Consider the following 72,089-nt stretch of genomic DNA (forward strand, 5'->3'; position numbering starts at 1 on the left):
ATTCTTCAATATGTGAAACATATTTAAACTTTACAGACACATACAATCATTTGAGTTGTCATCAGTGATGTCATTTGAGATGTCATCAGTGATGTCATCAGTGATGTCACTGACCATGTCATGAATGATGTAATATGTGACATCATCAGCAGTGGATTGCGGGTGCGCGATATATAGTTAGCGCTTCTAACTATATATGGAATTTCAATGGTTTTATGCGAGTAAAATAAGGTTTTGTAAATGCTAATTCCTAACTATATATGGACTATAACCAATGGTTTTTTCATTGAATTTTCAAGGTTTTCTAAATGAAAATTTCTAACTATATATCCACTATAACCTATGGTTTTTTCTGTGAATATATATATACATAAAAGCACAAATGTACAATACTATGCTTACAAAAGGTAAAGGCATATATGTACAAGACGCCTAGCATATGAGGCCATATTTACAAGGCCATGAAAAAAAAGGACAGGCCAAGTATAGTAGTGAGACTAAAGGCTTTAGTCCTACTTGTATGTCTGGACTGTCCCAGTTTTTGTTTTTAAAAATGTGGTCACCCTACTGGGGTTGGGGGTGTTGGGGGGGACACTGCAGATCTTACATGTAGTTCAACTTTTGTGATATATGCTATAGAATGCACTTGCAAATTACGGTATATAGGGCGTACCACACACATGGCCAAAAATCGCATCTTAGAGCACAGCTGGTCCATTACCAACTTCGATCCGAAATAACCTGTGGCACGCCATTTCAGGGACAAACATTTCATCAACACCAAGGAGATGAGCTTCCTTATCTTGAAATAAAAGACAAACATCCCAGAGGTGGCAATAGGGTTCTGAATCTGAGACAGAGGGAGTCTAGATACATGATAGACTTCCAAACCAAGAACCCAGGTGGATTGAACCAAGAGGAAGAACTCTCAATACACTTGAAAAAACAATTGTGGTCATGAGACATTGCGGGCTGTGTTATACTTGTGTAATCTGTTAGGTTATTTGCCTCTCATCAACTAGACCATGAGTGCTTTTCCTTCTTCCTTCTTCCTTTTTCTTTTTCCTTTTTTCTCTCGCCTATTCTCTCTCATCTCTTTATTCATCTCTTTTGTTTATTAATCTTTCTTCCAATCAGTGACCATTAGAGAATTTCAATTCTGAGCATTTTCCAGAAATGTAAGGTTGGAACGTATGTTGTAACATGTAAATAACACAGGGTCAGGTGATCCTGGTTTTAATCACTTTTTTCTTTTGCTTTGTTCACAGGAAGAAAGGAAGGGACCCATTTACCAGTACTCACCAGCATGAGCCACCTACCCTTTTTTCTCTTCATGAGCACATTGTCACATTGATTTATGTTGGTAACTTTTTATTGAGTTTTGTGGTAATGATAGTGTTCTAACTTGACTTTCTCATATCTTCCTGACATTCATCCGTCACTTGCCCACATGCACACACTGTTACTACACAGGATGCTGTTGTACTAAACAACAACAAGTCTCGTACATTTCATCTATATGGTATACTTATGTTGACATTGTGTTTACATGCACAATGGACCGGCACACCCTGGAAAGGGGCGACCATTCGGTCCCCCCGAACGTATGGTGGAGTACCACGATCCCCCCGGGAAGCCATCTTGGGCGGGAGGCGAGTCTCGGCTGGTATGCCCGAAGCGGCGTAGCCGGGGCGTGCCTTTTTCCCGCCCTAGAGTGGGCTGGCCTAGACACCGACGCGGCCGGCCACGCCCTCGGAGGCAGGCGAGGGCGGGTTTACGCCCGCCCTGAAGACGGATAAAAGGAGCGGAAGCCAAGAAAGCATCCTCTTGTTCCTGTGCTCTGAAGCTGCACCTCCCCGCTGCACGTGAGCTCGAGACGGAACGAAGAGCCAATTTTGAGCGTTGTAATCTTTCTTTTGTCTTACAGATATCCCGTCTGAGAATGCCCAAGAAAGTCGGAAAGCGGGTCGGTACCGAGCAGATGCTCCGCATGCTCATGAAGGAGATAGCCGATCTGAAGAAAAAGGTGGAGGCTAAGGACGGGGCGGGAGGACCGAAACGGCCTTTGCAGGGAACAGTCCCCGGTGGAAAAAGCAAGAGGCCCAGAAGGGGAGCACTTGGGGGAGACACCCCGGTTCCCGATACCCCACGTGAGGAGCCAATCCCGGTGCCGAAAGAGGGGAATCCAATTCTTGTGGTGGTCACCCCCGTGAACAGGGAGGATATGCCCCCCGAGTTAGCGGCACAATTGGCAGCGTGGTTGTGAAAAGACAGCGAGGGCGCCACGGCTGACGACGCCCGGGCAGTAATGAGGCAACTGCGGGAATCTAGGGAGGCTGCGAAGGCAACATCTTCTGTTCCCCCACAGGTTCCGGCGGCTGGAAGTACAGCAGGCCCAAGTTCGGCGACAAGCACGGGGTCTACTTCAGGTAAGCGGCCATTGCCGATTGCGGGGGAGGGGTCTGTACCTTCTCGAAGGGAGAAGATTGCCCAGCATGTCCCACTAGAAATTAAGGAATTGATTTGGGCGGATAAGTATGTAAACATGTTTTCATTGCTTACCGACCATTACGAGATAGAGCATGTGAAGAGCCAAAAGGAGCTCATGCATCCGAGTGTTTGGCGCGCAAAAATGGCCGCCTTTAAGGTTGACGAGAACATTGGTACTTGGGGCAGAGCGTAGGGCATATTTACCTCCATCATGGGCGAGCGCAGGCCCGAGTTGCTGACCGAGTTACCCATTTATCAGTCACGTATTATGGAGTATTTTGTGGCATATGGGGGCAATCAGTGGTTCTGCTATGACAATCTTTTTAGAAAAGCTAAGGAACACAACCCATTGTTGACTTGGGATTGTTACGACTCCGTGTCATGGCAAAAAATGGAGAGTACAGGAATGTTGAAGGTACCATTGGTAGGGAGTAACGGAGGAGAATCTTCCCGCCAAAACTCTGGGACGCCCTTTCGGACGGGTGCAGGTAATGAGTACCACTCGAAACCGAGTGGCAACACAGGGAAAAGGGGGATCTGTTGGAATTTTAACAGAGGGAAATGTACGAGGCCCCAGGGGTCATGCAAATTCAGACATGAGTGTGGGGGGTGTGGGCAGCCATCCCATCCTGAGTCCTTGTGCAGAGCCAAAACGGGTGATAACGGTGGTAAGGGAGGCGCCAAACAGGTCTGATATAGTCCGAGGGGCGCCTTTACCTACCCCGATTGATACCATGGCAATGATTCCTTGGCTCAACGAATACCCGGATCATGCTTCCGCTGGGGTGTTGCGAAACGGGTTCTCATATGGTTTCCGCATCCCAGTGGGGGATTTTCAGGGTGTAGCAAACTGTAAGAATCAACTGTCAGTCTTGCAGCACGCGGCGGTGGTACAGGTAAAGATTGGGAAGGAGGTGACTCGAGGTCGTGTTGCCGGTCCATTCGATTTGCCACCGGTTGTTAACTTTGTTTGTTCCCCTCTAGGGGTGGTCCCCAAGAAGGACCCGGGTGAGTTTCGGCTGATACATAACTTGTCAGCCCCACGTGGTCTTTCCGTGAATGACGCGATAGACCCGGAAGTGTGTTCAGTGCGGTATGCATCTTTCGATGAGGCCGTAGCCATGTTGAATCGCCTGGGGCCCGGGGCGCTGATGGCGAAATCAGACATCGAGTCAGCGTTCCGGTTGCTCCCGGTACACCCAGACGATCAGCGTCTTCTTGGTTTCATGTTTCAGGGTCGCTATTACATGGATAGATGTATGCCAATGGGGTGCTCGATTTCATGTGCCTATTTCGAGAAGTTCAGTTGTTTTCTGCAGTGGGTATTCACAAGGAAGACATGTTTTCAACATGTTATGCACTATCTCGATGACTTTCTGTTTTTGGGGGCAGCCGGGGATCCTGAGTGTGGATAGGCTTTACAGGAATTTTGTCTCTTAATGAATCGATTTGGTGTGCCATTGGCGCCAGGTAAGACTGTGGGGCCCTCGACCTTGATCGAGTTTCTGGGGATCGAGCTCGACTCGGTAGAAGGTTGTTTTCGATTACCCAAGGAGAAGGTGTTGAAATTCAGGTTATCCCTTGAGACATGTATTCGTGCAACAAAAGTAAACCTGCATCAATTGCAACGGGTGGTGGGTCAGTTGAATTTTGCCCTAAGAGTGATACCAATGGCGCGCCCCTTTTCCCGCTCGATTGCACAAGCCATGGTCGGCCTGAAGGAAGGACATCACCGCACGAGACTCTCGGCAGAGGTTCGCCAGGACATGCGCATTTGGTTGGCATTTCTGGCGGATTTCAATGGTCGAATTGTCTGGAACAAACCAGCGGTGTCCTCCGAGGAGCTGGGCCTTTGGACAGATTCGGCGGGGAGTATAGGTTTTGGTGCCATATTTGGTACACAATGGTCGGCTCAAAAAAGGCCGTCATGGTGGCATGAGTACGGGTTGACGAGTAACATTGCTTTTCTCGAACTTTTTCCTATTTTGGTGGCCCTGAAAACGTGGCCCGGGGGTTTCCGTGATCACTCTGTGGTGTTCTGGTCTGATAACATGACCGTGGTTGAGTGTATCAATAGTCAGGCAGCACGATGCAGATTGATTCTGAGACTGCTCAAGGAGATTGTGTTGTTATGCATGCAACTGAATGTACTGTTTAGGGCAAGACATGTGCCGGGGGTGATGAACCAAGCGGCTGATGCGCTTTCTCGTTTCCATATGCAGGCCTTCTGGGGTTTTCTGCCCACAGCGGACCCGGTGGCGGCACCCTTTCCCGAAGCTCTCTGGTCTCTCGGTGCCCGGAACTACAAAACCTCGTGGGAGGGAGTTTAGCACCCAGGACGAGGAAGGCATATGAAGGGGCGTTCCGTTCCTATTGGGCCTTTTTGGGTACTGCTAGGGGAGAGTTTTGGGGTCAGGAAGAGTTTGTAGTACAATTTCTGCTCTCTTTACATCAGGCAGGCAAATCAGTAGCTACGGCCCAGAGGCATCGGGCCGCCATTTCCTTTATGGCAAAGGCTCATGGGATCCAGGACCCGACAGCGTCTTTCGTTGTGCAGAAAGCGCTACGTGGGTGGCAACGCCTTGAGGGTCGCAGAGTGGATGAGAGGCACCCGATAGGTCTGGATAGGTTGGCCCTGTTATCCTCCGTACTCCCTGCAACATGTTCATCCCAGAATGAAACTGTGTTATTCCGAGCCGCATTTGCGCTAGCATTCCATGGGGCTATGCGGGTAAGCGAACTAGTGGCGAAGAACAAGAGGGATACGATGGGGGGATTGTGCCGGGAGCACATTCAGGTCAGGGGGGAGACGATGACGGTCTCATTTGTTAGGTCCAAATCCGATCAAGGTGCAATCAGGGACTGTGTAATCATTCAGAGGATCCCCGGGTCTTCCATGTGCCCTGTGGTATGCATAGAGGAATATTTGGCGCAGAGGGTTGCAGCATGGGGGGGGACCTTCTTGAGACACGCTGACGCCACCCCACTGACGAGGTTTCAGTTCCAGAGGGTGCTTGCGATGTCGATTTCGGCCGCGGGCTTGAACCCCGGCGAGTTCGGGACCCATTCCTTTCGGATAGGGGCTGCTACTGAGGCTACAGCCAGGGGTCTGAGTGTGGAACAAGTAAAACGTGTGGGGCGTTGGTCCTCGAACTGTTATAAAAGGTATGTGCGGTTGCACATGTTGTGAAGCTGTAATGATATACTCACGCTTCTTGTTTCTGTTTGATTTTCAGTTACGCAAGCTTACGAAGCGGGGCGGACTGTACAGTCGACCCGACTCCTGGGGATCAGCGGTCAGAAATCACCGTCTGCGAATAAGGAGGTGTGGGTCATGGGCCACTCATATGTGAGGCGTGCCGCGGACGTATTCAAAGCAGGTGATATGATTCACGTGGCTGGGGAATACGGGTACAGGGTGTCCTTCTACGGAAAGGGCGGGCTCTGTATTGATCAGTTTCAATTCTTTTTTGAGGGTTTGTTAGAGCGGACAAGGTCACCGCCGTCTATAATCATAGTCCATCTTGGGGGTAACGATCTGGTGGCCACTGGTAGACGACTTCTTCTTGAGGCAATGCTTTCCACAGTAAGTTGGTTGGCAAGGAGAGTTCCAGGGTGCACAATTGCATGGTCCCATATGATCCCACGGAAAGTGTGGCGGGGGGCTATTTCGGTTACTGCATTAAATCATTCAGTAAGGAAGATAAATAACAAAGTGAGTAGATTGTTTCGTTCAAATACACTGCATTCTGTTTCGCATGGTTGTATCAAAGGGGACAGTATGTATTTGGGGGACGGTGTTCATTTGTCCCGGGTTGGGAACGAGTTACTCATAGGAGACTTCATAGCATGGTTAAGGAGTTTACAGCATGACCTTTAGGTAGGAGTGTTTTGTGGGGGGTCCGGATAGCCGGTCAACTATCCGGCCTGTGGCGGTAAGGTCATGATCGGTGAGCAGTAATTCGAAGATCCCTATGAGGGGGCGTCACCCATTACGGATGGGAGCGCTCGGGGGAGGTGGCCAATTGGCCCCTCAACGGGGAGGCGGTCCTGTCTAAGGCGAGGCCGCCGGAAGGAAAGGAAAGGTGGTCAAGGCCCCTTCCTGGATAGGAGGGGCTACGGCCCTTCCTGGGGAATTTCCCGGGGCCAGGACATCTGCGACGGCAGATGGGTAAGTTGTGTGGGGTGCGGGAGGGGGTTTACGCTACCTTTTAGACACCTCACACGAGTCCTCGAACGACCGTTAAATGGCGTTGAGTTTATTGGGGCCCCCGTCAAGTACAAAGGGAAATTGGTAGATGCACTTGAGGTACGCCTCTGTGCGGTCGCTCCTCTCACAAGTGAGGGGGGTATTTCTGGTTTAGGGATCTGACACCGGTTACGACCTTGCCATTGGCCCTTAACGTTAGGATGTACAATTTCAAGTCAAATGTTTTGTAGCATGTTAGTTCGGCTAGGAGAACCTTTGTATTAGAGATCTGTTAAGGTTAGCCAAACATCGTAATGTGGAAATGAAATTGTACATAATATGAAACTGTTATTTTAATGTTTTAATTTTGTTTCATATTTTAATAAATACGGCCGGGAAGGGTAACTCCCTTCCCGCCTTCCAAAAGTTCAAGAACTGTTTCCGGTTTCCCAATTCTTGGGGATGATTGTGTTGAGAGGGGGTGGCGGGTATCTCAGCCATATGGAAAGGGGCGACCATTCGGTCCCCCCGAACGTATGGTGGAGTACCACGATCCCCCCGGGAAGCCATCTTGGGCGGGAGGCGAGTCTCGGCTGGTATGCCCGAAGCGGCGTAGCCGGGGCGCGCCTTTTTCCCGCCCTAGAGTGGGCTGGCCTAGACACCGACGCGGCCGGCCACGCCCTCGGAGGCAGGCGAGGGCGGGTTTACGCCCGCCCTGAAGACGGATAAAAGGAGCGGAAGCCAAGAAAGCATCCTCTTGTTCCTGTGCTCTGAAGCTGCACCTCCCCGCTGCACGTGAGCTCGAGACGGAACGAAGAGCCAATTTTGACCCACCCACCAGCCCCTGAGGACAGCGATTCGTTGTGAATACAGCTGACATAGTATCTTTTTTGTTTTCTCTGTTTTCTTACAGGTTGTGATGATTGTCGTGAAATTTCTTAAGATGCAATAAAGATTGGTTATTTTCAGTATGTTTTGCAAATAAAGTAATTTGGAACAAGGATTGATCAGTATTTACGCTTGGTAATAAGTGATGTTTGCTTTGTAATCTTAGTAACTTAGGTAGAACTGTCGTATTTATTTTGGTCGGGCGGTAAGGTCATGATCGGTGAGCAGTAATTCGAAGATCCCTATGAGGGGGCGTCACCCATTACGGATGGGAGCCCTCGGGGGAGGTGGCCAATTGGCCCCTCAACGGGGAGGCGGTCCTGTCTAAGGAGAGGCCGCCGGAAGGAAAGGAAAGGTGGTCAAGGCCCCTTCCTGGATAGGAGGGGCTACGGCCCCTCCTGGGGAATTTCCCGGGGCCAGGACATCTGCGACGGCAGATGGGTAAGTTGTGTGGGGTGCGGGAGGGGGTTTACGCTACCTTTTAGACACCTCACACGAGTCCTCGAACGACCGTTAAATGGCGTCGAGTTTATTGGGGCCCCCGTCAAGTACAAAGGGAAATTGGTAGATGCACTTGAGGTACGCCTCTGTGCGGTCGCTCCTCTCACAAGTGAGGGGGGTATTTCTGGTTTAGGGATCTGACACCGGTTACGACCTTGCCGTTGGCCCTTAACGTTAGGATGTACAATTTCAAGTCAAATGTTTTGTAGGATGTTAGTTCGGCTAGGAGAACCTTTGTATTAGAGATCTGTTAAGGTTAGCCAAACATCGTAATGTGGAAATGAAATTGTACATAATATGAAACTGTTATTTTAATGTTTTAATTTTGTTTCATATTTTAATAAATACGGCCGGGAAGGGTAACTCCCTTCCCGCCTTCCAAAAGTTCAAGAACTGTTTCCGGTTTCCCAATTCTTGGGGATGATTGTGTTGAGAGGGGGTGGCGGGTATCTCAGCCATATTGATTTTTGCAGGGTTTCAATGATGACCTCTTGATGTGCCCTCACTCGAGGGTTACATGTATTTATGCATGAATTGTTCTGTGAGTCATTTCTTGTCTCACGGTGTGTCTGGCATTACGTTTGTGCGCTATACAGTTGAGCACAGACACAGCCAGTCCATATCTCAGGAGACCGGATGTAAGGCAGCATATTTCCTTCACAACTATGTAACTTTATTGACACAGAGCAGTAACACTGCTTGTTCGCCATGAGTGTTGTTTGTACAAAGTTGAGACATCTCCCACCAGGGGATTTATTCTACCGTAGAGACTCTAGCCATCTCAGTTCGGTACTGGGCACTTACAGTCAACAGCTTTCTGGCAGATTTATTTTGTGACCTTGGGACACATTCATGTTGGCGCATACACCATACAGTTCTAACATTGACACCTCGTCATTACATGTTTCATTAACATAGTTCTGTATTCTTTATTCTTTAACTGTTAGAGTGATGTATTAACAATCTATGCCTCTAATTTGAACAGCAATGTATTGGTCAGCATATGCATGTTTTACATAGTTTTTTACAATTCCAACATGTCTGCCGCTAACCATAGGCATGTCCATCTTTGATTTCCATTACCATTGACAAATCTATAATTGTTGCCCACATTTGCTCCGTCCATCACCACCCCGTTTTGTACCGCTTTTGGCCACCATAAGCGTGGCAGGGTATGCTCAGACCTGAGTCCCTTGCTCACTTTGCCACTGGATTCAACAAGCCGGGCTGAAGACGGCTGGAATGCCAGAAACCGGTCCTCGGAAGCTTGTTTCCGGTCCAGGGAAGACATGGCTTGGCATTTCGGGCTGGACTGTCCCCATGAGGCACAGGGTCAGACTGATTTGCATAAAGCCATGTCTGAACTGGGGTGGCAGAGTGGGCTAAAGAACGGTGATGGATTAAACCCAGATCTTTTGACTGGGTGTGAGTGTTTGATTGATTCAGATGCTCCGTCCATCACCACCCCCTACTGTACCTCATTTGTTGCACGGTACACATGTTCAAGCTTTCAGAGAAAGAGAAAAGCGTTGCGAATAAACCAAGCAGTTGTATATATATATATATATACAATGGATGCTGAATTGAAGTTAAAGAAAGATTAATGAACATTTACAGTACAGAAAGTGAATTATCTGGGGTCATCTGATCACAGGAAGGGGGTTTGCACCAAAGAAAGAGTTAGTAAACACCATTCTGAAAATAGCCACAGCCTCAGATTGCTTGTAGACTCGTTTCAGGGCATAGCTACACGAAAAGGTACAGGAGGAAAGTATAAATGCATGCAAAGTTACACTTGGAATTTTAACAGAAGAGGAATGGAAACAAGATACATTGAAGGATAGTGAGTTGATGGAAATTATTCATAAAATACAGTCTGCAGATTCAGTTGAAAGCTTTGTCAAAGACATGGTTAGTTCTTTCTAATGAGTTAGCGGTTGACAGGGGGATGTTATTGAGAGGAACAAAGTTACTTCCTCCTATTGTGTTGAGAAGTAAGGTAATAGATGAGGGTCATCAGGGTAATTTGGGAATTATTATTATAAATGATTTGCTGCCCAGGAATGGATTTAGGTATTGAACGTGTGGTATGGGGAAAAGTGCAATTTAAGAAGAGTGCAAACATTTTGATACCTCGTTCAATGCTGTTGGTTTGTCATAAATTGACAGATAGTTCATGGCAAGAAGTTGCCATGGGTATTATTTGACCATTTAAAGGAGAGCAAATACACCATATTTAGTGGTGATTTTGGATTTATACTCCAGGTGGGTAGAGGTCTCTTGTGTAAGAGAGGTAGCTACGGTTAGTATTATCAAATTCCTAGAGGAAAGATTTAAAAGAGAGATCTCCCAAGCCTCTACTGTCTGACTGTGACCCAAAATGATGTTGCAAGCCAATGGAATGCTTTCTAAATTCATGTGAAATAGAACACACAAAGTGTTCTAATTATAATCCCAATACAAATGGTGCAGTTGAAAGATTCAACAGGGTATTAAAAGAGAACATTAAATTATCAAGGGTGAATTCTTTAGATTGGGAGGAAGAGTTGAAAAAATGTATAATGGATCATAGCATGGCACCTTGTTAGACCTGGCATCATTTGCGTGAGTCTCCCTTCCATTTTTGACGGATTGCCTCCTCTCCTTTGATATATTTTTGCTGGTTTTATGCTTTAGGCACTGTGCCACTGCTAATCAGAGCCACAGTGCAAGTGCTCCCTATGTTAAAAGCTTCAAAACCCAAATACGGAAGCAGGAGACAGACAAACAAGTGGCAAGCCTATTGGACAAATAACCAGGACTTCAGATCATTCCTGAAAGCTAACAGAGTACCATTCCTTCTCAAGAGAACTGGCAAGGCGTTCCACAGTTGGGGGGCCAAACATCGGAAAGAGCGACCTCTAATGCGTCCAAGTACAGTGAATTATGTGTGCCCAGGGCTTGTAAATCAAACGCTGCTGGTGGGCTTGCAGCACTGGTTGTGCTACCCACAGAAATAGCCTGTAGAGTGTGTCTCAGGCCTTCCATTGCAAGGCCTATGGACATTCTAGCACTGCCATGTCAACTTGGCCAAGTGCACCCACTTGCCAGGCCCTAAACTTTCCCTTTGCTTCGAATTAGACACCCCTATGGTAGGCCCAAGGGCTGGGTGCATTGTAAGTATAAGGTAGGACATGCTCTGGTGTGTGTAGCATGTCCTAATAGTGAATTTTAGCCATTTTCGATTTTCACTATTGAAGGCTACCTGTTCTCCATAGGCTATAGGAATGGGCAGTTAGATTAATACATTCTTATGATCCTAACTGACTCAGGGAATATGGTAGGAACTCGAATTAAGTATGCCTGAACTCAGAATTATAAAAGACATCTTAATGTAAAGTTGTTTTTAATATTCTGTGTTTGAAAATACCACTTTTAGAATGTAGTTATTTTCTTGATTAACTGTCCAGGCCTGCCTCTGCTAGGTTGTGTATTCCTTGTCTGGGTTTGTGAGTGACAGGGCTGGGGGATTCCAGAAGACAGGCTGGGGCAGCCCAGTAGTGAATAGAGAGATCTGCATCAAGATGGGAGGGAGGAGTTGCACCTGGGACCTGAGCCTTCCCTATACAATGCTGGCTCCACCTCCTGTGGCTTGTCTGATGTCTCTGCCCTGCACTATGAAAGGAGAGAATGAATCATGTCAACAAAGTGCTCCAGAGCTGTACCTTCCCTCCCCTGTGCTGGCTCCACCTCCTGTGGGGCGGCTGATGTCTCTGCCCTGCACAGTAAAAGGAAGAAGAGAGTCATGTAAACATAGTGCTCAGGAACGGTTTGGACTAGGCAGAGGCCTTGCTGCCTTCAGAGAACAAAGGATTTTGGGGTATAAATATTGGGACCCTGATCCCAAGATATTAGATCACTTCTGGAACAAGAAACCTTTTGCCAAGGAGAAGAACCAAGTAAGCTGCAGGAGTTTTACTGCCCCTCTGCCAGTGTGCTGTTTGCTGGGTTGCCCTGCAATGGTTGCTTCATTGCCAAGGAAAGGAGAAGGAACTTTTTAAAGACTTTCATCATTTACAGAATATTCTCCAAGAGCTTGAACTGTGCTTGCCTTCTGATGAAGTCTCAGGGACATAAGACTTCACCTCCAGCTCCCCCTGAATTTCCTTGCTGGGAATTCTCAACTCCAGACATTTGCGTGTAGCTGGGAGCTGGAAGCATGACGCATTAAGTGGAAGCGCGTCGCTGCCGCAGCTGATATCGTTGCATCTTCCGGAGTAGCGAGCTTTCGCTGCATCTCCCTGGAAGCGTGTGTTCATCGAAGCTACCTGCTGTCGCATCACTGGAGAAGCGTAACACCATCAAGAGAGTTGCCATTGCATCACCGGAGAAACGTGTTGCAGGGCCTGTCATGGCTCCAAAGTACAGAGTTGTCACAAAGCTTCCAGGGCGTATACGCATCGTCATCGCATTGTCGCGTCAAGGGCGCCATCTTCTTGCATCACAACCGGATCATCGCATCGCATCAAGGCGCCATCTTGCGCACCGCAACGGGCCCGCAGGCCGAGAATCTACGGATCACCTCTGCACCGGTAAGGATCACAACGCATCCCCTACTCTGCGCAAGCATTAAGGCACAACGCATCATCTCCCCCGGATCACGGAACCAACGCATCTCCCCTTTTGCGAGCCTTTTGTTTACTTTGCATTATGCATCCAGGTACTTTGTTGAGAACTTTTTCGCATTGATCATCAACTTGAACTAAGCAACGCTTTATCATCTTTAATCAATCTTAAGTGTGGTATTGTGGATTTTTGTCGTTTGTGGACTTGTGTTAAGTCTATATGAAGAATACTTATTTTTATAAAACCTGTGTTATGTCCATCCGTAGTGTTTTCACTGTATTACTGTGTATATTCACAAATGCTTAACACACTGCCTCTGAGATAAGCCTGTCTGCTCGTGCAAAGCTACCAAGGGAGTGAGCAGGAGTTATTAAGGAGTGTAATCCCCTTAACCTGACTTAGAAGTAAGGGTCCCAATTTGGACAAAGGTGAATAGCATTGCCAACTAGAGAGTCTGAGACCCCCAGATCTAACACACCTCATTCTAGTTCTCATAAATCACCTGTTAGACTTGGCATCTTTGGCGTGGGTTCCCCTGACTTTTTGCCTCTACCTCCTGTATTTCTTATGCTGTACTGGATTTTGTTTTTGCTGGCTTAGATACTTTGGGCACTTTGATTTACTGATAAGTCCCTAGTAAAGTGCACTAAGCGTGCAGGACCTGTAAATCAAACGCTACTCGTGGGCCTGCAGGACTCATTGTGCCACCCAAATGAGTAGCCCTGAAAAGGTATATCAGGCCCGCCACTGCAGTGTCTGTGCACAGTTGTTAACTGCCATGTCGACTTGACATGTGCACCCACTTGCCAGGCCCTAACTTTACCTTTTCTTACATGTAAGGCACCCCTATGGTAGGCCCAAGGTACCACCCTCGACAGAGTGCAGTGTATGTTAAAGGTAGGACATATACTAGTGTGTGTGACGTCCTGATAGTGAAATACTGCCAATTTTTCACTACTGAAAGGCCATCTTGCCCCAAAGGATAGAATAGGAAACGCTTTGTAACATTTACAAGGATAACTTCCCATTGGGACAAGATGGAGAAATAAAGTTTAGGCTCTCTGAACTCAGAATTTAATAATGCATCTTTTAGTAAAGATGTTTTTTAAATTGTGTGTTTTTGAAAATGCCAATTTTAGAAAGTAGGCATCTTAGTGTCTAACCATTCTGTGTGCCTCTGCCTGTTTGTGTATTTTCTGTCTGGTTTTGGAATGACAGGTGCTGGAGGTGTGCATTCACTATAGACAGCCACTGGAGTGGTGGTGAGGTGTGCCTGGCCTTTCCTGGATGACTCAGAGCTGAGCTGAATTGGGCTTAACTGCATTTAGAGTAGTAGGAGGGGATTTCCTTGCACATGAATAGGTCCTGTCTCCCTTGCACAATGTTGTCCCCACCTCCTGTGGTCATACTGCACCATTGAGGACAGAACTGGTTTGGTCTGGGCATAGAAACCCTTGCACAAAGAGAACAAATACTTTTTGGGGTATAAATATTAGACCTAAAACCCAAGAAATTTAGAGTACTTCTGGAATCAAGAGGAACCTTTGGCAAGGAGAAGAGCTGGAGAAACTGGCGGAGTACTGCCCCTTTGCTGTGTGCTGTCTGGGGTTGGGCTGCAGTAGCTGTTTTTGCCAAGGAAAGGACAAGGACTTTGCTGTGTGCTGTGTCCCCCTGCTTGAGGAAGATCTCCAAGGGCTTTAGTAGAGCTTGCCTCTTGTTCTGAAGTCTCAGGGACACAAAGACTTCACCCCCAGTTCCCCTGAACCTCCTTGCTGGGAATTCTGACCTGCCAAGAGGTGCCTGTGACTGTGTTGGACCTCTAGAGGTTGTTCCTGCTGTTGGGAGCTGGGAAAGCAACGCAATTACAAGAAAATCAATGCATTGCACTTCTTGCGGCTGTTTTTCCAAAGCATCGCCATGCTGTTGCTGAAAACGACGCAGCTCCTGTTGCTGCTGCAAGAACTGACGCATCGAGGGATCGCAGCTGGCCTTATGAATTTTGTCGCAACCACAGGTACTTTGAGAGAAATCATTCATCCATAGTTTTCTATTGTCCAAGTTGTTTGAAACACTTTTAAAGTCATATTCATATTACATGTATGTTGGATGTTTGTCATTTTGGTCTTGTTGAGTTTAGCTAAAGATACTTTATTTTTCTAAACTGCTGTGGTGTTCATTTGTGATGTTATCACTATATTGATGTGTGTTTTGATTACAAATACTATATGCATTGCCTTTGGGATAAGTCTATCTGCTTGTGCCAAGCTACCATGGGGGTGAAAAGGGGTTGTCTAAAGTGTTTATCCCCCTTACCCTGACCAGAAGCAAGTGTCCCTATTTCAACAAAGGTACCTACCTCTGCCAAATAGAGACACCCATCTCTAACATCACCCTTTAAGTTGTTTAAGGCAATATCACCTAATACCTTGTTATGTCCAGGTTGGATGAATTGGAACAAGGGTATCAAGTGAAATGGATTTGGGGGATGGAGAGATTGTGAGAGGAAGGTACAGGAGACAAATTAAAAACATTTTGATGAAAGAAAAAGGACAAAGCATGTAGTGGTCAGTCTAGTTCATTTGGAGCAAGTTAGGGCCCCAATTGGTTGCATGTCTTGATCAAACCATACACAACAATGAGGTGTTTTAATGAAGTATCTCCTACCCTCCCCACAAAAATATGCATGTGAGTTTTTGTCAACATGTTACAGGGTATTCACATTTTTTTCCTATGACTTTTCCTATCCTGTTTCTACACCGAGAGTGGTCCTGTAAAAAGTTGGATAAACTGTCAAATAGGATGGGAAAGTGCTGCAATCCCCTACCCCCACACACAGTTGAGAACTTATAGGGAAAACAAAGATCTCAGCTTCATAGAAACATCTGGGAAAAAGTAACAGAGTTAAAAATTGAATAAGCTTTGGACATAGATTGGATCACATCCTTAGGCATGATGGAGCATTCACAGACATGGTAGATAAGAGGAAATGAAAATAAACAAGGTCAAAGGGAGTGAAAAGAAATGGGAGGTGTGAAGAGAGGAGTCAGCACTAGGGCACAAGCTAGGGGAGATTAGGAAAGGGAAGATTGGGGAAGAGGATAGACTTTTTAGAAGGTTTGCAGTCCATGTTATCACATTGTAGGTGATATTTCAATTCAATGGCATTCAGTGTTTTTTGGAAATAAAAACATGTCTTCCCAGCATCTTATTTCTGCTTGGAGAGCATTCCAGAGGGCCGACGTTGCTACTGAGAAGAATGGGGAAATGGTGCTAAATATTTTCAATCCAAGTTTGTGTATACTTATGCGTTTCTTCATACCTCATTTTATTGACGTGTTCATATTTAACACTATAAACAACAGTGGCGCAGCCTTGTATAAGGCAATATTACATTCCCGAGAGCACAGATGATTAAGTAAATGCTTCTTTTGCTACATAGGTACATGTCTTTTTCTGAGCTTATATATGTGTGGTTCATATACATAGACCAGATTGGAAAAGCCAAAGGATCCCATTTATTTACATGTTAAGCATATATTAGGTTCTTAAGTGTTTATTCGGGCTCTGCTAAATGTCTTGGGATAGAATAGATATAATTAGGCTGGGTGCCAAGGATGGCTCTGGACGGAATTCATGGCAGTTGGGAAGCAGACAATCAATGAAGTTCTTTTCATACAGGGGAACATTATAAAATGTTCTACAGTGGAAAACTGTTCCTGGAGCAGCGAATGGTTGCGCAGTGCACCACAGTATTCCCCCCTCCAATGTTTCAGGCCACCAACGTGCATTGTTCCATGAATGCTTTCCTGAGCACCCATAACCTCCACTCACTGGCACTGCCCACCAGCTGCCCCCAGCGGCTGTACCTCTACACTAACCATCCACACAGGAAGAAGCTTGGCTGCTGTTGTAGCAAAAGTCTCACGCAATTTTTCCAGACATGAAAAACAACCTGATAAAATTGGGCCCAGTGCTCCAGGATCCAAAAAACTGTGTATCAGGACATTGGCCCACTCACATTAAGGTGAAGAGGAATTCCACACTGTGATGAAATGACTTTTTGGAGGTTCACACTCATTGTTTGACTAGTAGTTATTGGTGTAATGACTCGTAAAGGCACTGAGCTCTGCTGACCTGGCCTCAGTGCATATGCTCTTACCCCTCAAAGTATATTTTTAATTGGCTTATATCCATTTGGCATAGAACACCTTACTATAAGTCCCCTGTGTATGGTACTAGAGGTACCCAGGGCCTATAAATTAAAGTTTCAGTCGCGGACTGTAGCACTTATTGTGCCACCATGAATGTGTCAAAGTAAAGCATGTCCTCCGGCCTACCACTGCAAGCTGATAGAGCAGTTTTAAACTGCTAAATCAACATTACCATTTTAAGGAGTGGCAAAGCCCAAACTTTCAATTTTTATATACATAAGTTATCCCTAAGGCAGGTCTAGCGAGCCCTAAGGCAGGGTGTTGTATATTAAAAAGTAGGACATGTATTTTTAAATGCCCTGACAGTAAAACTCCACATTGTTGTTTTCAATGTAGAAAGGCTAGTGACCCCATCGGCAAAGACGGGGTTACATGCGGACAACTCAGCAGTGCTTACTTCTGAATGGGATTACTAAATATCATACTGCAAGGAATCAAAAGAATCATTACATTACACTCAACCTGTTGCCCAATTCAGATTTGATATAACGTTTGCACAAATGGCTACTTTAGAAAGTTGCCACTTTGTTGCTCAAGTTTGCAGGGACTGTTTACAGTGCAGGCAAGCTGATGTCATTGAGGTAGCTGACTCTGCTCCTAAGGAGAGGTGTGAACAACTCTCAGGAAATAACACCAGAGATATGCCAAGGAGGAGGTGTGACTTCCTCCTCCGGCAAGAAGTTCAAAACAAGTGTAAGCCTAAAACATGAGCTTCAAAAGGGAAGTTGCCTTTGAAGGGCAAATGGTGATCACACTTAGGAGGGGCTGCTCTATTGTTTTTGCAGCAGACAGGTAAGAATCTTGGGTTTGATGTTGCAAAACAGTTTTTTCAAAGGGAGTGAATATTCCAGTAGCCACACCTCAGGAATGGGCTCTGGGGCCCCTTACCCGGAGAGAAGGATTCAGCCCAGTTGAGAGTGGGAAGAATAGTGCACCCTGGGATAGCTAAATGGCACACTTTGCAGGAATTTGTTATCAGGGGGAGGAACCTAGTGGGTCGATTCCTAGTTAGCTGCCCCATCCCCTTAGGCTTATAATGGGCAATTTACATCCTTGGCACCCAGACTTCAGAACACATCTGTACTGAAGAGTGGACCAAAGAAAGACTGCCCTGCTGTTCCCCAGACCCAGCAAATAGAGGCTGCACCAAGACTGTACTGCACCTTCTGCTCCTTGGGCTAACAAAGAGAGGACTGTTTCTGTGCTGCCATTCTTGAGAAAAGTCGTCGGAGGCTCAAACAGAAGAGGTGACTCCATGAGTCTGTTGGCTGAGTTCCTGTTACAGCTACAGGGCAAGATAAGGTGAAGAAACCTGCTTAGGCAAGTTGGTAACCAAGAATGCCTAATCAATCAATCAATCAATCAATCAGTGACACTTATAGAGCGCGCTACATACCCGTAGGGTCTCAAGGCGCTGGGGGAGGGGGGGTGCCGCTACTGCTCGAACAGCCAGGTCTTCAGCTTCTTCCTGAAGGAGAGGTGGTCTTGGGTCAGGCGCAGGTCGGCCGGGAGGGAGTTCCAGGTCTTGGCGGCCAGGTAGGAGAAGGACCTTCCTCCTGTAGTCGCTCTTCGGATGCGGGGGACGGCGGCGAGGGCGTGGTTGGCTGATCGGAGGTGGCGTTTGGCAGCGTAGAAGTTGATCCGGCTGTTGAGGTAGCTCGGGCCTTGGTCGTGTAGGGCTTTGTGTGCGTGGGTGAGGAGGCGGAAGGTGATTCTTTTGTTGACGGGGAGCCAGTGAAGGTCTCTCAGATGTCCGGAGATGTGGCTGGTTCGTGGGATGTCGAGGATGAGTCTGGCTGAGGCGTTCTGGATCCGCTGGAGTCTCTTCTGGAGCTTGGCGGTGGTACCGGCGTAGAGGGCGTTGCCGTAGTCCAGTCGGCTGGTGACGAGGGCCTGGGTGACGGTCTTCCTGGTCTCGGTGGGGATCCACCAGAAGATCTTCCGTAGCATGCGTAGGATGTTGAAGCACGCCGAGGAGACGTTGTTGACTTGCCTGGTCATGGAGAGGGAGGAGTCCAGGATGAAGCCCAGGTTGCGTGCATGGTCTGTCGGTTTGGGTGCGGTGCTCAGGGCGGGAGGCCACCAGGAGTCGTCCCAGGCGGAGGGTGAAGAGCCCAGGATGAGGACCTCCGTCTTGTCAGAGTTCAGTTTCAGGCAGGCCTAACTGTCACTGACTGCCAACGTGCAGCTGGGGAGAATGGGTCCCAGCCTCTAAATTTGTACCCAAGTCTGCTGGGCTGAGGAGAATCATCAAAGTGCAGTTTGGTTGCCCAAGACTGAAGTTGCCACCAGTTAAAGGGAACCACTGGTTTCACTGTAACCGAAGACCAGTGGAAATTGGCTTTTGGATGGATGTCAAAAGATGTTGAAGGACATCAACTCCTGCTGCAAACTTCACTCCTCAATGTTCATGGTTTGAGGAGTAATCCCAGTAAGTCCCCTATCAGCATCCTTAACAGGAGAAAGAGAGAGAGAAATAGATACACTGAGAGAAATAGACTGAGAGAGAGAAAATATAAGATACTTCTTGCTTGAGAGCCTTTTTTATAAGGATGTGAGTGAGAAATGATCTTCTCCACCAAGCAGGACAACCACTCTAATCAATGCACCTGAAGTGTAAACTGGTTGTTATGGTTCCTCCCTGCTCAGGAAAAGCTGTTTGCTCCCTGTGCCCCTTGCGCCAACAACCCCTCCCATCGACAATTCACTTCCACTATCTCTATCTTAAGAAACTGGGGTTGGTGGTAAGGTGCTCTGTTGATTTGCATCTTTTTGTCAGATGACACTCAATGGATGTTAACTTCTTAACTGCTGGGTCTCTCAATGCTGAACTTTCAGTAAGACGTAGAGCTAAATAAAAAACCTAATTTTATATTTCAAAGAGGTAGCCCATGATTCCTATGTTTGTGCACCTACTTCCAGTTTGCACACACTTCCAGTCTGTGGTGGAAATCAGTGTGAAGCCCCTGGGTGATCTAGGAAGCTATATATTTCTGAAAAGGAGACAAAATTCTGCATTCAGCAAACGGGTCATAGGTGGAGATCCCTCAGGGTAACTGTTGAAATATGGAAATATTGAAAATAAGTAGGAAAAATGGCCATTTGTGACGTTTTCATCTGTAACTGGTTTGTAGGTTTTACGAGAACCCAAGCTACCCAGAGCCAAACCTAAGCTGCATCATAGAATGGTTGTCTGTACTGAGTATAGACCAATTCAAAGGGTGAAATGTGTAGAGTGAAAAATTTGTAGCAAGAAAACCTATGTATTTCCAAAATGGGCACAAGATATGGAGTTTAGGAGCAGTGGTTACTTGCACATCTCTGAATTTGTAGGTACCCGTACTAGCACTTGAATTAGAGGGTCTTTTTCTAGATGTCTTCTTTCTTGCACACTGACTTATATTTGGAATGCACAAAACCAGGAAAAGCCAATTGGTAAAAACAAAATGTTCGACTTATCTACGCTCCCACAAGTCTTCTCAAAATGATGGTACTTCTCCTGTGTTGGTTGGCCTAGTGTCTGCAACAGGAAATAGCCCAAAACAAAACATGTAGACATCACATCTTTCTTCTCAAAATTGACCCTTTTTTTGCAAAGTGAGTAGCTGTGAATTTTGGGCCCTAGCTCAGCCGGCATCAAGGGAAACCTAGCACACCTTTACATCTGTTAAATGAATGGGCGATCCAAGGTGGGGTAAAGTGTGTGTCCCTGACCAGGTTTTTTTAAAAACCAGAATCCCTGGCAAACCTCAAACCTTTACTAAACAAACACATTTTCCTCACATTTCTATGATGGAAAATTCTGGAATCTGCGGGAAACTACACAATTCTTTCCACCCAGCATTCAAATAAGTCTTCTGCTAAAATTAGTATCTCACTTGTGTGGGTAGGCCTAGTGCCTGTGACAGGAAACAGCCCTAAACACAACATGAATACATAAAACAAATTTCACTCAAAATGGATCCTTTTTTGCAAAGTGTGTAGCAGTGGATATTAGGCCCTAGCTCAGCTGGCACGTCAGGAAACGTAGGAAACCTGACAGCTGAGGGAATCCAGACCGGGGTGACATGCATGGATGTCACCAGGTTTGTTTACCCAAAACCTTTTGCAAACCTCTAACTTCGACTAAAAAAACACATTTTTCTCACATTTCTGTGATAGAAAGTTTTGGAATCTGGGCAGAGCAAAAAACTTCCTTTCACTCAGCATTCCCTTAGTTTTTCAGCTAAAAATGGCACTTCAGAAGTTTACTTTAAGTCCATAGTAAAGTGGCACTAACTGTGCCTAGTGCCTGTAAATTAAATGCTATAATCTTTTCCAGGCCCAAACCTTCCTTATTAATGAATTTAAGCAGTAGCGGCTGGTGGTGGGAGTGGTGCGGGGGATGTATGTAGTTACAACGCATACTTTTAAAACGCATACCTTTACAATGCATTTTTTACATCGCAACATCCATTACAACGCATTCCATTACAACGCATGCCATTACAACAAATTCTTTGAAACTACCTTTACAACGCATTCCACCACAATGCATAATACATTTACAACGCATACCATTACAATGCATACCATTACATTGCATGTATGGTAAGTATTGGATAGTGTAGGGGTAAAAATTACTATTCAAACTTCAGGGGGGTGCAACAGTAGGGTAAGTGTTGGATAGTGTAGGGGTAAAAATTACTATTCTAACTCCAGGGGGTGCAACAGTAGGGTAAGTGTTGGATAGTGTAGGTATGCGTTGTAATGGTATGTGTTGTAATGACTGTGTTGTAATGACATGTGTTGTAGAGGTATGCGTTGTAGTGACATGCATTGTAATGGTTGTGTTGTAATGCCATGCGTTGTGATGGATGTTGCGGTGTAAAAGTTTTGTTGTAAAGGTAGTGCGTTGTAAAAGTTGCATTGTAAGTGTTGTTTCCCGCTGCGGGAGGTAGGGCCTGGCGAGGGAGGGGCAGGGTGGGGGTTGTAAACTACGGCATAAAGGCGAACAGAGGTAAGTAAACAAATAAATAAATGAAACAAATGTCATTGTGGGCTCTGCATTGCCAAATGCAATGCAGGGTGCGCAACAACATGTGTTTTATTTATTTATTTATTTACTTACCTCCGTTGGGCCCAATTCCATAGTATACTACCCCCCAGCCTGCTCCACCTATGCCCCGCCCTGCCCCACCGCCCTGCAGCACTCCCACCAATGGCCGCTACTGGATTTAAGTCACCTCTAGTGTAGGCCATGGACAGCCCAAAGGGTAGAGTACAGTTCTTTTAAAAAGTGGAACATGTACTTTTTAGCTTTACATGTCCTTGTAGGGAAAAACTTTTAAAATTAGACTTTCACTATAGCAATTCTACCTCTCCCATGTGTTAACATTAGAGTTACCTTATTAAATCTACTGAATGGTAATTCTCAAATGGGAGAAGGTAACCAGTTCATGGTTGGTGTATTTGGGACTGTAATGAAACCCTCGATCATGGTAAAGTTGGATATTAAATTGCAATTTTGAAAATGCCACTTTTAGAAAGTTGGTATTTTTCTACCTTCACCGTTTAGTACCTGCAGCTAGTGTCAGGGTCACATGAATGGGTGTAGCTAATGGTTGGTCTTTGTGTATTAATATAAACACATTAATTTTTCATTCCACCACAAGATGTCATAGAGCATAACAATACTTACCAGGGCACTAGGAAGGAGGAAAGATCATCTAACTGAACAATTCAGAGACTAACATGAGTGAAGGTAAAAGCCAGGCATTAGTGAAGCTTACATATCTGTGGATTGTCAATTGGAAGTACTGTAACTTGTTAGGGAGAATATCCCATGCAAATAGAGGCAGAGTGTCTATAACTGTCTTGAAAAAAGAGATACTATGTATATGGTCAGTAAAAATAACCAAATTATGGCTAAGGTTACTCTGAGAAGCCACTACCAAGAAGTTGGAAGAAGATTTAGTGAAGACATGGCAAAGAGGCTATTGTCAAAGACCTAGATAGAAATAGAAACGCAATGCTAGGAGGATGTGATGCATCATAAGACAGAAGATCGCTGAAAATATCACTTAGCAACGTTCATTAAAGATTGTGAAAAGCAGACCATAGACCAATTCTCCTAAGTATTGATGAAGCAAATGGTCCTGGGCTTGAAAGTTAAGATTGTGGGAAATAGTTTTGAAATAAAGTGACTAAACTAGTAAACCAAGTTACCGCAATGCAAAAAGCAGACTGGGTAGAGCACACATGGTCTAAAAGAATGGATTGCTGGGGGCGTCTCCTAACAACCATGAATAACAATTGAGAAAAATTGAAAAAAGAACTATTAATCCACCACGTCAATAAGGCAAAATGATCCTGGCAAGAAAGTCTTAGTGGCAAGATGATTTTGAGGTCAGAAGGGGTGCTATAGGATCATATATAGCCAGAACCAGTAAGAAGTGATAAGTAGATATTTATTGAGAGCAAGCCAGTGGGAGTGGATCTCAGTCTCATGTACATTCTTCAACTGACTCTGTCCCCACATTCTAGAACCCTTAACTTGGTTACCAGCTAACCTGGATTCCACACATCCTTCCCCTTTAATAACAAATAGCATAAATTCCATACTCATATAAAATATGAGAAAATGGTAACTAACAGAAAAAGGTAGCCAAAAAGTTATTCAATTGATTCCTTCTTACTTCATAACAAAATTATACCTTCACTCTCCACCTTTACTACATCATTATGAGTGATCGTTCCCCTGGCATGGTTTGCATCATCATTAAATTCTCCAGTATTATGAGTGAAGGTTACCCACGCAAAATTTGCATCATCCTTCAGTTGGTCAGTATTCCTTGCCACTTGTTTGGCTTCACACCATAACCACCCATCTGCCCTGGTAGAATCCCCATGCACTCTTTCATCACATTTCCACGTGAACATTTTGTTACATCTTGCCATTCTCCACATTTCCAGAACTTCCCATCACTTAACAATGCTGATCCTGTAAAAATCTTTTTCACCTAGAGCAGTCCTGAGAAATTGCTGCAACTCTTCTTGGTCATAACACCTAGATTTAGTCTCACCCAAACCCCTGGTAATAAATTCACATCCCTGAAACCATGCTTCTTATCATTGTAGTCTTTATACACTTGTGGCATTCAACAAATTCCCTTTCAAGTTCAAGTCCACTGAGGGAGACCATTTACTTTGCTCATGTTCATCCATGCTGCATTGTCATTAGTAAATGGTTCTCTACATCTGAGTATTTTAATGGGACAGGATCCACTCAGGGTGGGAGTGATTCTGTATGCCATATCATGTTGGCTAATTCCTTTTCCAAGTCTAATCCAGCATTAATAGCGGCTTGCAGACAAACAATAATAACTTGGTTGAACCGTCCCATGGCACCATTCCCAGCCGGGTGATAAACTGTGGTGTGTTGGAACTTCCTACGTGTCCAGTATGGGTCCCAACACATCCATAGCCAAATCTTCCAAGGGGGTTTTCAGAGCACCAAGTCTTGACCAGAAGGCCTGAAAGCTGTCAAAGATGTTTCTGCATTGGTACATAAAAGACATGCTCTCAAACGTCTCTCGATGTCAGTATCCACTCCAGCCCACCAATTTGAGGAATTCACCCTTCTTTTGTACTTAATTATACCAAAATGGCCTTCATGTGTGATTTTGAGAATTCTTTGCCTAAGTCTCGTGGAATGTATTACCCTATCACCTCTTAGGAGGAACCCATCATCATTTGGTGATGATTTATTCTTGAGCTCCTAAAATTTCATGCTCTCTTTTTGCAGGCCAGCCCCTGGTGTCATATCCCTTCCCTGCTATTAAGATGTCATCATAAGCTGCCATCCATCCACCCTCCTTATTACATCCTCACTGTCCTTAACTAGGGCTACATTGTTCTCATCCCAGATATTTCAACAGTGTTTATCGATAGGTAAGGGTGAGCAGCTCAAATAATCGGCCACCTTGTTTCTGTAACGGTTACAGTGTAACCTGTCAAATATTCCACATCATACACAAAGTCTAAATAGCTTCATGTCATTTTAGCAATGTGAGGCATAGTCTTAACCACCCCGCCAGAAATCAAGATCTTCTTACAAGGTTTGTAAACTGTTTGTAAGGTACATCTGGAACCTCATAAAACTGTCAAAATGTTTCCATGTTTCAAACACTAGCTAACATTTCTTTCTATATTACAGAAATCTTTTTCTCAGCTGATCTTATGGAATGAGATGCATTTAGCACTCTACTTCCTGATCCCTCATCATACTTTTGTGTCAACACCGCACATAGTCCCTTACCTCTAGTACCAGTAGTGAGGATGCTATGTGAATAAATATCAACCCCTTGCAAGGGAACTGCTGTAAAAATACTTTGTTTTATGCTTTTCAAATTCTTCATTTGATTTACTGCTTCACACAAACGACTGTTTTTCCTTCAGTAACAGTTGCAAACCATGTGTCTTCATTGCAAAATTTTAAACACATTTATAAAAAAAATCTGCAAGCCCTAGGAAGGACCTGGCCTCTTCCTTTGATGAAGGGGCAGATCCATGCTGATCAATATTGCAATGTACTTTTTAGGTGAAATTCCTTAGCTTCAATCTTTAAGCCCTAAATACTTTACAGACCAAACTTAAGTTTCTTTAGTTCAGTTGTAAAAGCCCTTAGCCACAAACATTTTTAAAAGTTGCCTCTATTTGTGATCATGTTCGCTCTTATCTGTTCCCAGAATGAGTGTATCATCTTGGAAGTAAGTGACTCCTCTTAGATCTTTGAACAGCCTGCAAATTAGGTGCTGAAACACAGCAGCCGCTGATGCTACTCTGAACTGCATACAAACCTGTAGCATCAGAATAGTGTAAGAAGTGATGTTACCTTTCTGCTGGAATGGAGCAACAGAATCTGGTGGTAGGCGTATGTTAAATCTATTGTAGAGAGCCACACAACACCCCTGGTTTTCACCAAATGTTCATTGATCTTGGGTAGTGGAATTTTGTCCAACAAGATGTTTGTGTTTAACTCCGTGAGATCCACACATAACCTTATTTATCCATTCTGTTTATGAGCATCTACTAAGGGTACTAATCATTCAGCACTCTCGACAGGCTCAATAATGCAATTTCTTTCTAATGTTTCCAATTCCACCACTCCAGCATCTCTGACTTTTCATCAGAATATTCCTTACTTTGTGGCACACAGGTACAGCTCCTTCTTACAAAATAATCTTGTGCATAAATCCAGTCAAATTTGACACTTTTCCCAAAAACACCTCTGGGGATTGGTTTTGTAACTCTTCTTTCATTGACACTACTGAGTCTCCCAACAGCAACACCTGGTCCTCCTGTTAGGATCTAGCTGAAGGCCCCTGATCCATTCATCTTAAAACAGAGGGTCACTTCTACATTACATATAACTTCCTTTGGAATTTCCTACTTTTGAGTTAAAAAACGAATGACCTATCAACCCACCATGGAAATGTTTTCACCCATAAAAGAAACAGTATGCACATCAGTCGGGACCAGATGATCACCCAAGAGTCCAGTAAATATATCCTTCAAAACGTCTTGTTGTACATTGGTGTTTGGTGAACCTGAGTCTGCCACAATTTGTGTCTCCAGCCTCCAATATACATTCTAGAAGAAGGTTTCTTCTTCACTGCACCACCAATCCCCAAAACTGTGTCTTCAATACTCAAAATGCTATCTTCACGCTCATATTAGTTTCCCACATCTTGTTCCACTCTTTGATCCTTCATAACACACCTCACCACAGAACTGCCATTTTGTTTTGTACACACTTTGGCAGAATGACCTACAATTCCATAATAGGAACATTTAGATTTAAACGCAAGATAATTTTTATCCCTTGCCATGTGCCCCTTCTTCCCGGATCTGAAGCAAACTGGGCGTTTTTCAACATGTTTTTGTCAGGAGCAGGTCTTGTGATCGTATTTTTCCCAATCATTTTTACCATTTTCTTGTCACTTCCAGACACATTAGTCTCAACATCTTCACCATTTTTTAATTCAGCTTTTGCACATCATTTTGACAATTCAGCCTTCTTAACATTGTCAATAATTTTATTAAGTGGAGCATCACTACATATCCATAATTTCTCTTGCACACTTGCATTATTAGAATGCAAAATAATATTTGGTCCTGGATAAGCTCATCATGCAATTGGCCTAATTTGCATGAAATTGCCAGTTTCTTAAGAACAGATACATAATCTTCCACTGTTTCATTTTTACTTAGTTTCAGTTGGAAAAATTGTATCTGTTGATAAGAACAATCTAAATCGTCCAGTGTGTGCTTAAATTCAACAGTATCACCTGCATGCCTTGTTTTTCTTCTCCATCTGACTACAAACTCTTAGCCCTTCAGCACCCAAGCTGTGAAATAATATTGTTTTTATCGTAGCATTGGAAAACATGACCCCACCTTTTCCTCAATGCCAGAAAGATCATTAGGAAATAGTCTTTCCAGTCAAACCATTTCATTGATGGCTACCCTGCTTTAGGGAGGAATGGCACTGGTGTTTGAGCGAAAATGTTTGTGCAGACGTATTTTTTCTATTGTCTTGAAGTTCTAGATATTATTAAGTTCCAAGGAATCAAACTTCTTACTTGGTCTAATTAAGTATTACCAATGGCATGTGTACCACAGTGAAATCTCTAATGAAAGCGGAATTGATAAATATGCCTGGTTGAACTAGTGGTGCACTCTTGATGTATATTATGCCCTGTATAACATTCTGTTCATATAGTATCAACTGACAGGCATTCCCAACTTTGTGATACTGTGTTCCAATGATGTGCATGTCACCGTAGTATGCAATCTAAATTGTTGTCAATAAATGACGTGGAAACAACCAACAATTTAACATTAGTGCTGATGCACGTGCCACTGTAACACACAACTGCTTGCAAAAGCAATAAAATGGTGCACAATGCAATGTGTGTGCATCACTATAAGTCACAATAGTTGCTCCCTGACTAAGGATCCAGATACTACAATTTAGTAGGTGTGTGCACTTTTCCTACCTTTTCTCATTTTTTCTACTTTTTCCTTATTTCCCTTAACCTCCCTAGTGGTCCAGTGGACCTCTGTTCTCCTTTGCCTCGCACCACTGTCCGCTCCATTTTCACCCTTTTTCAGATCGATTCTGCACTTTTCGGCTTCTGTGCTTTTTTCTGCTTTCTAACTTATTTCACTGTTTTTCTCCTCTCCCCTTTATTTCTCCTTTTCCGCCTGTTTTTTTCCCCACTGCTGCTGCTCCCGCAGTCCCTCCCCCCAGCACAACCAGCGCGACCAATCCTTCACCCCTCCCGGCTCCTGCCTCCCAGCTGTCCAGCCCTGCCTGACCCCTACTTAATGGCAGCCACTGCGTGGCCATGCAGAAGCCGCACTCAGCAGGCACACCAAAGGCATGCCCATCTGCGCCTTTCCGCAACTAGACCACGACCTGTGCCAGGAACCCTGGATCTTCGCACTGCCAACACTACGACCCAGCGACACTTCACACCCTCAATAAAGGCAGCAACAACAACTTCAAGCTGGTGTCACCTGCTGACACTCACTGACCCTTCAGCCGTCACTGCTGCTGGCACACCTGCAGCACCGCCAAGACCACGGACCCAGCGCACCCTACTGGCAAGATCACACCTGAACCAAAGACCCTGCAATGCATCCTTGTCAAAGTCCGATCCCTTCACAAACACGCCACCGAAATCTGGGACCTCTTTGACAGCACCAGTCCGGATGTAGAATTCTTCACCAAAACCTGGACCAACACCTCCTCTGGACTGGACATCACCATCGCCATCCCCCAAGGATACACGATCTACAGGAAGGACAACCCCAACCGCCCAGGAGGAGGAATCGCTATTGTCCACAAATCCACCCTCCGCCTGAGCACACTCCCCGACAAGGCCACAGACCAGATGTAACACCTTCACTTCAAGATTCTGCCATGCACCACCACTACCCTCCAAGGAACCCTCATCTACTGATCCCTGGACCCTGCTGACATTTTACTGAATCCATCATGGACATCATCTTCCCGCAGGCCATCGCATCCACTAAATACACCCTGCTGAGAGACCTCAACTCTCATCTCGACAACCAACTGGACCCGAGCATCACATCCCTCCTGGACAACCTCCATAACATTGGACTCCGCCAGACATTGACCAAACCCACACACTCAGCAGGACACACCCTTGATTCCTTCTTCACAACAGGAAACTCCATCACCTTCAGCCACACTACGCAACTCCTATGGACTGACCATCGATGTGTCCACTTCACCTTCAGAACATCCACCATCCACAGACACCATCACCTGCTCCCATGAAGAAATTGGACCAGAATCACCGACGACCAGCAACTCATCACTCAGCAACTCCACCCCAACTGTTGCGGAAAACGATGACCCGAAGGCCACAGCCCGAACCCTGCACAGATGGATCACCGACAGCGCCAACACCTTAGCCCCCTTAAGAAAAACAACAAGAAAGCTAGAGGGTTTGCCATTGAACTTTGAGAGTCCAGACACACTTGCCGCCACCTCAAAAAGGACTGGAGGAACACCAAATCCACAGAAGCCCACATCAACTTTAGAGCCGCCACCAAAGTCCACAACCAACTCATCAGAAAAATGAGGAAAAAAGTGATCGAAGACAGAATCTCCACCCACGCACACAACAGCAAAGAACTCTTCAACATCATCACGGAGTTTGCCCAACCTACCAGTGAGTCTACCGACATCCCACCTCACAAGACATCCGCGACAAACTTTTTCCACCATAAAATCAAGAGCATCTAAGACAACTTTGACGAAGACAACCAACACACCGAACCCTCACCAACAACCACAACACCATGAAGCCAATGATCGACAACTGGACAGCCCTCACCACCGAAGACACACTGAAGCCAATGAACTCAATCCACTCTGGGCCCCCATGGACCCCTGCCCCCACCACATTTTCAACAGAGCCGCCGACACCATCCCACCCATGCTCCGCCACACCACCAACCTCTCCCTGTCAACCGCATCATTCCCCGACGACTGGAAACACACCGAGATCAACCTCCTCCTCAAGAAACCCTCGGCGGCCCCCACCAACCTCAAAAACTACAGACCCATCTCCCTGCTCCCGTTCCCAGCGAAAGTAATTGAGAAAGCGATCAACAGCCAACTCGACACATTCACCGAAGAGCACAACATCCTCAGATCCTCTCAATCCGGCTTCAGAAAAAAACACAGCACGGAAATTGCCCTCCTTGCCACAATAGACGACATCCGCACCCTTTGGACACAGGGGAAACAGCAGCCCTCATCCTCCTCGAACTCTCAGCAGCGTTCAACGCAGTCTCTCAACGCACCCATAATACGCAGACTCCATGATGCAGGGATTCAAGACATGTGTCACGGCTGATGGTCCTCAGGGTCGGAAAGATGCTCAAATGGGGTCCACCTCCAGACGTCCCTGCACTCCAATTAAAACCTTCAGAGTGCAAGGCAGTCAGGCGAGGGAAAATAGGAAGGCAACAGGAACATCCAGGATAGGGACCTGAAACGATAAGAGGAACACGTTAACCTACCACTCCCTTGTCTTCCTAATTCAATCTCTCTAGTACATATAAGGACCCTCACCTGATAATGCTCAGGAGACGACCCTTCCCTTGTTTGTATCCCTTCTCGGACTAAGGGTAAGAAAATGAAACAACAATTAGGGCCCTCCTGCAACCCCCTATGTCTCATGTGTAAGTTTCCTTTTCATACAACCCACAATCACTCACCAGGTGCCATGAGAAGGGGAGCTGTAAAGAGTTCTCAGTTGGACTAATGGAAGATCCGCCTCTTCCCCGAATTCTTAACCAACTGAATATACAACATCCGATGTTCCTGAACAAAAAGATGAAAAAACCAAACTTAAATGTAGCCAACCGTCTTTTCCTGCTTGACAGAATTGTTCAAGACATATCCAGTTTACGAACAACAGGAGGGTGCAATCCCAGCATCTCCTGTACTTCGTTAATAGACTCTATGTACAATACACAATCTCCGTGTGCGGTGAAGGGAGAAATCCGAGCGTCTTCACCTACACACCTAAAGAGTTATAGAAAGAACAACATGAAGGCGCTGAGGGGGCAATCCTGCGTCTCACGCGCCTAAGCAGAAACAAAGAACCAGCGGGTGTCTGTAACACGGTTCTATTACCGTTTATGTGAGTGAACCGAAGGGGGCAATCCTGCGTCTCCTAATTCACTCGCTTCTCTCTTGTCAGTATCACCGCAAGAGCGCCGAGGGGGCAATTCGGCGTCTCACGCGCCTCGCGGGTAACTAACGCCAAAACGATGACGAGCGTCTCAGTCTTCACTCGTCTCAACTCAAACTTGCTCCACAGCCGCAGAGCAAAACGAACCACGCCTTCCCAGCAGATCCGCGGGGACAGGGCGTCCGCAAACAACAGCATTCAATAGGACAAATCACGAGCACCAATTGCAGGCTTCCCTAGGACTTTATGCTCTCTGAAGACAACCCACTCCATGCAAGGCATTCTGGTAGATGTAGTCTAACTTCTAGGCAGGCACCTCTGTCAGACCCTGACAGTATGCCCCCCTGCCCTGTGCCTCCTAGCGCCCGGCTTCCGCGGATTGCGGGCGTAGAATGAGCGGATCAACCGTGGAGCATGAACGTCTTGACTAGGCTCCCATGAGTCATCCTCAGAGCCATAGCCCTTCCAGGATACGAGAAACCACAGCTTCCCCTGACGGAACCTTGCATCCAGAATGCGTCGCACCTCGTACTCCAGTTGACCGTCCCTCAGCACCGGCGGTGCGGCCTTCTTTCGCATGGAACCAGCCGGCTTCAACAAACTGCTGTGGAACACCGGGTGTATCCTCATAGACATAGGCAACTTCAATTTGTATGCCACTGGATTGATCTTCTTGATGATTGAATACGGACCAATGAATCGGGGATGGAAGATACTACGGTAACGAAATCGAATGTTCTTTGTGGACAGCCAGACCTTGTCCCCAATCTCATACGGAGGACTTTCCTGCCGGTGTTTATCCGCCCATTTTTTGTATGAGGTTTTCGCTTGGACAAGGGTCTTTTGTATACGTTGATGTGTTTCTAGCAGAGCCTTCACATGGGCTGCCACAGTGGGATGGTTCTGGATTTCTTCCGGTATGGTCAAAGGCAGAGTGTTGGCATGAAAACCTGTATTGGCCTTGAACTGTGTTTCCCCTGTTGCACTGTGCCATGCGTTATTGTATGACAGCTCTGCCAGCCAAAGAAGAGAGACCCATGAGCGACTAGCTTCTTCCGAATAACACCTCAGATACTGTTTGAGTGTTTGGTTTAGTCGTTAGGTCTGTCCGTCCGTCTGAGGATGGAAGCTGGTGGAAAGAGCGTCTTCCACCCTCAATGCCTTGCACCACATGTGCCAGAACCTGGCCACGAACTGCGGCCCCCTGTCCGAGACGATCACCCGTGGAATACCATGAATTCGGACCACTTGTGTTAACAACAATTGAGCAGTCTGGCTGGCAGTAGGAAGGTTTTTGCATGGAATAAAATGTCCCATTTTTGTCAGGCTGTCCACCACTACCATGATTGTGTTGTATCCTTGGTCCATTGGCAACCCCACGATGAAGTCCAGACTGATGGTATGCCAGGGACGGGACAGAGTGGGCAATGGTCTGAGCTTCCCACGACTCATGGAATGGTCCCCTTTTGCCCTCGCACAAGTATCACAGTGTCCTATCCACTTTTCTACATCTTTTGTCAGCGTTTCCCACCAAAAATGGCGCTTTACCAGATGGACGGTTTTCCTTACTCCGGGATGTCCGGCCAAGACCTCCCCATGACACCAGTTGAAGGCCTGAAGCCGTAGGTCATGGGAGGGGAGAAACAATTTCCCACCATGCAAGGGTACTCCATGTTGGATACTTCGAAGATGGTTCAGGCTTGCCCAATTCTGCCATTGAACCTGGTTTCGGTCTTTCTGTACTTGTTCGATAAAACGATCAGCTGTTACCAGGCACACCACCCTTTCAGGTGCGATTATCGCTTTATTTTGTTCCTTTTCTGTCACCAGGTCTCCCCCTAGTCTGGAGAGTGAGTCTGCTTTCTTGTTTTCGGATCCAGGACGAAAAGTGACAATGAAATTGTATTCCGCGAAAAACAACATCCACCTCATTTGTCGTTGAGATAGATGACGAGCAGTTTTCATGAACAACAAGTTTCTATGGTCGGAATACACTGTTATAGTATGTTGTGACCCCCACAGGTAATGTCTCCACTCCTGGAAGGCTCTTTTTATGGCCAGCAGTTCTTTTTCAGATATCGAGTAATTGGACTCAGCAGAATTTAATTTCCTGGACAGAAAGGCAATCGGATGTAACTGACCTGTCTCTCTGTCTCTTTGCGATAGAACAGCCCCCACGGCGGAATCAGAGGCATCTGCCTCCACTATGAAGGGTAGGTCCAGTGGTGGATGTTTCAGGATTGGGGCAGTAACAAACGCTTTCTTCAGTAACTCAAAAGCCCTCATGGCTTCGGTGTTCCACAGGAAGGGGACTCCTTTTCGTAGCAGTTTAGTGATGGGAGAAGCCAACAAGGAGAACTGAGAGATAAAACGTCTGTAGTAATTGGCGAAGCCAAGAAAACACTGCACCTCTTTTACACTATTTGGCACTGGCCATGCACTCACTGCATCAACCTTCCTCTCTGCCATGTGAAACCCTCTAGGTGTGAGTATAACCCCCAAGAATTCCACCTCTTCTACATTGAACTCGCATTTACTGAGTTTACAGTAGAGCCGGTGCTCCAGCAGCTTCTGTAACACCAGGAGGACATGATCGGTGTGCTGGTTACGTGAATCGGAATAAACAAGAATGTCATCGATGTATACGATGACGAACTGGTCCAGATATTCCTTCAGTACATCGTTAAGAAAGTACTGGAATGCCGCTGGGGCATTACAAAGCCCGAACGGCATTACCAGATACTCAAAAAGGCCATATCTGGTTTTGAAGGCCGTCTTCCACTCATCACCACTGCGGATTCTGACCAGGTGGTAGGCACCACGGAGATCCAACCGTGTATAGATCACTGCCTCCCTCACCTGATCCAGAAGCACAGGGATGAGTGGAAGAGGGTACCGATTCCGTATAGTCTGTTTGTTTAACTGGCGATAGTCAATGAGGGTACGCAACTCCCCATTGGCCTTCGTCGTAAAAAACAAAGGGGACGCTGCTGGTGATCTGGAGGGTCTAATGAAGCCGATAGCACTGAAGTGTGTCAGGTATTCTTGCAAATGTTTGGATTCAGGCTCAGACAAGGCATACACCCTGCAAGATGGAACAACAAGACCTTCAACCAGATCTATTCTGCAGTCGTACTCCAGATGGGGAGGGAGTACTTCGGCCTGGGTTTCACTGAACACCTCACTGTACTCGTGGTATTCCATAGGTAAGACAGTTAGCTTTTCCACAGCAGTGGCTATGTGTTTTATCTGAGTCAAGGCTATTGTGTGTGATGATGGTGTATTCATACAAACACTCTGACACTCCTCTGACTGAAAGCTTACGGTCTTTTCCCTCCAATCAATGGAAGGGTTGTGTTTTTCTAGCCATGGAATACCCAATATCAACTCATATTGTGGAGCCTCGATGATGTTCAGAACTATGTTCTCAACATGTTTAACAAGACTGTTCTCCAATACTAGCACCACTTCTTCGGTACGCTCAACGATAGGACCGGATTTCAGGGGAGTACCATCCACTGCCAGCACGGTTTCTGGGTTGGCCGTAGTTACTCTTCCCAACCCCAAACGACGCACCAGGCCCTCATCCACAAAATTCCCAGTAGCCCCTGAATCTATCATGCTCCACACAGCATGTTCTTTGCCCTGGCTCTGTAACAAGGTGGATAAGGCAACGTGCGTCACAGGGGCTTTGCCCTCAACCGAAGCCAACGAAGTCAGCCTCCATTCTTTTGTTTCCGACCTGTTGCTCAAGGAAGTGTTCTCAACACTGTTCTCGGGATTGACAGCGGTAAGAGCCACTTTCTTAGATGAGTAAAAGGATTTTGACCTTTTGGGTTTGGAGGGACACTCCTTAACATAGTAAGACCTCCCCATGACACCAGTTGAAGGCCTGAAGCCGTAGGTCATGGGAGGGGAGAAACAATTTCCCACCATGCAAGGGTACTCCATGTTGGATACTTCGAAGATGGTTCAGGCTTGCCCAATTCTGCCATTGAACCTGGTTTCGGTCTTTCTGTACTTGTTCGATAAAACGATCAGCTGTTACCAGGCACACCACCCTTTCAGGTGCGATTATCGCTTTATTTTGTTCCTTTTCTGTCACCAGGTCTCCCCCTAGTCTGGAGAGTGAGTCTGCTTTCTTGTTTTCGGATCCAGGACGAAAAGTGACAATGAAATTGTATTCCGCGAAAAACAACATCCACCTCATTTGTCGTTGAGATAGATGACGAGCAGTTTTCATGAACAACAAGTTTCTATGGTCGGAATACACTGTTATAGTATGTTGTGACCCCCACAGGTAATGTCTCCACTCCTGGAAGGCTCTTTTTATGGCCAGCAGTTCTTTTTCAGATATCGAGTAATTGGACTCAGCAGAATTTAATTTCCTGGACAGAAAGGCAATCGGATGTAACTAACCTGTCTCTCTGTCTCTTTGCGATAGAACAGCCCCCACGGCGGAATCAGAGGCATCTGCCTCCACTATGAAGGGTAGGTCCAGTGGTGGATGTTTCAGGATTGGGGCAGTAACAAACGCTTTCTTCAGTAACTCAAAAGCCCTCATGGCTTCGGTGTTCCACAGGAAGGGGACTCCTTTTCGTAGCAGTTTAGTGATGGGAGAAGCCAACAAGGAGAACTGAGAGATAAAACGTCTGTAGTAATTGGCGAAGCCAAGAAAACACTGCACCTCTTTTACACTATTTGGCACTGGCCATGCACTCACTGCATCAACCTTCCTCTCTGCCATGTGAAACCCTCTAGGTGTGAGTATAACCCCCAAGAATTCCACCTCTTCTACATTGAACTCGCATTTACTGAGTTTACAGTAGAGCCGGTGCTCCAGCAGCTTCTGTAACACCAGGAGGACATGATCGGTGTGCTGGTTACGTGAATCGGAATAAACAAGAATGTCATCGATGTATACGATGACGAACTGGTCCAGATATTCCTTCAGTACATCGTTAAGAAAGTACTGGAATGCCGCTGGGGCATTACAAAGCCCGAACGGCATTACCAGATACTCAAAAAGGCCATATCTGGTTTTGAAGGCCGTCTTCCACTCATCACCACTGCGGATTCTGACCAGGTGGTAGGCACCACGGAGATCCAACCGTGTATAGATCACTGCCTCCCTCACCTGATCCAGAAGCACAGGGATGAGTGGAAGAGGGTACCGATTCCGTATAGTCTGTTTGTTTAACTGGCGATAGTCAATGAGGGTACGCAACTCCCCATTGGCCTTCGTCGTAAAAAACAAAGGGGACGCTGCTGGTGATCTGGAGGGTCTAATGAAGCCGATAGCACTGAAGTGTGTCAGGTATTCTTGCAAATGTTTGGATTCAGGCTCAGACAAGGCATACACCCTGCAAGATGGAACAACAAGACCTTCAACCAGATCTATTCTGCAGTCGTACTCCAGATGGGGAGGGAGTACTTCGGCCTGGGTTTCACTGAACACCTCACTGTACTCGTGGTATTCCATAGGTAAGACAGTTAGCTTTTCCACAGCAGTGGCTATGTGTTTTATCTGAGTCAAGGCTATTGTGTGTGATGATGGTGTATTCATACAAACACTCTGACACTCCTCTGACTGAAAGCTTACGGTCTTTTCCCTCCAATCAATGGAAGGGTTGTGTTTTTCTAGCCATGGAATACCCAATATCAACTCATATTGTGGAGCCTCGATGATGTTCAGAACTATGTTCTCAACATGTTTAACAAGACTGTTCTCCAATACTAGCACCACTTCTTCGGTACGCTCAACGATAGGACCGGATTTCAGGGGAGTACCATCCACTGCCAGCACGGTTTCTGGGTTGGCCGTAGTTACTCTTCCCAACCCCAAACGACGCACCAGGCCCTCATCCACAAAATTCCCAGTAGCCCCTGAATCTATCATGCTCCACACAGCATGTTCTTTGCCCTGGCTCTGTAACAAGGTGGATAAGGCAACGTGCGTCACAGGGGCTTTGCCCTCAACCGAAGCCAACGAAGTCAGCCTCCATTCTTTTGTTTCCGACCTGTTGCTCAAGGAAGTGTTCTCAACACTGTTCTCGGGATTGACAGCGGTAAGAGCCACTTTCTTAGATGAGTAAAAGGATTTTGACCTTTTGGGTTTGGAGGGACACTCCTTAACATAGTGTCCCTTCTTCCCGCAATACATACACAGCCCCTGCGAGCGACGACTCTCTCTTTCTATCTTGGTAAGAGGGGACCGGATGGCTCCTACATCCATAGGCTCTGTAGTACTGTTGCCAGTCCGTGGACTGGGTGGAAGCACATGCCTCACAGTGTCAGAGGGCCTATCATGTTTCCTGCGGTCACCTCCCCGCTCTCCTAATCGATGGTCTAAGCGCAGTGTGAGATTAATTAAATCAACACATGTTGCGGGTTGGGGGTCAATCTGCGCTATGACATCTTTTAACTCATCTGACAGGCCCTGATAATACAATGCCATTCTTTTGTCTTCTGGCCAGCCTGTTTCAGCCACGAGACGATTAAAAGTAGTCATATAGGACACTAGATCCTTCTTCCCTTGTCCGAGCCCCAGCAATTCCCTGTCTGCGCTTAGTGTTGTCGCTCTCCGATCAAACACCCGTTCGAACTCTCTACGGAAAGCTGTCCAATCATTCAATATGGGGTCGTCATTCCTGACGAAGGGAACCGCTCAATTTTCTGCATCCCCTGACAGATAAGAAATGGCGAATGCCACTCGGGACATGTTATTTGGGAATGATGCAGGTCTACACGAAAAATGAAGGGTGATTTGGGTTAAAAAGGCTTGAATTCTCTGAGGGTCACCAGAATATCTCTCTGGACTGGCTAAAGGTATTGGTGGAGGTACCGTTACTTGAATAGAGCGACCTCCTGAGGCCGCATCAAAAGGATTGGCCTGTTGTCGGTCTAACCTTTCTTTTAAGGCAGTGGTCCCTGCCTTAGACGCAGCCAGTTCCTGCTGTACTAATAGCAAGGCCTGAAGCACATCGTCCATGGATGCCATGCTTTGAACTTCCTTCCGACCAGGAGGAGATTGAAACGTGGGCTCGTGATTCTGTCACGGCTGATGGTCCTCAGGGTCGGAAAGATGCTCAAATGGGGTCCACCTCCAGACGTCCCTGCACTCCAATTAAAACCTTCAGAGTGCAAGGCAGTCAGGCGAGGGAAAATAGGTAGGAAACAGGAACATCCAGGATAGGGGACCTGAAACGATAAGAGGAACACGTTAACCTACCACTCCCTTGTCTTCCTAATTCAATCTCTCTAGTACATATAAGGACCCTCACCTGATAATGCTCAGGAGACGACCCTTCCCTTGTTTGTATCCCTTCTCGGACTAAGGGTAAGAAATTGAAACAACAATTAGGGCCCTCCTGCAACCCCCTATGTCTCATGTGTAAGTTTCCTTTTCATACAACCCACAATCACTCACCAGGTGCCATGAGAAGGGGAGCTGTAAAGAGTTCTCAGTTGGACTAATGGAAGATCCGCCTCTTCCCCGAATTCTTAACCAACTGAATATACAACATCCGATGTTCCTGAACAAAAAGATGAAAAAACCAAACTTAAATGTAGCAAACCGGCTTTTCCTGCTTGACAGAATTGTTCAAGACATATCCAGTTTACGAACAACAGGAGGGTGCAATCCCAGCGTCTCCTGTACTTCGTTAATAGACTCTATGTACAATACACAATCTCCGTGTGCGGTGAAGGGGGAAATCCGAGCGTCTTCACCTACACACCTAAAGAGTTATAGAAAGAACAACATGAAGGCGCTGAGGGGGCAATCCTGCGTCTCACGCGCCTAAGCAGAAACAAAGAACCCGCCGGTGTCTGTAACACGGTTCTATTACCGTTTATGTGAGTGAACCGAAGGGGGCAATCCTGCGTCTCCTAATTCACTCGCTTCTCTCTTGTCAGTATCACCGCAAGAGCGCCGAGGGGGCAATCCGGCGTCTCACGCGCCTCGCGGGTAACTAACGCCAAAACGATGACGAGCATCTCAGTCTTCACTCGTCTCAACTCAAACTTGCTCCACAGCCGCAGAGCAAAACGAACCACGCCTTCCCAGCAGATCCGCGGGGACAGGGCGTCCGCAAACAACAGCATTCAATAGGACAAATCACGAGCACCAATTGCAGGCTTCCCTAGGACTTTATGCTCTCTGAAGACAACCCACTCCATGCAAGGCATTCTGGTAGATGTAGTCTAACTTCTAGGCAGGCACCTCTGTCAGACCCTGACAACATGGACCTCAACTGGATCCGCTCCTTCCTCTCTGGCAGAACGCAGAGGGTCAGACTCCCCCCCTTTCCCTCCGGACCCTACACCAACCACCTGCGGAGTCCCCCAGGGGTCATCCCTCAGCCCTAAGCTCTTCAACGTCTTGGAGTTCTGGACTTTTTGGTTCCGTCCAGAGGTGTCAGGGAACAACACCCAAAGACCCCGGAGTTCCACCTGCCTTGGTGCGCAAATGAACAGAAACACGGGCTTCTCGATGGTGGCGTCAAAGACCAAAGGTTTATTACTGCAGGGACACAGAAATCACAGAATCTACACACGGGCAGAATCTAGGAGACTGTTCGATTTGTACATTGAGGGTTGCTCCTTATATACCAAAAATTGTGCTTCAGGCAAATATTTCACATGTCAGTACATTCCCAAACCTTTGTGTCTTAAACAATAAATATTTGGCGTTACACAGGAACTGTCGATAATATCTGATGCCAAACATCACGAAGAGGGGTTCCCACTAGTCCATCACAATCCCTTGTCAATATTGCATTCAAGAGCCGGACCGCCTCATCGTAAAGTTTGTTACCTCCCCCTAATAAAGGCCCAGAAGGAAAGGAGCAGAGCCAGGTGCAGAAGATAGGAAAGCGGGATAAGAGATGTTTGTGGGTTGTAAATGGGCAAGGCTACCGGCTTCGGTCGCCTAATCATGATCAGGACAATGGACAGGAAAACCAGTTCAGGTGGGCTGGCCTCGGGCAGAGGAGGCAGCCTTTGTCGAGTCATGCAGCTTCAGCGTGATCTGGTTTAAGGTGTACGTGTCATGTAAGAGGTGAATCTCCGGCTAAGACTACGTGCCCTTAATCAAAGTGGAGTGAATGAAGTGATCAGAGGCTATTGCATATGTGAGGGCAAGGAAACACAAAATGGCGGCCATGATCTAAGATGGATGCCGTGGGTAGATCAGAAATGTGTTCATAACAGGAGTGCTCTTACTCGTATCGTAGCGAAAACACCAGGATATGCTAAATGGATCATTTGCGGTTCGCTGATACTAATATTATGTATTTCCGACAAACTTGAAAACACGGGTTCAAATCGTCACGGAACCTCAGACCCTCCTTTTGCCCTTACATAGGCAATTACTCAGTCTATATCAGAGTCTAGTTCTATACTCATCAGGTCAGTGACATGTTGTTGTATCATCATCCTTTCTCGTGCCTTTTCTCCAAACGCAGGTGGTTTCCTAAAACAGGTTGCAGCACAAAGGCCACACAGGGCTGGACCACACTGGATAATCAGGCAGCATGAGAAGAGGAATATTAAGATGACACCAATGACCATTAGAACCTTCCATCCCCACGCTGAGATCAGAGTCCAAACCCACTCCATAAAGGACCAGTTTCCCTTGTCTACATGTATAGAGTCGGAAATCTTGTGTAGCTTAGAGATCGCCTCATAGACTGTTGGAGCATTATTAGGAATAAAGACACAGCAGCTCGATTGGATCATTCTGCATACCCCACCTCGGTCTGCAAGGATAACGTCTAAAACCATACGGTTTTGCAACGTCATGAGTCTATCCGCCTGAAGCTCAGCTGTTAGATTGCTAAGGGCACCAGCAGTTTCGGTAATAGTAGATTCAACTACCCGTGTTAGCTGACGTATGTTTCTACTATTGGCCATAGGTCCCCAAAACGGAAGGAAGCCTTTGAAAAAGTCTCCAGCTTCCTGACCAGCGGTATCTTCTTTGCTGAAGACACCTCTCGCTACTCTTGTTCTGTGGTAATCAGATGAAGCAGTGTATGTTGGAGGCAACAATCGAGCAATATAGCATGAACCTGAAAAGTCTGCAGGCAACCATGTATAAGCTCGGTCTCGACAAATGAAATAGGTACCCCTAGCAGTGAGGAAGGCAGGGGAAGAGTTAGCCGGAAACACATAAGTCTCAACGCACTCACTCCTCCCTAGCTGAGCTCTCGGATTTCTCCCATTACCTTGCAAACAGACCTGACCTCGGTGAGGTACGACCCAGATTGGAGTTGAGCTTTTACGCTTGCTTTCTCCTAAACTAAGGCGATACTCTGAAGTATTCCAACTTAAATACACTCGTAGTTCGTCCCTAGGGTATGATGGAGTATTATTGACATCCTTGATCATGTCAATAATTCCCTGGACTAAAGCTTTGTTGGCAGAGTTATATTTAGTGGAACGTGGTGGACGCGGAGGATAGGTCTCAAGGGCATAAGCAAAGATGGTTTGAAGGGCCTGAAATGATCCATTGTAGCTGAAAGGCAAAACCAGATAGGGAATACCTTTATCCATAGTGTGGGGTATCAAGCCACACACCCAGCAGTCTGTAGTGTTAACTACCAGTTGGTGTTGGTGCAAGAGCTGTACAAAAGTGTTGTTAATGAACTCTGTACGTCGTGCTTGCTCATGTTCAGGAAACGAGTGAAAAGAGTGTATAGAAGAAACAGTAGAAGTAACAGGATCAAGGGGAGGTACTGTAGTAACTGGCACAAAAATCAGATTTATACTAAAGACTATTCCACCCACCAATGTTGCTAAAATAATCAAAAATGTAACGGCACATTGCATCAAAAAGCATTTGCTACGAAGAATTTTGTACAGTCTGTTTCTGCGAACATAAATCACATTTTCTCGTTGCAGCGCAGGAAGCTCCATCTTCTACAATCCGCTCGCGACCACTGATGATGTGTACGTAGATGAAAATGCCTCTGTCAGCCCTGGGAGTTCCCAAAACCAACAGAAAGATCGACCTTGTGTCAGACCCCTGCAAATTCAAACTAGGCACACAGCCACGACCCTACGGCTACCCAGACGGCAAGGCAATTTTAAAAACAATAAACAATAGCAAACTTCCTGGCTGAAAAGCAAAAGTTCAATATATATATATATCAAAATTACAATATGCAGTTGCCTGCTTTATTAGTCCTTTTTATGGCTTCTAAGGTTGTATCTCTTCTTCGCTGGTACTGTCTGATCGGAAAATAGTGTATCACTAGCAGCTGTTGCAGAGTTTAAGTTCGCAGATAACAAAGTTTCTTCTGATGCTGGAGACAAATGTTCAATGTTCGAAGGAGTTTTCTCAGGAGGAGAGTCAGGTTTCAAAGTGTCAGTAATCAAATCGGCATCACTGAAAGGGATAAATTTCGGGGTGATTTCAGATTCGGAGGCACCAATTCCCTTCTTCACCCAGTCGTCATAAGGCAGCGGCAACGGAACACGCTTTACGTGTGAAGCGTGAATCCAGTTCTTTCGGCCAGCAACACGTACGGCTGTCCTCGTTGCCAGCAGGACCTGGAAGGGGCCGATGTAGCGAGGCTGAAGATTCTTTGTCCTCGCGAAGTTTTTGACCACCACGTGGTCGCCGGGTTTCAGTTGATGCCCTGGACTCTCCGGAGGCTTTGGTAGTGCATCGAAAACCTGTTGATGAATAAGACTTAATTTAGCAGTCAAGTCGTAAAGGTAGTCTATCAACATAGGATATTCAATGGAGCAAAATTGTTTAGGTCTTGGCACACCCCAGACATTTGCCGGGCGGCCAAACACAATCTCGTATGGAGAAAGCCCTATTCTAGAATGCACTGTTGCTCTCGTTGATAACAAGGCCAAAGGAAGTGCGTCTGGCCAAGCCAAACCTGTGGAAGCTTGAATTTTGGCTATCTTCAGCTTGAGGGTACCATTATAACCCTCCACTAGACCAGCTGACTGGGGATGGTTCGCACTATGAAATTTTTGTTTCAAACCTAGGCCTGCACATACACTCTGCATAACTTTCCCTACAAACTCACTTCCGTTATCTGACCATACAATCCGTGGCATTCCAAATCTAGGGAAATATTCTTTGAGAAGAATTTTGGCAGTTGATAAGGCGGTATTGTCCTTCAGTGGGTATGCTTCTATCCACCTGGAAAAAGCACAAACCACCACCAGGACGTATTTCAAGTTATTACAGCGTTCCATGTGAATGAAATCTAACTGAATCACTTCAAAGGGACAGGAAGGAGGAGCGAAATGACCAGCTGGAGTTGGAGTTCCCTTGCCAGGGTTATGCATCAAGCACACCATACAATTTTTCACCACTCTCTCTGCACATTTACTGATCCCATCATTCTTCCAGACCGGAGCCAACATCTTACAGATGCCTTTAGAACTTATATGCGCTACTCCGTGCGCCATTGTCACTACTGCAAGCACATACGCATCCGGCAACATCCAACGTTGTTGCTCTGTCAAATCAATCCAACATCCATTCGAGTCCAACTTGCCCGTACCCTCTCTCCATACACGTTTCTCTTCCTCAGTTGCTTCTTTCTGAATCTCCTTCACACTTTCCATTGTATCTTCACACATCCCAGACTCAGCGATCCATCTTGCAGACGTTGCAACATACATTCTACTCATCACATCTCTAGCTGTCTGTTTAGCAATTTCATCAGCAAAAGCATTCCCACGTCCAACATCATCCGTGATTGCTTTATGAGCACTGCACTTCACAATCGCAACTTCAGTCGGCAAGGTTAAAGATTCCAACAAGTCGTTAACTAGCTGACCATGTTGAATCTTAGTCCCATGGGACGTAATGAAACCTCTTTCTTTCCACAACCGGCCAAAACTATGGGCCACGCCAAATGCGTACTGACTGTCTGTGAACACATTCACTCTCTTTCCCTCAGCTAAAACACATGCTCTCGTTAGAGCTATTAATTCTGCAGCTTGGGCAGAATTCTGACTCACTCTTGCAGTCTCCACAATCGTTTTCAAAGTCGTCACCGCGTAAGCAGCAGTCACATCACCATTCTCCAATTTAAAACATGACCCGTCCACATATAGCGTACCATCCGGATCGGGTAACGGAGTATCCTTAAGGTCAATTCGTCCTTTTGTCTCTTCCTCCGTTTTAAAATAGCAGTCATGTGGCTCAGAATCACTCGACTCTTGATCAGTCGGCAACAGTGTTGCTGGATTCAATACATTACATCTTTTGATCTGAATATGACTCGCTAGTAGTGTCAGTTCGTAACCAGATAATCTCGCACTGGTAAGGTGTTGTGTCTTCGTTCGGTTCATGAGTGTATCCACCGCATGAGGAACCATGACCACTAGCATGTTGTTCATCACCAAACCAGCAGATTGCCGAATGGAAGCCGCAGCTGCCGCTGTAGCCCTCAAACAACTAGGCAACGCTCTAGCTACCGGATCTAATGTTGATGAGAAATACGCACAAGGGCGTTGTTTATCACCAAACTTCTGTGTCAGGACACTCAACGCGCAACCTTCTCTCTCGTGAACGTAGAGCGTGAATGGTTTACTGTAATCAGGTGTACCCAATACAGGAGCTGAACACAAGGCTTTTCGTAATTCGGTAAAACTCTCTTGACATTCATCAGACCATGGCACCGGACTCGGAACATTTTTCCCAGTCAAAGCTACCAATGGTTTCGCTAAAAGAGAAAAATTTGGAATCCACTGCCTACAGTAGGAGGTAATACCTAAAAAGGCACGTACTTCTCTCTGTGTGCGTGGAACACTCATTTGCGTAATTGCTTTTATTCTTTCTGGGGTCAACTTCCTTCCCTCCTTTGACAAGAGATGACCTAGGTAGGTCACTTCTTGGCAGCAGTATTGCATCTTGGAAGGTGATACTTTGTGATTCAAATCAGACAAATGATGTAACAACGATACTGTAGCTGCTTTGCAAGTTTCCTTGTCATTGGCAGCCACTAAAAGATCATCTACGTACTGTACTAGGGCAGAACCTGGAGGAAGGACAAAAGAATCTAGCTGACTTTTTAATGCTTGACTGTAAATAGATGGACTCTCACAGTAGCCTTGTGGAGCGCGTTTAAATCTGAAGCTTCGACCTCCTAGACAGAAGCCAAAAATATCCCTGCTTTCCTCGGCTATCGGAATGCTGAAAAAGGCATTCTTCAAGTCGATGACTGAGAACCAATTGGCTGTAGCAGGAATCAATGTTAACAAGGCAGTAATGTCTGGAACCACAGGAAACTGCGGAACCACAATCTTATTAACTTCTCTAAGGTCTATGACAAACCTATATACTGGAGGCTTCGTAGGATCAGTTCGTTTCAGAATTGGCAATACAGGACTATTACAAACATTTCCTCGAGTTTCTTCAACCACACCTTTCTTAATCAAATCTTGCACAATCAATAAAAGTGCACGTTCTCCTTCACTCGATATTTTATATTGGGGAATTCTGGGAAATTTTACATTTGCTTTCAAAGTTACTACATACGGTGGTATTTCCAAAAGGCCTACATCATTAGGACCAGTCGCCCAAAGAGAATTAGGGAGTGAGCGCAGCTCTGGCGGGAGTGCGTCCATTGACAAGTACATCGGAGAAGTGAGTCTTTTACCCAAAGTAAGCTGTACTCCTTCCGGAGAACAGTACAATGTCGCATATAGTCGTTTTAACAAATCTAAACCAAGCAGATTTTCATTACAACCTGTCGTCAAAATCAAGGGTGCTTTCAATTGGCATGGTCCAACAGAAATGGACAAAGGATTAGATATCGGGTTGTAAACAGGGGCGCCTGAAAAACCTACGGAAACATTCGTTGAGCCAGACAAAGGTGAGCCAGGGAGTTTCGCATGAATTATAGAACTTTTTGCGGCACCAGTATCCAACAGAAACGGTTCAACTACACCTGATGTTGCTACTGCGACATAAGGCCCACTCTGATCCACTGGAACTGATACTACTCCCTCTCTCTGTCCATGGCTGTCCTAGTACCCATTTTGCTGGAATCCCTCATCAACTTCACAATAATCCTCAACAAGATATTGCTGAGATCTATTCTGTTGAGCTGACTGTACGTTTCGTTGATCAAAGTGATTAGAGGGACGATCATTCGTTTGCGGAGGCATAGCACCTCGCCCTCGACCTCTAGAATTCTGCGCAAAACCACCACGACCTCTCTGAGCTGCTGCTGCATTATTTTGCGCTAGAATCGGACAATCATTCTTGTAGTGACCCTCTTTCTTACAGTACGCACACTGATTCCACTGATATTGAGGCCTGGTTGAACTATAATCTGTCCTCTGATACGAATTCTGTTGCATATTAGTCTGGTTCGTGCGAGGCGGATACGCCTGCTGTAAAAGAACTTTAGTCTTTAAATCTTTCGTTTTCTTCTCTGATTCTCCTTTTCCTCTTTATCCCTATTTTCGTAGTACTGTGCAGTCGCAAGTATTTGCGCAGTCGTGGAAACAGCCCACGCACTCTCTGAATCCTTTAATTTATTGCATAATTCAGGTAACAAATTATGCACAAATTTATCGACAAACAATCTCTGTCCTCCTTCAGTACTCATGTCCTGACCACTATGGTCTACGAAAGTCTCTTCGAACCTCGTGAAGAAGTCGGAGACACTTTCGTCTTTCTTTTGCTTGCATGCGGATAATTTATCCCAATTAACACGCAACGCAGGCATCAGAGTCTTCATTAAGTCAATTATTCTACCAGGAAGATTAGCAATTAGGTTCGGGTTTTGCACCACCCGTTTGCTGACCATCTGCTGCAGTGATAGCTGCCCAATCACCACCTAAAGCTGCTTGATGATCCTCTCTACGAATTTTAGCCCACACTGGTTGTGGAACTACATTGCCAAATAGCATGTCAATGTCTGTCAAATTCATTATACAAGCTTCAACTGTCTGTGTCAATTCCTTGTAATATCCGGCCGGATTCTTACGCGGATCTGGCAAGGCCTGTTTCACTGCTAGTACTTCTGCTCGCTTCCATGGAATGTGTATCCACACTCGTTGGAACTGTGCTGGAGCAGCTACAATACCTGCAGCCGCATTAGCTTGCACAGCTTCGCGCCAAATTGGAGGAACCTCCCTCATAGGATATTGGCGACTTAGCTTCATTTTACTTTTTTCTAAATCTCTCGGCGAACGAAGAGATGGATCATTCCTAAAACTTAAAATAAGTTCCATCGCTTCCTGTATATTATCACCCACTATCATTCCTGCAGCAAACTCTTTTTGCACCTTAATTAAATCTTCCAAGTCTGATTCGACATCATCTTCTTCTATCTCCTCACGTAGCAACGAGCACATCTCATCAAAGACGTATCGTTGCGTTGGTTCTTTCCACTGCATAAACGTATCTAATACATCTCTCGTATTATATCTTCTAACTTTCGTAATCCATCTGAGAGCCGTGGAATCTAAAACTCCCCGTTCTTCAGTACTTGGTAGCTGACTACGTCTCTGAACTGAATCAGAAGTAGGAGTCTTAATTAAGGATTTATATAAAGGAGACAGAATATTAGCAACAGAATCAGTTATTTTTCGACGTACAGAAAGTGGAGTTAACATACTCGCAGACGTAGAGAACACAGTAGAGGTAGGAACAGATTGCGAAGCAGTAGGAGTATCGATGAAAATAGTTTGTGAAGTAGTAGGTGTAAGCGAAACAGATACAGGTATAGAAGTCGGCAACCCAGGAAGAGGAGGAGCCGTAGGAACATTCACATTAACCACAGGAGGTACAGGAACTAGATTCTGAGGAACAAGAACACCAGGTTGTCCAGCAACCGGCAGTTGAACATTCGGTACAAGTTGAGCCGCAGCACCTTGTGCGTACGGTGGAGGTGAACGTAACAGATAAGACAACAGAGGATCGTTTTCGGGATCCTCCAGTATCTTAGCTGTTTTCGATGGCAAGGCAGGGTAGCATTTGTCAATCGCTAAATTATGCTCTCTAATTGCTACATCTATAGCCTTTTCGCACTCATTATCTTGCAGTTGTTTAGTTGCTTGCTCTAGAGTTAACTCCTCTTGCTCTTTTTGTTCTTTCTTCAACCTTTTCATTTCTCTCTGTTTAGATTCTTTTCGCCAATAACGGAAAGAATCAAACATTGCCGGCCGGGCTTTCTTACTAAACAATTTCGCTTCTAAATTATCAAGGATCTCGGGCTCAAAACTACCATGTAGTGGCCAACTAAGGACACCATCCTTCTTACAATAACGGACCCACACCTCGTTATAGGATATAGGACCCACTCCAAATTTGCAATATAGGTCATAAAGGGGAGTCCCAATCGGAGGAACCAGACAGGAATCCTCCAATCGTGAGTCATGGTTGCAACCAAAACAAGACAACATTTTCCGACTTACCATTTTCAGTCTGGAACACGAAACAGACAAAACACGAAACAGATATGTGCACTTGAACCAAGAACTTAGGCCTACCAAAACCAAACTAATGTATCGATACCCAAACTGAACCAAATAGATTATCGTAACCAGAACAACTAGTGATAATCTTACGAAACCAAACCAAACCAAGAACCGATCAAGGATTTTTAACAATCCTCACAAAGTAACCAGCTAGCTATCACTAAATACTTAACTGAGGCACTGAAGACGTCACCAAGGAGAAACCCGTCACGTTTCGCTGTACTAAGGCTGCACCTCGGGTCCAAGACAGGGCGACGGTCAAGGCAACGGCCCACTGCAGCCGTCCTGAACGGGAACCCTCGTGGAAGAGAACTTCAGGGCCACTTTTGCGATATGCCGGGATCGATGAAGTGGGGCGCCTCCCTCAGGAATCTTCACACGAAGCTTCTCGAACTCTTCAGGCTTTTGGACCGGTACCGAATGACGTCGCCCCACGTTGGGCGCCAATTGGAGTTCTGGACTTTTTGGTTCCGTCCAGAGGTGTCAGGGAACAACACCCAAAGACCCCGGAGTTCCACCTGCCTTGGTGCGCAAATGAACAGAAACACGGGCTTCTCGATGGTGGCGTCAAAGACCAAAGGTTTATTACTGCAGGGACACAGAAATCACAGAATCTACACACGGGCAGAATCTAGGAGACTGTTCGATTTGTACATTGAGGGTTGCTCCTTATATACCAAAAATTGTGCTTCAGGCAAATATTTCACATGTCAGTACATTCCCAAACCTTTGTGTCTTAAACAATAAATATTTGGCGTTACACAGGAACTGTCGATAATATCTGATGCCAAACATCACGAAGAGGGGTTCCCACTAGTCCATCACAATCCCTTGTCAATATTGCATTCAAGAGCCGGACCGCCTCATCGTAAAGTTTGTTACCTCCCCCTAATAAAGGCCCAGAAGGAAAGGAGCAGAGCCAGGTGCAGAAGATAGGAAAGCGGGATAAGAGATGTTTGTGGGTTGTAAATGGGCAAGGCTACCGGCTTCGGTCGCCTAATCATGATCAGGACAATGGACAGGAAAACCAGTTCAGGTGGGCTGGCCTCGGGCAGAGGAGGCAGCCTTTGTCGAGTCATGCAGCTTCAGCGTGATCTGGTTTAAGGTGTACGTGTCATGTAAGAGGTGAATCTCCGGCTAAGACTACGTGTCCTTAATCAAAGTGGAGTGAATGAAGTGATCAGAGGCTATTGCATATGTGAGGGCAAGGAAACACAAAATGGCGGCCATGATCTAAGATGGATGCCGTGGGTAGATCAGAAATGTGTTCATAACAGGAGTGCTCTTACTCGTATCGTAGCGAAAACACCAGGATATGCTAAATGGATCATTTGCGGTTCGCTGATACTAATATTATGTATTTCCGACAAACTTGAAAACACGGGTTCAAATCGTCACGGAACCTCAGTCTACCTGGCTCTGCTCGCCCCCATCTTCAGAACCTATGGACTCAACAGTGTGTCATACACAGACGACACCCAACTCATCCTCTCCCTATCCAACAAACTCAACGCCGCCAGACAAAATTTTCGAGAAGGCATAGAGACCTTCGCCAAATGGATTAAAAACAGCTGCCTTCAACTTAACACCAACAAAACAGAAGTACTCATCGTGGGCCCACACCCTGATGCCTGGAACAACATCTGGTGGCCGCCCGCCCTCAGAAGCCCGCCCACCCCCACGGACCACTCACACAACCTGGGAATCATCCTGGACTCTATATTAAAAAAAAGGATGCCAGATCAACGCCGTCTAGTCCTCCTGCTTCCACACTCTCCGCCTCCTATGCAAGACCTTCAAATGGATGCCCCTCAAACACAGAAAGACTGTCACTCACGCCCTGGTCACAAGTAGACTCAACTACGGCAACTCACTCTACGCCAGAATAAACAAAAACCTCACATGCAAGCTACAGAACATCCTGTAGGCCACCTTCAGACTGGTCCTTAACCTGTAAAGACACAGCACCTAAGCCCACTCCACTGGCTCCCCCTCGAAGCAAGAGTCACCTTCAAGATTCTCACCCACGCTCACAAGGCCCTCCACGACACCAGACGAGCATACCTGAACAGCCAACTCAAATTCCACTCACCCCAAAGGACCCTACGATCAGTCCAGCCCTTCTGTGCTGTGGTTCCCCGCACCAGAAAGACCAGATCAGGTGGCCGCCCCTTCTCCTTCCACATGGCCAGAGCCTGAAATGCCCTCCCTCTGTTATGTTATGTTATGGTTGATTTGTAAAGCGCTCGTACACCGGGTTGGTTTCTTGGCGCTGCTGGGAAGAGGTGAAGGTGATGTGCTTTATTCAAGAGTTACTTGTAAGTAAGCATGGGTGAAATTTGCAAATTCGCGATCCGCGAATTTGCGGATTTGCGTATTCGCGATCCGCGAAATTCGCGAATTTGTGCGAATTTGCGGATTTTTTTATTTTTGCGTGTTTGCGAGGCACTTTGCGTGTTCGCGGGGCAATTTGCGTGTTCGCCATGCACCCTCTGGTTCATCACTGCCACCCTCTCGTTTTCTGTGCCCTTCTGCCCTCTGTACCACTGGTTTTTATGCCTTTCTGCCCTCTGCCCCACTCATGTTTGTGCCCTTTTGCCCTCTGCCCCACTCGTTTTTGTGCTCTTCTGCCCTCTGCCCAACTCCTTTTTGTGATCTTTTGCCCTCTGCCCCACTCGTTTTTGTGCCATTCTGCCCTCTGCCCCACTCGTGTTTGTGCCCTTCTGCCCTCTGCCCCACTCATTTTTGTGCCATTCTGCCCTCTGCCCCACTCGTTGTTGTTCCCTTCTGCCCCTTGCCCCACTCGTTTTTGTTCCATTCTGCCCTCTGCCCCACTTCTTTTTGTGGCACTCTGCCCTCTGTCCCACTCGTTGTTGTGCCCTTCTGCCCTCCGCCACAGTGGTTGTTGTGCCCTTCTGCCCTCTGCCCCACTCCTTGCCTTTTATTTTAGAATGGGGCCGGCAAGCTGCCAGCGCCATTCTAAAATAGTTAGTAAGTTAGCTTCATCAGGAAGCACTAATAGATAAAATAAAGCAGGTGCTCGAGTTGGAGCTCAAATTCAGTTAAACTCGAGCACCTGCTTCCTTTTATCTATTAGTGCTTCCTGTTTATTTTCCTGTAGAATCAGTCTGGCCGCCTGGTTCTGTATCACTTAAAGACAGTAAGTGAGGTAAGCTGGGATGCCACAATATAGGGAGTTGGCGCAGTCAATGTGTGAGATCACCATAGCAATGACTGCCAGAAGTTTTGCTTCTTGAGTGAGGTACCTGCTGATTTTCTTTATTTTCCTTAATTGAAAGAAGCAGGTGGAGATGACAGAACCGATGTGGGATGTCATGGTGAGATCACAGTTGACCACCACTCCGAGTGTTTTGGCGTGTTTGGATGGGGTCGGGGTTATCCTAATTCTTTGGGCCAGAACAGAGGGCTCCAGGGGTAGCGCAAGCCTCCTGTCGGGATTAGTTCTGTTTTATCCGTGTTCAATTTCAATTGATTACTATTCATCTAATTCCGGATGATAAGCAGAGTCAATTGAAATTCATAGATGGAAGTCGGGGAGTCATTAATCTGAAATACTAGCTGGAAGTCATCCGCATAATTGAAGTTTTGAATGTTCCTTTCTTTTAATGCGTGGACTGGGGGGAGAAGGTAGAGATTAAATAGGTGAGGTGAAAGTGAGGAACACTGCGGGACTCCACAGGTAGTCTTAATCATGGGAGTCGTGAAGCCACCAAGATGAACTGACTGGGATCGGTTTGTGAGGAATGAGGTGATCCATTCTAGGGCAGAGCCTTCAACACTCTCATCCCTGACACGGTCGATCAGACAGACAACATCTCTCCCCATCTTCACAAGAAACCTCAAAACCTGGCTCTTCAACAGGCCCCCTCCTTGATGGACTAGAGCCTGCGAATTCCCCTCTCCCCCAGTGCCTTGAGACCCTCACGGGTGAGCAGTAGCCCTTAACAAATGCATGATTCTGATGATTGACGTGTGATGAAGACGAGCACTAATGTTGTAGAGTGACACTCAGTGATGACACAGGTCACCTGCGCATGGAGAGGCGTGATCTCCCAGCGAAAGCGAAAGCTCTCATGAGTTGTCTTGCGAAACCACCAGCACGAAAGACAAATACAGGAGCATTAATGCCTGACCTCCCCAAAATGCCTTTAGCCTCATCACAGAGTATTTGGAGTAAGCATGGGCTGAAAATTCGTTCAGCTCGTGGAATTTGCCGATTTTTGGCAATTTTGCGGTCCATGAATCGCGCAAAACTGCCAAACAGTCCCCAATTGGCAAGTTTGCACATTTTTTTTGCTTGTTCGTGCTGCAAAAATACAATCTTGCGCGCGCTGCGTTGACTTACCTTGATTCTGAGTTTGCCGAGTTGTTTTCCTCCCGCGAACAAGATGGCCGCGGCCAAAAACGACCGCATGGGTAAGTTCCCGGTAGCCGCGCTGAAATAAAAAGACAGCGAACACACAAAAATAAAAAAATCCGCAAGTTCGCACAAATTCACGGATTTTGTGGACCGCAAATTCGCTTTCGCACAAAATTTCGCCCATACTTCATTTGGAGCAGCATTTGAGTAGTAGTAGCTTCTTCATCTTGCGACCGTTGCTTGTATGGCCAGTGTATCTTCACACTTGTTCTGCCAGCTGCTGCACACGGCAGCACATACCAGCCTAAGTACCACTTGCTCATGAATACTTTACAAGTAAGTTCACTCATTGCCAAATTGTGGGCACATATGCAGCCAGAAGTGGTAAGTAGATATTTATTGAGAGGAAGCCAGAGGGAGCTGGTCCCAGTATTCAGTACAATCTTCAACTGACTCTTTTCCCACATTCTAGAACTTTTACCTTGGTTACCAGCTAACCTGGATACCACAGGTGTGAAGTTAGTGGGAGTTCATGTTAGAAGAATTAGTGATAAAAAAGGAGATTGAAAGGCTAATCCAATTTCCATAATAGTAGTATCAGGAGTAACACAAACTTTATAACAAAGATTACAGCAGCAAGTATCCTTTTATGTAAATAGAGTTGATAGTTACTGTAGCATGCATCATTATTAGCAATATCAAGAAGGAGGGTCTTAAATGTTGTTGACAATCACATAAAGAGACAAATAAGAGACACACATCTGCACAAATTTTGGACCAGGCCCTTTGTGCAGGGCCTCACCCAGATTTGTGCATTCTGTTGCTGAAACCATTTCTGTTGGTGTTAGGAATCTATGCACTTTTCCCTGTTATCCAGTGGCAATGTGCTCTCCATAAAACATGGTGAAAGTAGCAGGCATATTTAATTCCCGAATAAATGATACTAGATTTACCCAGGGCATGTAAATTAAATGACACCAGTGGGCCTGCAGCACTCATTGTGTCACCCAATGAAGTAGCCTTTTAAAACAAGTCTCAGGCCTGTCACTGAGGCCTGTAGTGCAGTTTTAAATTGTCAATTTGACCTGGACAAATGAACCTTTTGCAAAGCTTAAACCTCACATTTTAATACCTATAAGTTACCCCGAAGGTGTGCCTTAGAGGCTCATATGGCAGGGTGTATTGTATTTAAAAAGAAGGACAAGTGTGCCTAAGTCTTTCATGTCCTAACAGTGAAAAATTCCTAAAGTCGTTTTCCACTGTTGTAAGGCCTATCTTTACCATTGACTGTGTTACCATATTACATTAACCGCATCGCTGCTGCAGTGATTTTTGTGCTGTGCGGCATTTTTAAAAATACCGCGTTACATGACGAGCTCAGCTCGTCATCACCACACGCCACCCGTGGCTGATGACGAGCTGAGCTCGTCATCAGCAGCGAAGGGGTTAATAAGTACACACTTTGAATTGGGAGCAGAAAGAGATATACTGTCTACACTCAAATTGCAATTTAAACCCTTTTCATGTCACAATTCCGGGAATGCAACTTTTAGAAAGTAGGCCTTTTTTTGTCCTAAACATTTGTTCTTTTTGCCAGAATCAAGGGTCAAATGACTTTGAATGGCTCTGCTGTTAGGATGTTTGTATTCCTTCCAGACAATGACACAAAGTGGACTAGTGTGTCTGCAAGATGGATCATTCTGCCAGGAGGGATGTGGGTGGAGCTGTGACTTGTCCCATTTATACTTTAAAGGGCTTGCCTCTAGCACACAGAAAGGAATTTGACACTAGAACTAGATGTCCCCCAAAGAAAGTCACCAGGAATAAATGTTGGACCTCCTGAGCATCACTTCAGTACACTCCTGGACCTGTGGGCATTACAGAATAAGGACGTCCTTGCCTCCTAGAAGACTGCCCTGCCGCTACCAGACGACTGCTCTGCTGCTTGAGGACTACCTTACTCTTTAAGAAGGAATACTGGAGCTGCTCTCTTCATTTCAGACTAACCTGAATGACTTCAAGGTTGAGTTGCCTAGCCTTCCGTTTAAACTACAGGGACACCTGAAGCTCCAGAGGCCTTCATGCAGCTTTCCAGCTGACCTGCTGCCCTGGCTCTGCAACTGAACCTGCCTAAGTCCTGCTGGCCTCTGCTGGAGTGAGTTCCTCTCCAAGTCCTAGACCCTTGGCTGACATCACTTAAGCTCCTCCTATGAAGAAAGGGATGAGATCTCCATGACTGCAAACAGGTCTGTTCATTACGACACTCTGCCGCCCGTACCAATTGCCACGGAAAAAATACGGAGAACTGGCCTCTTTGCAAGACAGTGACTTCCAGTGACAATTGAGCAACAGCAATGAGAGCCCACAGTGACTGCGAATGTAAAGCTCTAGCAATGACTTTATGCAACGTCCAACCATTTCCACGTGCTACTGCGACAATCATCTGCAACGATCTTCCTGCTCCTTGTGGCCTCATCCACCATCACAGGAACTCTTAGAGGTGGACTTTGAGACTGTAACATTTTCAGTGGGACTAACCTGGCTCTTGTCTCCCACATGCACTCCATTGCGGTCAGCCTGAACTTGTGAATTTCCCTCAGTCAAGCAAGATCAGATGACCGTGAGTGGCGGTTTGAGCTTTTAGGTGCTATGTCATACTAAATCTTTGAAGTCAAATATCTCTGGTTCTATCTAATGAATTTTTGTTGTTTTGGTATAATTTTGCATATTACTATTTATTCTGCTTTTCCGAATTAGTATGGGATTTTTCTTATATTGTGTTTTCACTTTATTACTGTTTGCATGCTTCTTAAATACTTTATACATTGCCTCTAAAGTTAAGCTTGACTCTTTTTGCGCAAGCTACCAGTGAGTTACACCTAGGCAAATTTTGTGATTTTTTGTCGTTCACCATGACAAGATTTGTGGTTACTGCCTGAGTGGGTCATTCACCCACTGAACCAATCATCTGATTTCTTACAACAATTAATTAAGCCAAATATAAAAAATTCTTCATAAATGCAGGACCTAGTAAAGGATATAACACACATTGGTAATGAGAGTCAATTGTGGAGATAAACGTATGTAAGTGACAATATTGTCCACAAGTACATTGAATTAAAAACATATGATCAAAAATATTTGCAAATGTGAAATTCAGGCTTTGTGTATAAAATATTTTAATTCATCAAGTGATCAAGGATCAAAAATGTAGTGACAATAATGTCAGTTCATTGTATTCATTAAGCCCAGACTTGAGTGCACCAAGACTGTCCATACAGGGGCATTTCACAAAACGTAGTTGGATCACTATGCCACCACCCAACAGGAAGGAGGATAATCTATTTGATGATTTGACACCTTATCTCTTCAGATTGATATTGTATTAGCAGAAAATGGATAATTAGTGGAGCACTTGGTACCTGCCATCTGATTCATATTGTTACAGATATGGTCTTTTATCCTCCGTGTCTATCCCACAAATATCTTTTCACAGAGGCATGAGTGTGTGCAGCACTAGTAGAATTACAAGTAATATGGTTAATCAGAACAATTTGTATGTTTTATGGGAAAAGTACTGAGTGTTCATGTTTCATCTGCAAGCTTTGAAGAACCACATTTAAAATGGCTACTGGATTCGGGCGATAAACACATGCCTCAGGTTATTTGGATCACTGACAGAATATCGAGGAGCAAAATATCGACCAGCCAAAACATAGATGAAAGAATATAGATTGATAGAATATCGACTTACTATCTAAAAACCGGTAAGTACAAAAATATTGGATCCAAAATATCGTTGTAAATAAAAGTTTGTTAAATTCTTACATTTTTTAAATGTCTTAAAAGTAATCTAAAATAATTATTATAATTAAGTAAATCATACTTAAAAATACTGAAATAGGCTTTAAATGAATAACTAATTAATGTAAATAAAAAAATAAACATACATTTTTTTAATACATATATATGTTAGCTTAATATTATTAAAAAATATTCAACATTTTTAGTGTTGGCTAGTGGGAGGGTAAAATTGACTAGTCCCACTCCAGTCACTGCAACAGTAGGGAAAGCATTGGATAGCGGGAGGGTACAAATTACTATTCCCTCTCTAGTGAGTGCAACAGTAGGGAAAGCGTTGGATAGCGGGAGGGTAAACATTACTATTCCCACTCCAGTGAGTGCAACAGTAAGGAAAGCTTTGGATAGCGGGAGGGTAAAAATGACTATTCCCACTCCAGTGAGTGCAACAGTAGGGAAAGTGTTGGACAGCGGGGGGGGGGGTACAAATTACTATTCCCACTCCAGAGAGTGCAACAGTGCAACAGTAGGGAAAGTGTTGGATAGCTTAGGGGTGAAAATTACTATTCCCACTCCAGAGAGTGCAAAAGTAGGAAAAGTGTTCAAGAGCGTAGGTGTAAAAATTATTATTCCCACTCCAGAGAGTGCAACAGTAGAGAAAGTGTTGGATAGGGTACAGGTAAAGATCACTATTACGACTCCAGTGAGTGCAACAGTAAGGAAAGTGTTAATTAGCGTAGGGGTACCAATTACTATTCCCACTCCAGAGAGTGAAACAGTAGGGAAAGTGTTGGATAGGGTAGAGGTAAAAGTTACTATTCCCACTCCAGAGACTGCAATAGTAGGGAAAATGTTGGATAGCGTAGGGGTAAAAATTACTATTCCCACTCCAGTGAGTGCAACTGTAGGGAAAGTGTTGGATAGTGTAGGGGTAAAAATTACAATTCCCGCTCCAGAGAGTGCAACAGTAGAGAAAGTGTTGGATAGCATAGGGGTAAACATGACTATTCCCACTCTAGTGAGTGTAACAGTAGAGAAAGTGTTGGATAGCAGGTAGAAATAATTTACTATTCGCACTCCACCAAATGTAACAGTAGAGAAAGTGTTGGATAGCGGGAGGGTAAAAATTACTATTCCACCTCCCGGGAGTGCAACAGTAGGGAAAGTGTTGGATAGCGTAGGGATAAAAATGACTATTCGCCCTCCAGTGAGTGCAACAGCAGGGAAAGTGTTAGATAGCGTAGAGGTAAAAATTATTATTCCCACTCCAGAGAGTGCAACAGTAGAGAAAGTGTTGGATAGCTTTGGAGTAAAAATTACTATTCCCACTCCAGTGAGCTCAACAGTAGGGAAAGTGTTGGATAGCGGGAGGGTAAAAATTACTATTCCCACTCTAGTGAGTACAACAGTAGGGAAAGTGTTGGATAGCGTATGTGTAAAAATTACTATTCCCCCTCCAGTGAGTGCAACAGTAGAGAAAGTAATGATTTAATAATTAAATATATATACATTATTTATCAATACCAATAAAAATGTATTAAACATTAAATACCAACTACAAATTATTTAATAATGAATGAATTATAAATACCAATAAATATTAATTATTAAACATTAATTACCTATTAATAATTAATTAACAACAAATTAATTTTCAATACCAAAAATGTATAAGTAATAAAAATTTGGCAATTAATCATTCATTAACAATAAATTAAATATCAATACAAGAGGATAATTTCAATAATTACTTAATTACATTTAGTTGCTTCCACCCTATTCCCCTATAAACCCACAACCCGCTCCGAACGGTAAATTAATACAAATAATATAATTATCAATTAATCAATCAATAAAAATGAATGACCAATTAACAAAAATTAATGACCAATTAATAATTAATTAAAAATACATTATTCATCAATACTAATAAATAAAATATCAATTTACTTAATGACAATTAAATTACTTCCCACCTTATTCCCCTATAAACCCACAACCCGCTACTGAACTAATACACAAAAGGAAATTAAAATTAATTAATAATTCCTAAAAATGTATATTTAATTTACTATAATTAAATTCCTTCCAACCCTATTCGACTATAAACCCACAACCCGCTACGGAATTAAACTACGCAAAAATTAAATAACATATATTTCATTACTTTCAAAAAATGCAAACATACATTACAAAAATAATACATACTTTTAATACATATACTAACACTTAAAACACTATAAAAAAACAATATTTTTAACAACTATGGGCCAGATGTAGGTAGGCCAATACCGGTCGGTAACGGCCGAATTTACCGAATTTCGGCCGTTACCGACCGGTATTGGCCATTTGGGATGTAGGGGACAGAAAAACATCTGAATCTGTAATTTTACCGAATCGGTAAAGTTACCGATTCATAAATTATACCGAATCGGAAAATATACCGAATCGGTAACTTTACCGATTCGGTAAAATTACCGATTCAGAAAATAAGAAGTGGTAAAAATGAGTATTTGAGATGTAGGAAACCTCAGAAATACTGAATTTGACTGAAATTCGGTATTTAAGAGTCTGTAATTACCATGGATTCAAATCAGGTGGTAAACAGGTGCAAGGTATACAAAATGCCCCAAAATGCAACATTTTCTGAACAATGGCGGCATTCTATGTCATTGCGAGGCCGCTACGCCTACAGGCTGAAGGTGAGAGGGTCTGGAGGAGGGAGGAGCAGGTGTACAGACAGAGGATCACACTATTCCAGCTAACTGACCCAGAGATCCTGCAGAGGTACAGGCTGGATCCCCAAACCATCCTGGACCTAATCAGGGACCTCCACCCACTATTGGAACATCCAACCACAAGGGCCCACGCCATCCCACCCTATGTGCAGGTGCTGTGCAGCCTACACCTGCTCGCATCCGGAAGTTACCAGAGTGTGGTTGCTGCAGTAGGTGGGGTGTCCCAGAGCTGTCTGTCACGTTTTTTAAATAAATTCCTTGATGTCATGTTGCAGAGAATGCATTTATACATCCGCTTTCCTGCAACGCAGGCAGAACTGCTAAGGACAAAGACGGACTTTTTCCAGATGGCGCATTTCCTACACATCATTGGCTGTATTGATGGTACCCACGTACCCATATGCCCACCAGCTGCCACAGAGTACATCTATCGGAATCGCAAGTCCACCCACACCATCAACATACAGGTGATCTGTGATGCAAAATACCTGATCACTGACATAGTAGCCAAATTCCCAGGGAGTACCCACGACTCCTACATCTTCCAAAAACGTGGGATCTACGCACGCCTGACTGCGGGGAAATTCGACGAAGGATACTTGCTAGGTGAGACACTGTGTTGAAATCACTTGAACCTTATTACAGGTGGATGTGTTCGAGCATGTGATTAATGTCAATTTCTTATTACTAATAGGGGACAGTGCATATGCCCTCCGGTTCTTCATCCCCAAACCCTACCTCAACCCAACAACACCAAGTCAGAGGAGATACAACAGGGCACACAAAACAACTAGAAACATTTTGGAGCGCACCTTTGGCATGTGGAAAGCAGGTTTCGCTGCCTCCATAAAAGTGGAGGGGCCCGTCAGTACACACCAATCACCTGGTGCAAAATGATTGCAGCCTGTGCAATGCTGCACAACCTGGCGGTCAAGAAGGGCACAGAAGTTGAAATCTCAGATTATGAGGACCATGACGACGTGGATGCCGTCCCTGAGCCACACACATCTGTAGGAGCAACATCAACTGATGGCAGACACAGACAGGAAGAGGTCACACGCAACTATTTTTAAGTAAGTAAGGAGACAAAGACAGGCGTAGTATGCTACAACACTAGTTTAATTTTGTGATGAGGTTGGTTTTTAAAGCACAAAAGTACAAAAAGCATTTAACTGCAATGCTCTCAGTTCTGTTGAAGTTTACCTTGAACTGTGAAAGTTATTTCCTTTCTCGCTTCCCTGTAACACTAGTAGATTGTTCAACCTGCTCACTGTCTTGCTGGCCTGTGGCCTCAGCATGGCGCCTGCTCCTCCTGGTTTCAGTTACAGGGGTGCTTCCAATGCTGCTCCTGCTCATGCTCTCCTCACTGATAGGCACATCCAGAGCAGCCGTGTGTGCAGTTTGTGCATTCAACAGCGCCTCAAGGGCACTGGTCATCCTGCCCATGCCCCTAGTGACCTCATTTGTGTTTTGTTTCATGGCCTCCTGCATGTTGGAGCTCCTCCTACATAACAGGGATGTGGCAGTGGCCAGGCGGTTGATGGCTGTACTTTGGACATGTGCCCAACGCCTATCCCTGTCCCTTGCAGCAAAATCATTGTCTATTTTTGTGCATAGTAGCTGCACCGAGTTGTTGATTCCTCGCATGCCTGTTGCCATCTCCCTGTTTACCTGTATCATCTCCTTGGTTACCTATACCATCTCCTTGTTTACCTGTACCATCTCACTGATGCCCTTTCCTATCTCTCCAATGTTACTATTCAGGGACCTCTGCTGTCATTGGCATGCCTGGATGGCTCTTCCCTGCATCCTTTGTATCCGCACCCTGCTCCCCTACAGACCAAGGAACACACTTTGACCCTCAACTGGTGCATCAGCTGGCCTTTCTTGCACTCTGCGGCGTCTTGCAGTACCATGGCCCATCCCTGCACTGGAGTGTGTGACAGGGCTCACTGCTACAGGCAAGTTCTGTTGTCCGTCACCCTCCATGTCAGCTGCTACGGACTCAAATTCGGGGAGTAGACCCACGACATGCCTCCTGCCTGGTTGTGTTGGGGGTATCTCATCATGTTGTAATGCTGGCATATCTGGTGATGACAGCAGGAGTAGGGACTGAGAACTGCTAGGGGATGCCAGCAATTCTTGGGCCATTTCTGTGTCTTGGGCAGGTGGGTGGCTACTTGATGCAGCTTTCTCCTGTGGTACGTTGGGGGTACTTTCTCCTGCATCCTGACTCTCCTCCCTCTCAGGTGGTGTCCTTTCAGCCTCCTGCGAGCACCTGCAAGACGTTTCACCTGTGGACATTTGAGCGTACATTAGCTAAGCGCTCCTGTCTCACTGTCACTACAATTAAATAATTATCACATTAGCCCTGTTCTGTATGCAGTCATTACATGAACTAGTTGGTTGGTGTGCTGTATGACATGTCCTTACATTTCCTGTGTACATATCGCATCATGCATTGGCACTGTATATTGCTAGCAGTACTGGGATTGGGCTCACTTGCCCACTAAGGGTACAGGTATGGATGATGGTATGGGGGGGAATGCTGTGCATTTGTCTTACCTTTTTTGCTTACAGCTCTGGCCGAGCTGTCTACCTCTCCCAGTCCGCAGACGCCTTCTGGTTCGAGGGTTGAGGCCACCATCTCCTCCAGGTCAGTCAGGGGGGGGGTGCTGGGTTAATGCCTCCGCCTGTTTTCGATGCCTGCTTGTGTTGTTCTGCCATTTTCTTTTTGGTTTGGCTCCTCAGGTCAGAAAAACGTTTTTTAAGGTCCTCTATGTCCCTGGTGCTCACCCCCACGGCATTCACTTTCTCCGTGATGTCTAGCCAGATTTTTCTTTTGCCTGATTCAGCCACAGTGAGAGAATGCCTGCCAAACAATTTGTGATGCACCTTGACAACCTCCTCCACAAGGACCTGCAGCTCCATGCTGCTGAATTTCAGTTTCCTCCTCCTCTCAGGCTGCTCTTTCTCTTGGCTGCTTGTCATTTTTCACTTTTAAAAGTGCTCCAAACCCTTTCTAATGCTCCTGCACTCTGCTCAGCTCCAACTGCCTTTCCAGAAGCTTCTGATTAGTTGCAGCTGCCTGTGTAGCCACTTCCTGGTGAGGAGGGGGAGGGTGGTGGCACATGATTGGCTGCCTACTTGAGTTTCACTTTTGTTAGTTTCCGATTCGGTATTTACTGAATCGGTATTTACCGAATCGGTAAATACCGAATCGGTATTTCCTATTCATTCCTATGGTTCTTTTAGCCCATAGGAATGAATGGGGATTACCGATTCGGTATTTACCGATTCGGTAAATGCCGATTCGGTAAGTTCCGATTGTCAGATACCGAATTTTACCGATTCTGTATTTTTTACCGATTTTTTACCTACATCCCATTTTCCGATTCTAAAATACTGAATTGGTAAAATTTGGTATTTTAGAATTGGTAAAAACGATTTACCTACATCTGGCCCTATATTATGACCGTTGATATTACTAACTTCGATTTTTTGAAAATTGATATTTCTTACCTGAAGTTCGATATTCTGCACCACTATATTTTTGTGACTCGATATTATGTCCACTCTGCATTTAAAACTCAATATTTTGCCAATATTTTTCGATATTAAAAATTCCATATTGTGACTGTTCACCAGATTATTTGGTGCAGAGATCAAGAGCCAATTCTTTCACCAGATGGCCTCTAATGATCCTATCCCTTTTAAAAGAGAACAGTGGTTTCTCAAGGAAACCAGCTAGAGAATTTAATTTAACCAAAATTCCTAATGATTTTGTTTTTAGTTTTATTGTGAGAGTGTGAGTTGTCTGTCAACCATTTTAGCGTTCCTCCACTAGGGTACCAGCAGTGTTTCAGATTAGGCATGGGCGGAAAATCCGTTACGCTCGAGGATTTTGCGGATTTTCGGTAAATTCGCAATCCATGAGATTCGCAAATTTCCCGCAAAATCCGCAAATCCGGGAGCTGCGGATTTTTTGCTTGTGTTCGCACTGCTCGCGGCCCGCGGCGCGGGCAGCAACAATCTCGCACTCGTGAAATTACAAAAATTACAATTGGGGAGGGGTGAAGGAAGTGGCCCAGTCTCCAACTTCCTGTTCCTGTCCAGCAAGCTCCTCCCATTGGGGTGGGGTGAAGGAAGTGCCCCAGTCTCCAACTTCCTGTTCCTGTCCAGCAAGCTCCTCCCATTGCTTAGTCCATTTCCTGGCCACTTTGAATTCGATCTTGACTGGGAAGGATTACTTTTTGTGGATGCTGCTGGATATTTGGATTTGAGGCCTTTTGGATTACTTTTGGATTCTTTCACAAGTAAGTTGATATTGTTTGTTTGTGGTGATTTATTTTTGTGTGTGTTTTTCGACTTTTTGGGGTGGGTTTGGGGGCTAGCTATGTTGGTGGGGGGCCATTTTGAGGCATGGTCCTGCAGGTCCTGGCCATGTGGATGGGGTCAAGCGGCCATTTTGAAGTCAGGCAGTGTGCTTTGTGCCCTAGGCCCACCCAGTCTGCTCTGATTTCTTTCATGATGCCCAGGGGGCCTAGAACTCCCGCGGATTTACCGAAAATTGGATTTTTTTGCTTTTGTTCGCACTGCTCGCGTCCCGCGCAGCAACAATCTCGCACTCGCGAAATTGTAAAAATTACAATTCTGCACATGAATTGAAAACCACCAGGCTTAGTTATGGGTGCATGCATGATACAACTGTTTTGTTGAATTTTAACATGATTCTTGCCAGGGCATGGATGGCATTGGATTGTGGTGATTTTTGTGTGTTTTACGACTTTTTGGGGTGGTGTTGGGGCCTTGCTATGTGGGTGGGGGCCATTTTATTGCCTGGTCCCGTGTGGGTGGGGGTCTAGGGGCCATTTTTAAGCCAGTTTGTGTGCTTTGTGCCTTAGGCCTGCACCCAGTGTGCTCTGATTTCATCCATTATGCCCAGGGGGCCCAGAATCAGTCTGTTCGCAGATTTTGCGGGTTTTTCGCCACGTTCACGTCGTGAAGCAACAATCTCGCACTCGCGAAATTGCAAAAATTGCAGTTCTGCACCAGAAAACCACCAGCAGGCAGCATAAACCTTCTGAAACTTGATGGATGGCATTGGATATTGGATTGTGGTGATTTGTGTTGTTTTTTTTGACTTTTTGGAGTAGGGGTTGGGGGCTGGCTATGTTGGTGGGGGCCATTTTGAGGCATGGTCCTGGCCATGTGGATGGGGGTCAAGCGGCCATTTTGAAGGCAGGCAGTGAGCTTTGTGACATAGGCCTGCACCCATTTTGCCTTGCCTTCACCCATTGTGCCCAGGGGGCCCAGAATCGGTCTGTTCGCGGATTTTGCGGGTTTTTCCGCCACGTTCGCGTCGTGAAGCAACAATCTCGCACTCGCGAAATTGCAAAAATTACATGAAACTACAACCCTCTCTGTGGGCTCTCTTGGATCAATGTTAAATTCCTGTTTCCCAAAAATTTAGCAATTCTTATTTTTGATATTTCCATATTGTGGTGTGCACGTGTGTATTCATAAATGCCTACTTGCGAACTATTAATTGAAGCACTACATATGCAACATATATTTAACTGATGTTCCTCTGTCTTCGTTTGCTTTTAGGTGCACAAAGTCAAGAACTCCGCATCATCGTTGAGCATCAGTGCCAGGAAGAAGTCCTGCTGCGGCCTGCTGTTCAGACATCTGAAGAAGATGGGTCCAAAAAGAGGTGGCCGTAGCTCCTCTTGCAAGAAAGATGTCTCTACTAAGGAGAAGAAGAAGCAAGTGGCACCACTTACCAAGGAGACTGGTGCCTCGACCACTAAATTTTTGTGGAAAAAAGAAAAGTCCACCATGAGTGCTGCACAGGTAGCCTGTTTAGTGGTTGAATCACCAACGACCAGTGATGTTGGCTCATCGCAAGAAAGTAGCAGCACACAATCAACACAGGTTGTAACTCATCTCACAAGTACTATTCAACAACCAAAGCTGCAACAACTGCATGGGCTACTGGTACAAGCACAAGTACATGCGCAAGGAGCTGTCCGAAAAGGAGCTGGCCGAGAAGGAGCTGGCCGAGAAGGAGCTGGCCGAGAAGGAGCTGGCCGAGAAGGAGCTGGCCGAGAAGGAGAAGGCCGAGAAGGAGCTGGCCGAGAAGGAGAAGGCCGAGAAGGAGCTGGCCGAGAAGGAGCTGGCCGAGAAGGAGAAGGCAAAGAAGGAGCTGTCCGAGAAGGAGCTGTCCAAGAAAGAGCTGTCCGAGAAGGAGAAGGCCAAGAAGGAGAGGTCCATGGAGAGTTGCAAGTAGAGGTCAGTGAAGAGGCCCATGTAGCGGCGCATGAAGCGGTGCAAGTGGCCACAATAGTTGTTCTTCCAGAAGTAGGGGCACAGGAGGAAATTGACTTTGGAGCCGGGGTATCATGTCAGGAAGACGAAGCCACTCCTCCTGATGATTCATTTTCTCCCAGCTCCCCAGCAAGGAAAAGATCAAGGAGGGTGTGTAGAAGTTCCTCTTCAAGCGCCACTCCATCAGATGATCTGGATCTAGAATGGCAACCATCTCCGACGTCTGAGAGGGAGGCACACCATGAGCTGAGAAAGGTATCTGGGGCCCGATGTAGGTAAATCCCATTTACCGATTTTGAAATACCGAATGCTACCGATTCGGTAATTCAAAATCGGTAAATGGGATGTAGGTCCCAACATCTGGAATCGTTACCGATTCCTTACAAATTCGGCCTTTGAAGCCCATAGGATTCAATTCAAATACCGAATCGGTATTTACTGAATCGGTAAATACCGAATTTGTGAAGGGTGCAGGGGGTGTCACTTTGACACCCTCTAGCACCCCCAAAATGGGCATGTGTGCAATGTGGCACACAGACATGCCCTAAGGGCACTTCTGTCTGTCACATGGCACATGTGTACATACACAGATGTGCATGTACACAGGAATCGGTATTTTACCATAGATTTGTATTCCATGGTAAAATACCGATTCTGTAAGCCATGTGCCAATGGTCAATTGGCTACCTACATTGCATTTTCGGTAATTTTACCGAATCGGTAAATATTACCGAATCATTAATTATTTTACATATTCCGTACATATTACCGAATCGGTAAATTTACCGATTCGGTAATGATACCGATTCGGTAAAATTACCGAAAATGTGCCCCTACATCTCGATAGCCCTTTACCGATCGGAAACGGCCGAAAATCGGTATTTTCGGCCGATTCCGATCGGTAAAGGGCTACCTACATCTGGCCCCAAATGTTAAAAGGAAGGGCCCCGGAAAGCTCATACTTATGGATCCAAACGTCGGATTTGATGAAGTGGTGCATTCTGATGTTGATGAACAGGATGATAGCAATGACCTAGTCATCACACACGTCATTCCAGCCACACCGGCCATGCAGCAGACAGACATTTATACCCTATCCCGACGTCATGCTGAGCGTGACCCTGGCGACTGGCACTGGTAGCACCACTAACGCAGTCAAGTAGTACAACAAGTTCAACAAAACCTACAGCTCCCATATTTTCTCCCCAGAGGGGAACTTCATCCAGCTCGACTCCCTCAAGTAGGGTTGCTGCAATAATTGCACAACCCAGTAGATGTCTGCAAGGCTCATCCACCACTGCTTCATCTGGCATTGGCAGTATCATCTCGTGCGGCAAAACCAGAAGTTTCCAGTCCCCAGTTTGGAACTTTTTTAGTGTCCATGCAAAGCATGATTATATAGCCGTTTGTTCCATTTGTAAGACTAGAGTTAGCCGTGGTAAGACTGCTACCAACTATGGTACCGGAGGCCAGATAGGTCATCTTCAAAGAAGGCACGCTGTCAAATGGTTTGCGCACCTAGCAAATATCAAGGGAAAGCAATCCCAAAGGGCAAGTGGCCAAAATATACCCGTACTAGGCTTTTCATCTGAAGATGACGGGGAGGTAGAAGAAGCGTCAGACATTTGTCCAGTTGCACCCAGGACCCCTGGCAGCACCACACCCTCCGGAACACATAGGAGGCACACTGAGAGTCTGGGAGACACACCAATGCGGAAAATGTCAACACTGAGCACAACTGAGTCGAAGAAGGCATCAGCATCATCCAGTAAATTTGTGCAGCGCACCATTACAGACATGTTCTCCGCAGATGCGCCATTTCAACGCAACCACCCAATTGTGCGCCTGTATAACACTAAGCTGGCTAAAATGCTAGCAGTGGACCTTCTCCCTTTTTCGTTTGTCGAAGTTGTGGGTTTTCTTGAACTCGTGGCAACACTGGCCCCTAAATGGAAGGTTCCTAGCCGTTTCTATTTTGCCAGGGTTGCTGTTCCAGCACTACATAAAGAGGTGCTTGAGTTGGTTGGGGCAGCTTTGCAGAAGAGTGCTGTTCACACTATACACCTGACAACAGACATGTGGACCAGTTACCAAGCCCTTGATTACATGTGCATCACTGCACACTGGGTCTCTTTTTCAGGGGTTGCAAAACAGATAAATGCAGGTGGTGACTTGGTCAAGATTTTTAAGGGTGCTCGTAAACAAGCAACATTAGCCATGTTTGGCATGGAGAAAACTCATACTGCAGACAACATTTTGGATGACTTTAACAAAAAGGTCTCGCAATGGCTGCCCCCAAGAAATTGCAAGGTTGGTTATGTTTCTACTGATAATGGCAGCAATGTAGTTAAGGCCATGGAGGACGGTGACTATTTCAGAGTGCCGTGTTTGGCGCACTGTATGAACCTGGTCGTGCAAAAGTTCTTGAAAAAAGAACCTGCAGTCGAGAAAATACTGACCATCTGCAGAAGAATATGCACACATTTCAACCATTCTTTTAAGACCCGGAAGGAGCTGAGGCGCCAGCAAAATGTACGTAGAATGCCAGTGAAAGCACTTATCCAGGAGGTGGCAACACGTTGGAACTCAACCTTCTACATGCTTGAGCGTCTGCATGAGCTGTTTCCTTTAGTCAATGAGTATTTCTACAACCTGGGTGGTGATACGACAGAAATGATGCTAGCGGTGGAGCAATGGCAGCTAGTTAAAAGCCTGACAGACATGCTTCGTCCTTTTGAGGTCTTCACGCGTGAAGTCAGCAGGGAGGACTGTTCTTTGAGCAAAGCTATCCCATTGTTGCTGAAGCTCGAGCACCAAGTCAAGGTGGTGTCTTCAAAATTAAAGGATGCTGGAAAGAATGAAGCATATGAGTTGGCGCAGAGATTATTACAACGCCTTGTTAGCAATGAACGGCTTGTAAATATCAAGAAACAACAGCACTACATTTGTGCTACTATTCTGGATCCACGTTACAAAAAGCCATTGTTTGGCAAAGTATTAATTCCTTTTGAAACTTCAGATGTTACAGAGTACAAAGGTTGGCTAGCTCAGTCAGCCATTCGTTTTGAAAGAGAGCGGAAGGAAACTGTAGGAGAAGACAGTACTAGTGAATCAGCAGGCCATCAGGCGTCCCAAAAAAGCACTTCTGCATCTGTGCCTGTGGCAGAAGTGAGTGTCTTTTCCTCTGAGCCGTTAACCAAACCAGCAACCGTATCATCTGCACCAGGCCCAGGCGATATGTCTGAAGAGGATTGGCTAAGTCAGCTAGGGTTTCCTTGTCCCAGAAAGGACACAGAAGTGCAAAGTACAGGAATCCGGGAGAACATTGTTTCAATGGTGCAGGCCTACCTAGATGACTCAATAGCGGTCAATATTACTGAGGACCCATTGGCGTATTGGCATGGGAAAAGAAACATATGGCGAGAGCTCACCAACCTGGCTATCGATTACTTGTCTTGCCCACTCGCAAGCGTGTCTTCAGAACGTGTTTTTAGTTCTGCTGGTGGCATTGTGACTTCCAAAAGGTCCCGCCTCTTGCCCGCAAATGTGGAGCGGCTCACCATGATAAAGATGAACCAGCACTTCATACCACCAGATTACAAAGTACGAGAATGCACGCAGGAAGAAGAGGACACCGACCTACCTGTGGAAAGTTCTCCTCAGTTACCAGAAGTACTACCGACTGAATTTGCAGAGTATGAGGACGAGTTCTGCTTCCCTGACAGCGAGTTCTGAAAATGAGTCAATGATTCATTAACTTTATTTTTCGTCCTTATTCACTTTTATTCCTGTGTGTCTGTCTTTCTTTGTTTAGCAAGTGCTTGATCCCATTCACAACAAAACTGTAATCACCCAATCAAACAACAAGCCCATCAGCAGAACTGTCTTGATTTTGATGCCGCAGCATTCCTCAGGTTCACAAGTTAGTTGCCAAGAACTCAGTCCTGGTCGTCTATCCTCCTCCTCCGGACTCACCCTATCCATTTCCCGTAATGCTGATGCCTGGATTCCGCACAATGAAGAAACTTAAGTTGACGAGTCCCCTAAAGAGGTACTGGAAGTAGTGAGTCCTCATTTAAATACATTTTGCTAAGTGTGGCTTTTTTCCCGGATTTGCTTTTTGGCTGTTTGGGGGTGTCAAACTTGTTTGCCCTTGGGTTAACGGGTCTTGGCTGGGCCATTGCTGGCAAGGTCTATTAAGGGATGAAATTGGTTAGGAGGAATGGGAGGTGAAAACGTTTAGGCGTTATTGCTCGCTTGCCTGTCATAGGGTTGCTGTCTGTGGGGCTTCTAGGATTTTGAGGTCTGTGAGCACGGCTGCCACATTTCTAATGTTGATTGCTTTTGTTTTGCAGAAAATCCACGCCGGGAAACTCCAGTTGGGGCCCTGCTGCAGAACGCTTTAGGACACTGTGAATTCCAGGTGGAGCCAGCCCTCAAACACAAATTACAGGTAAAATAAGCATTTGGATGGGAGGTAGTATAATGGAGTATTAGGAGAGGCGAGAGAGTGACAGTGGTACTAGTAAAGTCCTAGGACTCTTGAATTAACAAACTCTGTGACAGGCATTTACTTTGGAAAACATTTGGCCAATTACACGTGAACCAACACGATGACAGTGTTCAGTAAAACGAACTTACTGCAAAACCACCACCCACCAGGCTCAAAAGTTGTAAAAAACAGGTATGCTCAGATAAAGTTTGAAAAAGTATATTTTTATATCCCTAACAAAATAATCTCCCACAAGACCCTCCCTAACCCCAACAAATAAATAGTCCTTCAAAAGTCCCCAAAAACCCCAACTCCCAATTCCCACCCCCCAAAAGTCTCTAAAAAAGGGGCAAGGGACACTCTAGGGATGAATGGTGTGGACTTTGGACTCCAGGGCATCATGCCTTAGGGCCAGGGCATCGTACTGCTCCCGGAGGGTGGCGTGGTCTAAGCGGAGGCCCTCCAACAAACTTTGATATTCTTTCAACTTCCGGACCTCCGCCTCCAGGTCGGACACTCTGTGGATTGCACGGCGCAAGTGAGCCTTTAGAGTACTGTGAGGGGCAGCCTTTGCTGCTCGGCGGTGGCGTCTGCCAGCCTGGCTCCGTATCGCCGGAGCACTGCGCTGACCGGCAGAACGTGGGGTCACGGAGGAGGATGCAGGTGTCCCATTCGATTTACTGGACTGCGTGTCCTCCCCCTCCAGTTCCACCAGCCGCCGATATTGGGCAACAGTAGCATCCAGCCTCCGTTGCCGGGCCAGTAGAGCCTGCATACTCCTTGATGGTTTTGATGTTTTAGTATTACCAACTATATGAAGAAAGAAAGACATAATCTGTAACCAATGCTCTTTAAGAATATCATTAACACAAAATGATTCAGCAGAAAGTTGTGTCACAGTACAACTAGCAACTAGCCAGCGCAGTACAAAACTATTGAGGCCAGTATCATGGGCGTCTGCAGGGAGGGGTAAGGGGGGGCGCTTGCCCCCCCCCCCCCCGGATCGCAGGTCCATCCAGTGCTGGCCCAGTGACAAATTACAATATGGTAATTACAGCAGGCTGGGACCGACAGACAGATAGAGGCAGAGACAGGGATAGAGAGATAGAGAGGGAGATGGCGAGGGAGAGAGAGAGAGCGGGATTGAGACTGAGGGTGATGGAGGGAGGGAGACAGAGAGGGAGACAGAGAGACGGAGACAGAGGGAGACAGAGAGACGGAGACGGAGGGAGACAGAGAGAGAGGGAGACGGACAGAGTGAGTGAGACAGAGGGAGAGAGGGGGAGAGAGAGCAAGAGAGGGAGACAGGCAGAGAGGGAGGGAGACAGAGAGAGAGGGAGGGAGGGAGACAGAGACAGACAGAGAGACACAGACAGAGACAGATGGAGACAGAGACAGGGAAAGGGGCAGACAGGCAGAGACAGACAGAGAGACAGAGAGGGAGACAGAGGGAGGGAAACAGGGACAGATAGCGACAGGGACAGACTGACAGATAGGGACAGAGACAGGGACAGACAGCGAGGAAGACAGAAGGAGAGAGAGAGAGGGAGGGAGCCAGAGGGTGACAGAGGGAGAGTGAGGGAGGGAGACAGAGAGAGAGAGACAGCGAGGTAGAGGGAGACACAGGGAGACAGAAAGAGGGAGACAGAGAGAGAGAGAGAGAGGGAAACAGAGAGAGGGAGGGAGACAGAGAGAGAGGGAGGGAGACA

The sequence above is a fragment of the Lissotriton vulgaris genome, chromosome 7, assembly GCF_964263255.1.
Source record: "Lissotriton vulgaris chromosome 7, aLisVul1.2, whole genome shotgun sequence".
NCBI lineage: Eukaryota > Metazoa > Chordata > Amphibia > Caudata > Salamandridae > Lissotriton > Lissotriton vulgaris.